At 45.4% G+C, this 71,570-nt stretch overlaps 3 protein-coding genes and 1 pseudogene across 3 annotated transcripts in view; 3 read left to right on the forward strand and 1 right to left on the reverse strand.

Annotated features, from left to right (window-relative positions):
- LOC115386786 (nuclear GTPase SLIP-GC-like) overlaps window positions 1–7,851 on the forward strand; it is a 21,414-nt gene extending 13,563 nt beyond the window's left edge. Inside the window, exons 10-18 of the mRNA XM_030089250.1 lie at window positions 2,908–3,037; window positions 3,123–3,210; window positions 3,338–3,459; window positions 5,142–5,315; window positions 6,329–6,483; window positions 6,595–6,712; window positions 6,973–7,081; window positions 7,204–7,337; window positions 7,644–7,851. Of these exons, the coding sequence (XP_029945110.1) occupies window positions 2,908–3,037; window positions 3,123–3,210; window positions 3,338–3,459; window positions 5,142–5,315; window positions 6,329–6,483; window positions 6,595–6,712; window positions 6,973–7,081; window positions 7,204–7,337; window positions 7,644–7,781 (1,168 nt within the window). The 3' untranslated portion in view covers window positions 7,782–7,851. The remainder of the gene's footprint in view (window positions 1–2,907; window positions 3,038–3,122; window positions 3,211–3,337; window positions 3,460–5,141; window positions 5,316–6,328; window positions 6,484–6,594; window positions 6,713–6,972; window positions 7,082–7,203; window positions 7,338–7,643) is intronic.
- Window positions 7,852–23,525: 15,674 nt separating this feature from the next.
- LOC115386718 (probable G-protein coupled receptor 139) lies at window positions 23,526–34,041 on the reverse strand. Its single transcript, XM_030089151.1, has 2 exons — window positions 33,667–34,041; window positions 23,526–24,764 (listed from the first exon to the last, which is right to left on the reverse strand). Exons 1-2 carry the CDS (start codon window positions 33,809–33,811, stop codon window positions 23,758–23,760), a joined length of 1,152 nt encoding a protein of 383 aa, XP_029945011.1. The 5' UTR covers window positions 33,812–34,041; the 3' UTR covers window positions 23,526–23,757.
- Window positions 34,042–41,444: 7,403 nt separating this feature from the next.
- LOC115386712 (venom prothrombin activator vestarin-D1-like) lies at window positions 41,445–46,325 on the forward strand. The gene is given in 11 exon segments (XM_030089142.1): window positions 41,445–41,579; window positions 43,115–43,254; window positions 43,712–43,837; window positions 43,840–43,862; window positions 43,936–43,960; window positions 44,043–44,156; window positions 44,232–44,366; window positions 45,359–45,474; window positions 45,584–45,701; window positions 45,794–46,285; window positions 46,288–46,325. Coding segments are annotated over 10 exon segments (1,266 nt in total). The 5' UTR covers window positions 41,445–41,579; window positions 43,115–43,175.
- A 9,594-nt stretch (window positions 46,326–55,919) lies between these two features.
- LOC115386713 (G-protein coupled receptor family C group 5 member B-like) lies at window positions 55,920–65,112 on the forward strand (annotated as a pseudogene).
- Window positions 65,113–71,570: the final 6,458 nt, after the last annotated feature.

A 71,570-nucleotide genomic window follows, 5' to 3' on the forward strand; every position in this document is an offset into this window, starting at 1 on the left:
GCAACACTTATGAGGTCCTCAAAATGAATCTGTATTAGCAATTGACCCATCATCAGCCAGGCCGATTATTGGCACCGATATTCGACAATTTGACGCATATCGTCATCAGCCTGTTTTTGATTCCGACGGCCGACAAGAGATCAATATGAAACGGGATTATTTTGACTCAGATTCAGCCATGTCTCTATTGAGAGTTGCTACTCAGCCTCCAGCATTGTCCCGCCTAGAGCACCATCTGATTAGTTACACTCAGAGCGGCAGGACTAACAGCCAATCAGCGCAATCAGCCAATCAGTGTCTGCTGAGCCATAGATATATGTGCATAGAGATAAGCGAATAAGCTTTGTCAGTGAAATAAGCTCTGGAGAGAAGAGATTTGTCTCCTGACTGGCAGATGAATCATGTAACGGCTGAATTCTGCTTTCCACATGGACGTGACGCCATAAAACACAATAAATCACAACATGCATTATGAAAAAAGTCCCACTACCTTTATGCTAACTTGTATGGGAAAACCCATTGACAAGCTAACAGTTAGCGCAATATCCATTCATTTTCTACCTCTTATCTGGGACCGGGTCGCGGGGGCAGCAGTCTCAACAGGGATGCCCAGACTTCCCTATCCCCAGACACTTTCTCCAGCTCCTCTGGAAGGATCCCAAGAGGTTCCCAGGCCAGCCGCAAGACATAGTCTCTCCAGAGTGTCCTGGGTCTTCCCCGGGGTTTCCTCCCAGTGGGACATGCCGGGAACACCTCCCCAGGGAGGCGTCCAGGAGGCATTCTGAAGAGGTGCCGGAGCCACCTCAACTGGCTCCTCTCGATGCAGAGGAATAGCGGCTTGACTCCGAGCTCCTCCTTGATAACTGAGCTCCCCACCCTATCCCTAAGGGAGCGCCCCAACACCCTACGGAGGAAGCTCATTTCGGCTGCTTATATCTGGGATCTTGTCCTTTCGGTCATGACCCAAAGCTCATGACCATAGGTGAGGGTGGGACATAAATTGAGAGGGCAAGCCACCTTCTTCCAGTCGAGGACCATGGCCTCGGATTTGAAGGTGCTGGTGCTAATCCTCATCCCCATCGCTTCACACTTGGCTGCGAACCGCCCCAGTGCATGCTGCAGGTCTGGGTTCGATGAAGCCAATAGGACAACATCATCTGCAAAAAGCAGAGACGAAATCCTGTGACTACGCAACCTGACCCCCTCCGGCCCCTGGCTGCACCTAGAAATTCTGTCCATAAAAATGACGAACAGAATCGGTGACCAAGGGCAGCCTTGCCGGAGTCCAACATGCACTGGGAACAGGTCTGACTTACTGCCGGCAATGCGGAGCAGACTCCAGCTTTGGTTGTACAAAAACCAGACAGCCCTTATCAAGGGGCCCCGGGCTCCGTACTCACAAAGCACTCCTAACAAGATACCACAAGGAATGCAGTTGAACGCCTTCTCCAAATACACATATGGACTGGTTGGGCAAACTCCCACGAGCCCTCGAGCACCCTATGGAGGGTATAGAGCTGGTCCAGTGTTCCACGACCGAGATGAAAACAGCATTGTTCCTCATGGATCCCAGGTTCGACTATCGGTCAAATCCTCTTCTCCAGTACCCTTGAATAGACATTCCCGGGGAGGCTGAGGAGTGTGATCCCCCTATAGTTGTCCCCCTTTTTAAACAGGGGGACCACCACACCGGTCTGCCATTCAGAGGCACTGTCCTTGACCGTCACGCGATGTTACAGAGACGTGTCAACCAAGACAGTCCCTGCACATCCAGAGACTTAAGGTACTCAGGGCGAATCTCGTCCACCCCCAGTGCCTTGCCACCGAGGAGCTTACCAACCACCTCAGTGACTTCAGCTTGGGTGATGGGTGAGTCTGCCTCTGAGACCTCAGGCTCTGCTTCCTCCAAAGAAGATGTAGATGTGATTAAGGAGGTCCTCGAAGTATTCCTTCCACCGTCCAATAATATCCCCAGTTGAGGTCAGCAGCTCCCCGCCTCCACTGTAAATAATGTTGGCGTAGACCTGCTTTCCCCTCCTGAGGTGCTGGACGGTTTGCCAGAATTTCTTCGAGGCTGACCGACAGTCCTCCTCCATGGCCTCCTAGAACTCCTCCCAGACCCAAGTTTTTGCCTCCACAACCGCTCAGGCTGCAGATTGCTTGGCCTGCCGATACCTGTCAGCTGCTTTGGGAGTCCCACGAGCCAACAAGACTTGATAGGACTCCTTCTTCAGCTTGATGGCAGCCCTTACTTCCGGTGTCCACCACCGGGTTCAGGGGTTGCCGCCTGTTTGCACCTCCCTCTTGTTTTTCTTATCTTTTTTCTTATGTTCGCTTTTCTTGATTGTATGAGTGACTGCCTCCAGTTTGGATATGTTTGTTCTTTATAAAAAGAAAAAAAAAAGACAAAAACAACATAAAAACAGGGAGTAGCTACAGAAGCCCGAGAAGCTTTGCACTCGTCAAAATTTGACCAGTAGCAGCCTGTGGCGCGGGGCGCAGGTGGAGTGGAGAGCTTGTTTTCTCCGCCCACACCGCCAGCCACGGGCGGTGCGGTTTTAATTCACTTCCGCATCGACAGGAGCGCTCGTTTCCACACCCACGCATTCAAGGCGCATTCCAAACAACACAACAGGTAGGCAACGATTATTTTTAATAAACTGGTTTCTTCAACACTGCCCGCCTGGAATGCGCGGGTATAGAAACAAGCGCTTCCACCAATGCGGAAGTGAATTAATGCCACACCGCCCGCCGCTGACGGTGTAGGTGAACGAAACAAGCTCTCCCACCACCTGCACCCCGCTCCACCGGCCGCTACTGATTTTGACACCAATATTCTAAATTTTACTGCAAAGGAATATTAGGGGTAAGTATCAAGGGATCTTGACTCTACTTAAATGGAAAAATGTTTGACTGCCAAGTGTTATTTTTCCCCAAAGGAATTTCAGGATACCAACTCATACTTTTCTTTCTTGAAAGCGCCAACGACATCAAGGAACAAGTTAAGGACGTTTTCAGGAGAGATGAGGAGATCAATGTGAGGTTTGAACACGAGCAAAATACAATACATTGATTGTATGTACCTTATAGCAAGCCTCATATTCATCACCTTTTTCCTGCAGCAACACTTCAGTGATGGCTGTTTCGAAGTGTTCACAGTGAGCGCCAAATACTCACTTGAAGGCAAACGTCTACACCCAGATGTCAACGGTAAAATCTCCTCTTAGGAACCTATCTGTAGAACTGAATGCAATGTGTAGCTGAAACTGATAATTATGAAGATGTAATGCACAATAAATGATGACTTTTCAAGCAGCTTCACTATATTTGTTTACAGAAATGTGGAAACTTCAGAATGTTTTACGAAATGTCACTGATCATCAGTCAAAGGTTAAACATTATGTTTCTGGAGCTCATGGGATTCTGTCATTGATTGATGGAGCCAGACGTGGAGGAATGGTGAGATCAAAAAATTGATACTTAACTCAGGACATTTTCTTTACATGACTGTACATTTTAACATCAGTTTCACAATCTGCCAGGTCTGTTTTTCTTTGATTTAGTCTTTTGGAAACTATAATCTAGATTAGAGAATCTCAACTATGCCAGGCAAACTTTCATTCCTGTGCATGTGGGCAGTGTGGACCAAAGGATTGCAAGCTTCCCACCTGCAGCGACGCATCATTCAGTCGTTGAACAAGTTGCGCCAATAAATAGCAGCAGAAGACAGATGTAAACATTCAGCTGAAGTTAAGGAAATGTTTTTATAATAAAAATTTAAGATGCAAGTGATGCCACCTCCTCCAAAAAGGCGAGACTGGTGCACAACATCAATCTTGAATGTATTAAGTAGGGCTTTGTGAAGAAGAAGTGAGACAGTGTGCCTTTCAAAACTAAGGGTTCATCATGAAACCAAACATCCAAAGCTAGTTGGGAAATTGATGGATATGTTCAAGAATGTAGAAAAGTGGCTATAAATGTTGTGAATTCGCACTGAGGGCTGTGAAAGTTCTCCCATTCACAACAACATACCTCTGTGAATCAGGATTCTCTATTGTGGCCACAACTAAGATCACAACAGACTCAGAGCATCACTGGAGGCTGAACGCCCAGTCTGTCGCCCATTTCAGCCAGACTGCATCAGTCTCCCATTTCTACCCAGACGGGATCTGATCATGTCTGACAGGCAGGCCCAAGTGTCTCATTAAATGCAGGATTAAAGAAAGGGCTGTAATGCTTGTGACTGTAGGTAATGTTCATTTGTCACAGATTTGTAGAGTTCAGTGAGAATTTTTTAGGTTTTATTAGAGCAATGACTGCAAAATTGTCATTTTTATCAGTAGGTCATTAGAAAAAAAATTCAATTGCATGCTATTAAAATTATTACCCCCAAATTTTATTTGTTTGAATTTGTCTTCAGATTTTTGAGTATCTAAATCAAAATATTTTGGGATATCGGAGTCTTTTTTTGTCTTTATAAAAGTGACTTGAACCTTTATATTTGTTCTTGTAGCAACTTTATTTTTTATAATTGCTCATCTGTTTTGTGTAGTCATATGGGAGGGCTTCTCACCCCTGGTCTTTGAGGTGTCCTGCATGTTTTCTATATCTCCTTGCTTCAGCACTCCTTCCTCTGATGTGATATTTCATTATGGTTGTGAAAAAGCCCACCAATGAGCCGTCATTGCAATCAGGTGTGCTGCAACTGGGAGAGACCTAAAACATGCAGGCCACCAGATCTGGATGACTGAGAAGTTCTGTATCTGTGCAGATTTACATACACAATATAAAGAAATGTCTTTGAGATGATCACTGTTGATTGTATTCTTTTTTCAAGGTTTTGGCTTGTTAAAGTTACTTAACTTTATTAAACTGTAAGTGGACTTAATTTGGTTATTGAACACAAGTCAAACCAAGACTGTGATCAGTTGAAATGAAAGTATTAATATTTAAATTGGCCTCAGGCCAATTGGGCCCAGAGGTCAAAAACGGTTGAGAACACTTGGTCTAGATGACTGAAAATGATTGCTGATTGTTTTCTGAATATTAACTAAACTGAAGAAGAATTTTCTAAGCCTAATAAGCAAATATTTCTGATTATTTTGAATGATTTTATTAATTTATCTGACTTTTACTTTCAGGCTGATAATAAAAAACAAGTACGTCTACAGCTTGGCTTAACCTTAACTGATGAATGCATGAAGATCAGGAGTTCAATGGACAAGGCTTTCCTCGAGTTTGAGAAGTGTCTCAATGACGGGCTTGAAAAATCCCAAAAGTCATGTGAAGAAAGGTTGAAATCTGCCATCTATCCAGTACGTATCAGATATATAACCATATACTAGGAGTGTAATGATAAAGAAAAATCTCGGTTCGATACGTACCTCGGGTCTAAGGTCATGGTTCAGTTTCAATACGGTATGGGAACAAAATGCACAACCTAAATTTTCTTGTTGTTGTCCATGCTTCCCATGTTTGCGTGTCCGCCTCCGCTTTGCCATGCATCACCGATGCATACGCTCATTCTCTCCTGCTACATTTGGGCTCATGTGGTGCACGTTCCATGCAGGCGCACTGATCCACGCATCCTCGAGAAGCTTTTCCGACACTCTATACTGTTTATCTGCTCCTTTATTGTAGATTATTTATAGGAAATGAAGCACATACATTGTCAGAACATTATCATTTAGTATTAGAGTTAATTTAGCCTTTTTTTTTCTGTTTCTGAGTTGCGGGGGCTGCACCTGAGCGATTAGATACTTTCACTTCTGTCGGCAGACCTTCTCATCCCTCCAGACAGTCTGCTCTCTCCATCTACCAGTTTTTCACTCTCTGAATGTCTTTGTAGACGGAGCTGCAGCCTGATGGCTTCATGCAGTCACTTTTCAAAGTTAGCATCTGTCATGGTTTGTTTGCTGTGGCGCTCTGGCGCATGCATATACCGGCATAACGCGGTCACAAAATCTGTCCTGCGCGCGGTCCCGTGTGGACAGGAATTAATGACGATTTTTACATCACAGGGACCAATGCGCACCCACGCGGACATGTGAAGCATGCTAGCAGTCGCCATCATGCGCATGGGCTGCATGTGTAGCTGCACACTGTAGCGGCAGAACGTAAACACGCGCAACGTCCGGCCTGCGAGCCAAAAAAGAAAAAAAAAAACTTCCTGTGAACTCACCCATGCACAGCTCCGTACTGAACCAAACGTCCCGTACCTAAACGGTTCAATAACAATACATGTACTGTTACACCCCTACCGTATACCATTATTTTGACACTTTGAGAATATATTTTTTGAAAATCCTGTTTAACTTTTCATTTTCAGAAAGACAGCGGCAGCGCTTTTCATAAAACACTCCGGAGTGTTGTTGAGAAAGGCGGCGTTCACAAACCAAAAAAAGGGAAACCAATAAACCTCAACGAGACGTTATCTTCATTACTGACTGAGAGCATTGATAAAGAGTTCAGGAAGACCTTCCCGTGAGAAATAACTTTCTGAAGACACAAACAGCAACATTTGAATCCCATCAAATTAACACACACTAGTTCCTGTTTCAATTTTCCATTTTCCATTTTCTTTTCTTTTTTCAGAAATGAAAGGAAAAAGGGAGCATTCGATGACGCCATCAATAAGTTTTCACTTGGAACAAACGAGCTGACTGAAAAGTACAAAGATCTGGAACTGCAGCTGATCTTTCTCAAGACAGAGGTGAAATATTAGAACACCATTATTAGATTTCACCAACCATCTTTTACTTTTGACCATCATTCTATTCATTGGATGTTTATGTTAGGTATTGATCTTGAGTTCTGATGTTTAATGATGTTTTCATGTCAGCTGATCTAAATGGACTCATACTCCAGAAATGATTTTTGAAATGATCAGAGTGAGGAGTAAAGGTTTTTTTTCACCTCATTGGCAGCAGGTTGTGTTCTGATTATCTGATTAATTAGAAGTTTTACTTACAGGAAGAAAAAATAAAGACCAAAGTGAACACAAACATTCGAGACCTGAAGAAAACAATCTACCACAGTCTGACTGAGACCATTGAGGACAGAATGAAAGACGCCTATGACAGTAAGAAAGCAATAAAGACTTTGTGCAATTGTGTGAATATTCTGTTTAATTGTGTGTATGTGTGTTACACCGTTATTTGATCCTTTTAAGTTACACAATATCCTAATGATGTTTTTCTTCAGATGCAGCACAAATCAAAGGAACAGACTCACTGAAAAACATGAGAGACACTCTTGAGGATTATGTGACAATTTCCAAGGCTGAAATGTTCAGAGAGGCAAAAGACACGATGCTGGCACTGCTGGAAGATCTTCAGGTTTGTCACATTTTCTGAAGTTAAACATAAAGAAATCATCTGCAATAGATTCACAATATAAATCTCTTCCTTCAGCTCTAACGTGTGTGATCTGAAAGAGGATTTTTTAAAATGAAAATACAAACACGGGATAATGTATTTAGTTAATAGAAATATGACATAAAAGCTTGCAATTATCGTATTATCCATAAAATCTATCTATCTGGTAAAGAGTAAACTAATGTGTTATTTTTTTTTTTTTTTTTTAGCATAACTTTTGACTGTGAAATAAATGTTGATGGGTAAAGTTTGTATTTCTGAATTTAGGATCAGAGTGTGATTGATTTAGAGGAAACCATGCTGAACTCAGTGGCCCTCTCTCTCCGTACCGACGATACTTCAATCCCAGGTAAAGAAATCAGATCCAATTCAAACCTTTTACTTAAAGTACTTAAAACCTTGTGAATACATCATTAACATGCATATTTATGATCCTCTGTTATCTTCTAGATGTTGCAACTGAGCTTGAAGCAGTGAAAAAAATACTACAGCAAATTGAATGACCTCCACTGGGTAAACAAATATTAAAGCATAAACATATTTTATCAAATAATTATAAATCAGCTGATTTTCAAACACACTAAGATTGATCTCTATAGAGGCCAGACTGAATTTAATTTCATTTTAATGATATGATGAATGTTTTTTTCAGCAGGGAGTCGCTGATCAAACACCGAGGAAACACTGATTACTGACTCCAGGATCCATTCCAGCTGTTTTCAGTTTTAACTCTTGACTTTTAACTTGTACTTTATATTTTAAACTTCCTTTCAGTGAAATTTATGGAGAAGAAAAGAGTTTTTGTTGTTATTGGTGATGGTGGCAGTATTGCTTTACTTGCTGCAGGTTTACTTTTGTTCTTTTTTGGAATGATGAGGCTGTATAATATTTAGTGTGTGTGTATTTGTGTGTGTTTTTTCCACATAAGTATCTACTATTGAAATACTCTTTTATCTTCGTATCCTTGAAATTATTCTGGATTATCTGATGTTGTTAGATTATCCATTTTTCATGTCAGTTACATTATATTGCAATAGCAAATAAGAAAAACAAACAGTTAATACATTGTTAAAACTGCCAGGATATTTAGGTATTTAGGTATTTAGTGGTTGCCTGCATCGATAAGAGTTAATCTCATTCTTAAATTTTGCTCTTAAATTTTGTTGATTATTCCAAGATTACATCGCGATATAAGTGTGGTTTTAAGAATCAGTAAAGAGGCACAAACTAAAATGCAAGCGTTTTACACAAATACTCTTTGATCAGCAAGTGATTGTGCAAAGATTATTTCTGGTGTGGTGCCATTCTAAACATTTCAGTTTAAGGTGTTTTAAATTGGTGAATAGACTTTCATCATTGCTTCAGAACAGCAGTTTGTTGTGATGATGTGCTTATTTTTATTGGGGTAAAAGAAACCGATTGAAGGCGGGATGTGGCCTCTGTGAAACAGTCAATTTATAAAATTTACAAATCTGGAAATTTAAAAAAAAAAAATCAAAATAAAGAAAAGTCAGCATATACGATCATATTTTTTCTCTTTAATTTTCTTCAAGGACCTGGTCTATTCTTGACTGAGGCTTCAGATGTTGTTCCTGGGATTGAACCCTAAAACTCCTGAATATTCTTGAGCTGCGAACAACACAACTGGGATCCATTCATCCAAGCTGCGGCCTGCTGGCAGCACTGACTGAGCAGATTTCACTTCCTGATGCCTCTGCTCTGCGGCTCACTGCGTCTCCATGTGGTCGACACTGGAGGCTGCATGCTGGATATCTATACTGTATTCATGAAGGGTAAAATATCAGTATTTTAATAAAACAGATTTTTAGAACTAAATTTATCGTGAGACATAATGAAAATAGATTAAAGTGATATAAAATGCTTTAATGCAATAGTCTACAATTACCGTTTTAGTCTTCAAAAATGTATTGGGTATTTTAATTTGAAAGCATATAGCAAGCACAAAAGTTCAGCTTGTTTGACTTTGTGCAATGGGAAAAAACATTAGATACCAGCTCCACGAAGTAAGAATATAAGGAAAAATGTGTCAGGAGAACATAAAAACTCTAGTAAAATATGGAGAAATACTTGGATATACTGGCCAACTCTGACTCAAAACTATGTCTTCATGGAAAACTAAAAGCTTCAGCAGTCTTAGTAGCAGCATCAGTAAATCCATCTGGAACCACAGTTGCTGCTGTTGTATAATTTTAGTATTCAAAACATAACTGAGGCGTGTTTCCAATACTGGCACATCAGTCATGCTGCAACAACAAAGCCCAACATGTTTTAGTCATCAGTATTGACAATTTATTTTTTTCCTTTCATTTCTTATCCACACATCCTCATCACTAGCCTGTGTCTCTTCTGGTCTGTGCTCTCTCTCCCTCCTGTAGTCCTGTCCATGAATTTGAATTGAATGGTGAGAAGTGTTATACATACAAAGTCATAACAATTTAAATTGACGTGCATAATGTGAAATAATGATGATATTTACATTAAATGCTTAATTAAAGTAAATATGATGGTCTTTTTGTGTTTTGTAAGAAAAAAAAAGGTTTAAGACCGGTTGTTGTCAACTCCTCGGTCAGGAAAGTTTGAAATGATGTCATCATCTAATTTACATAGTTGCTCATTTGCATATCTAGTTCAAATTAGATGATGACATCATTTAAAACTGATTCATTTTTGCCATCTCCTCAGTCAGGAAAATTCTCATACAGAAAGAAGTAAACATGCATTTTAAAGTTCCTTTAAAGCGAGGGTTGTCGATCTTAGAAAACTAGCATGTATTCGAATATAGCAACTCCCCAAGGCTCCGCCTAGCTCCGCCCCATTGGAGGAGCTCCCGCTGTTACGGGGGGAACGCACTGGACGCGGAAGCGCCGCACACGGAGTTTCTGATCGCCTCCCATGTTAACCTATCTGACTGCCCGCACACAACGCGCAGGGGGCCGCGCACGCCACGGCTCGCGCTCTGCAGCGCGCCCGCTCCGCTTCGGTCTATTTTTCACATGAGCCGCGAGCGCCGCGAGCGCCGAGAGCGCACGCACTGAACCAGGGCCAGTGCACGCCATTGAAATGTACACGCAGGGGGCAGGTCGAATGGCGAAGGGATTCAATTGGTTTACATCCAAGGAATCCCGGCAAGACTATTGGTTGCTGTTTTTCCCATTTTACTCCTGCTGTAGATAGCGGATATTTTCCGCTCTACATTAAAAACACGCTATGAATTGCTTCCCATCGGGTCATAAAGATCATTTTAACCGGTATTTAAAAAAAAAAAGTATCTCATTTAGATCGCCAACCCTAGCTTTAAGAAGAGATCCAAATTCTTTAGCATATTTAAACATGTTTTTATAAGTAATGCAATTACAGTTACTTTGCCTAGTAATTAGTTACTTTTAAAATAATGTAAATCAATTACTAACCCAGTTACTTTTTGAATAAGTAACTAGTATCGATGACTTATTACTTTTTTAAAAATAACCCAACAGTGTTTATTCCTCATGGAAACTTGCCCCTGCATGAGTATGCACACTTCCCTCTCTTCTCCTTCTCCTCCATGTTGCTCTTTGCCATTAAAATATCACTGTCACTAATTTTGATAAAACCAATGGAAAATCTTTTATGCTTCTGCATTTTTCTACCATTGAAAAAAAAATTTTTTTGGGGGGGGGAGGAGACAACCTTCTTTCATTTGATCTATTGTGACTAAAGCTGGAAAGAAATTCATTAAGAAGAAGCCATTTTATGAATGTTTATTTGAAATGAGAAGATCTTATAAGGAGAGAGCATGACACCTTGTGGTGTGGAACAAGGAGCTTTAGTTACTGAAGCTCCCCTTTTGTGGATGCACAGTGTGATATTGATCATCAAACCGCAGCTGCTTTATTATGAAGGAAATCACACCAGTTCTTGGGCGATCCAGCGGGGCTTTTTCACTTCACAGGTGTCAGGCCGAAATGACTCCATAAAAATAACGACCACACAAACTCACTTTCTGCTCTGCAGCAAGATTTACCCACGAAGACTGAGACTGATCGGAATAATAAAAGACAGAGCTTCACCACGGCTGCTGATTACTTCTTCAATCAAAGGTAGGAAGAGCTGGTATTGCCACAGCGAAACACCCAAATTAAGTTTAGCCCCCTGAGTTTTGAATCACATTATATAAATGTGGGCCCATAACTGTGAGGTCTGATAGAGTGAAATGGCATTGTGATCTGTTTTGAATTACACCAAAGAGAGACGCCCCTGGGAGCAGTGATGACAACTTATTTGGGCCCTTCATGGCTGCCGGCCATACTAATTAATCACACTGTTTTGTATTGAGTACAGAGGAAGGATTTGCTTGGAGAGAGAGAGAGAGAGAGAGAGAGAGAGAGAGAGAGAGAGAGAGAGACTGCATCAAACCTCCCCTGACTGCTAAACACAATGAACTCAGTGAACCAAGGAGTTACAGCACAGTAACTTCTCCAGGCAGCAAGTGTACAAACAGAAAGGAATTCCCAGTAATCAGGCTCACTTTTTGCTTCTCTCTCTCTGTGTAGCACAGATGTGGAGTGCAGATGTTTCCAACTCTTGCTCACTTCATTGCGCTGTGTTCACCGCTGCCACTTTCACATGTTGACAAGGCCTGACTGTGTGACTGATGCTTATCATTCCATCAGCTGACTTTATTTTCTGCAGAAGCTGAGAAGCAGTTTGGGTGACAAACAACCTGAGACCATAATCATATATCAAAACAGCCATTCAGTACCTCTCCTAACCTCTCATCGGTCACAAGAGTCTCAAACTTGAAATAAAGGCAAGCTACAATTCACCAAGAAAGGAAAAAAAAAAAAACAAGAAAGAAACAAAAAATCCATGTAAGGTGTCAGGGTTCTCTGCTCATCCTTGGTTCCCTCGTGGTTTTTCATCTCCACCTGCTGTCCACATCATGTCCTACACCCAGTTAGTGTCTCACCTCATGTTTCCAATCATCCCATTAACCAATCCCCTTCCAGCTCTGTGTCTGTCTCCCCTGTCCAGCTCCACCTGTTGCCAGATGGTCTTCTTGAGTTGGCAGTGACATCCTGCACTTCCTGGTGTCCTCTCACATTTCCTACTCCCCAGTTTTTGTAGTTCTATCTCGTCCTGCTTCCTGATCTGCTCTGAAACTGTCAGCACTGTCTCAGTCTGCTGTCCTGTCCTATAAATTATCTTATTTTTCCAGATGTTCTTTCTAAACCACTTATTTTTATGACTCTTAGTAGGAGTTTATTCATCCATATTTGGAAAGTGCATCAACAGTTTTTAATTTGATGACACTTTAGTTTCTATTTCACTAAACTTCTGTTAATTGGAGAAGGAGCGCCTCATCAATCTTGAATGAAATAATTCCTCAGCATGAAAATTGTCAAACTCAGACATCATCCACAGTACTTGTGATGAATCTCCCTGCATGTTGATGGATTATCTCAACTCTGTTGCAACCACTTCATCTTGCTGTAGTTCAGACATTTGTTTCTTTCAAGAGGCATTAACATGCAGATTAGGATCTTCTTCCTCCAGAACCTTGACTTAAGTTCAGCTGAACCAAATGAGTGAAGCGATCATCAGACTGACCCACACAGTGCCGGCAGCTGATGAGTCGTTTCAACTCTACTCTCAATCAGCGATAAAGCTTGATTGATCTTCAAATAAAACTCGCTTTTGTTGTGCAGAAACAAACATATTTTTATAGAAAATATCTGGTAATTTAATCAGTTTAAACTTGTAACCTGAACACGAAATATGCACATGATATACCTGGGGAGGTCACGAGTTCATCACAGGGCAAATGCAGAGAGATGAACAGTTAAACACACTCAGAATCACACCGAGGGGCAATTTGGGGTCACTACATAGCCTCAAATGTTTGTTTTTGTTGGTCATTGGTCGGGGCCATGCAAGCTGCTCTCAAACTGTATACCTTCCCATCAGAAGGTGACTCATAATAAAACTTCATCCTTGGATTTGCATGTGTCCTCACTGAACTTAACAATTAAGTCTAAGCTTTTATTTAGATGGAGAATTACTTTGATCAATATCCCTCTTCTGACTGTCTGAACCTAAATCATCTAGATGTAATTGCCTTTTTTAGCCAGAAGTAACACAAGATACAGCAAAAAAAAAAAAAAAAAAAATCATTATGTTTTTTTTCTTCCCCTCTATCAATTTCCGGCAGTTTGAAAATATGTATATCTGACAGCAGAGTTGTTCAATTTCTCCTGAAATGCCAATTGGGACAGGCGGCGCGGTCTCCTCCCCGAGGGTACAGATGAAAACTGGATGTCCCTAATGTGCGCCATACACATGTGGCGCCGGGATATATTCGACTGCCCGGGAGCAAATTGACTGTACGCTACGCTCGCCGGCATGTGCCGGGCCGCTCAACAGATTGCAGCCGGAGCTTGATTGATGGGCTGTCAGCAGATTCCAATTTGCATCCACTGATTGTAAAAACCAATCATTGCAAGAGGAGGAGTGATGAAGAGGAAGAAATAGTCGGAAATCTCCTGTGGTAGCCCATTAACTGGTGCATGTCGTCTTCTTCTGCTTTCCCAAATCACATCATGTTTGACTTCCCTGATGTCTGATCCACACCAGAGAGAAAGGCTCAGAGGTGAATCGAGATCAATCTGAGGATGTTTTTTTTTGTTTACATCTTTCAGCTTGTCGCACTCGATGTCCACCTTCTCCATCTCTCCGTCTATCTCGCCCTTCCTGTCCTCCAGTCCACACTTTGTTCACCTCTCTTTGAAGGTGCTCAGGAGTATTTGGCCAGCAGTTTGCCACCGGGGGGAACGAAATGTCTTTGGAGTCTGGCCTGTGTCAAATAGGATCGTCCTCATTGTCAGCGGTTGTCATTTCGCCAGATAAAACGGGGGCCGATTGCGGTTCCTGTCCTCCGACCGGGCCGGGAGCGAGGCTCAAAGGGAACTCCCCGGAGGGTTGTAAAGGGCGCTGCAGAGGACGGATCCAGCCTCTCGGAGCTCGCCAACACCAGCAGCCACACACTGCTCACTCCTCACACTGTGAAACTGACCCCATTCATCATAAACAATCCTCAGTTTCTGAATCTTTGTAGAGAAGCTCTAATCTTACGAGGACCGACAGCCTCATAGCCTGCTGTTGTTTCTGTAAGTGAATCTTTTCTGAAAGAAAATTAACCCAGGACAGTAACAGTGATGATCTGAAATAGGATTTTACTCCCAGTGGAAATTATCTCCTGACAAGCAAATGATATAAATCTTTTTACCCACCTCTGCTAGATTAAATGCACACTTACAAACATTTTGTCAGAGTCACTTGTTACCTTGTTTCAGAATCTCCTCTGCGAGTCCTCATCAGGCAACGTAATTGAATTTGCATTATTAAATCGGTGTATTTCCCACATTCAAACAGAGGCATCCGACACTGCTGCGCTGCAGTCAATCAGAAAGCAGGCGTTTACATCAATTTTTAAATAGTGGTGGAAATTCTCCAAAGTCGGGTGAGTGGGTTTACACTACGAAGGAAAAACAAAGCCACAAGAAAAATGAACCCGATCACCCAAAATGTTGTTGCCCTGGTGTTGTTTCTGCTCCTCATCCCATATTCAGTTTCTTTTTCTCAGTTCCAGTATTTTGATTGATCGCTCTTGTTGCCTCCTGGTCTTGCATTTTCATGCACTGCATGAATTATGATTGAGGAGGGAGTTAGCTTAAAGCCGCTGCAGGATTAGTGTCAGCTGCAGAGAAAGGACGCTATTGGGGGGGAAAAAAAGAGAGAGGTAGAAGAAAACCCACAGGGGTCATCATTAAAGGAAGTTAGGCCCAAAACACCTTCAGCCATTAAAAGTTGAACTTCGCGGCAGTTTGACCTGGACCACAGCAGAAGAGACGGCGAAGTGATGCGATAAATGTTAGTTGCAACACGAGGCCACAGCCAGAGTTGCTCTCTCTAATTAAACCTGCGGCCGTCCTTCTGTGTTTCCCATCACCTCGCGATGTGTCCCTCAGGAAGGCCTGTGCGCCGCTAGCTCCATGCGTCACGGCTTTAATATCAGCTGGCCGGACTTTCCCATTAAACCTCGCTCGATCATTTAGCTACACGTTCTGCGCTGGGTTAGCTGACGCAAACAAGCCAGAAGCTTCACCGTGCGCAATATTTCACCCACACAGATTTAAAACAAAGAAGGCGCACGCTCATGTCAGTGTCAACTTCACAGGTGACCTTTTGTTCCTGCAGTCGCTCGGACATGCGTTCTGTTTGATGCTCTAACCAGCCTGATTCAAGCACTACTCCAACATCAAGGCGGCGCGGTTAGCGAGATGAAAGCACGAGGGGCCGCACAGCGGGTAATACATTAAACAGGCAGGTATTCGCTGCCAGGAGCAAGGCAGCTGGGGAGAAAGACTATGTGTGATGAAAGGGGGGATTAGCATGTATTCATCATCCCCTAAAAGGTGTGAGTGCCACATGAGGCTACTCCGAGATTTCCGGAAGAGAAGCCCAGCAGGGTTGTTGGTCGTCATTACCATAAGTAGTGGCCTTTAATTTGCCTCGCACGTTTTTCTGCGTCCCTTACAAGTGCCCTTAAGACGCATTCATTTGTAATTATTTCACGATTTGACTAGAACGCATCAGCTGTGATGTGTTTTTCAAACAGTTTTCAGAAAACACACACTCCAGCCACATATTCCGTTTGTAGTCCAGATGGTGTTGATGCCTTTAATGCCCCCACACTTTGATGAACCCTTTAACCTCCACTTCTCTCCTCCGAGTGAGTAGATTAACACCCCTGAAAGCGTAATAGCGCTATCGGCTGTATTTACCCATGACATTAAATATTCATAACTGAATTAACAGCAGTGTACGTTAACGTTGAGGAATTAACCCTTCCTTAAAGGCACCCTGTGGGGTTTCGATGTGGACAGACATCGTTGGCTTTGGGTGCCGGTGTCAGCCTCCCGTTATTCACCTGCTCAAAGGCAGAAGTTGGATTGATTTGATAAAGTCAAGAAAGAAACTCAAGGTTAAACATTAATGAAACTGGATTAGCATGTTTTGGATTAGAAGGAAAACACAATCCAGGTCCAGGCAGACAGAAGAAGAATGTCCACATTGCTGTGCTTAGCCTCCCACCCCACGCCAGCAGGCACCTCATTATGGAAACAAATGGGATTTTTGGTGTCATTGCCTCGTTGTTGTCACTGTTTACTTGTTTTATTTGAATTTTTTGATTTTCTATCTTGGTGTTTCCTTCTTTTCTTTGTTACTTTTTTTTTTTTTTTTTTTTTAAAGATTATCAAATCATGTTAATTCTGCTCTATAGCTGTTGTTGTTTGGGATGTGTCAGCTGTGATTTATGTTTCTCTCGGTTCAGCTGCGCTCACTTAATTTCGATACGGTTACTGACGCAAAAAAAGCTATAAAGTTTTCAACCATCGGGTGTATTGGACTGCTGAGGTGAGTAAACTTCCTTTGACTTCGTAATCTGAAAGAAAATTAGAACAGAATCATTACAAAAAGTCTAAATGTTTGCATCCATACTGAATACACACACTCCCAGAAGGTGTGTCTGCTCACTCAAGGTGTAAATAAATTAACAAAGAAAAAGGAAATTTGCCTTGTAGGTGATTCATGCTTGAACTTTAATGCCAGCCCGTCTGTTTCATTGTGGCGGTGTGTGGGAGGTTTGGACCGATATGAGAGACTCCAGAGTGTGACTGTCAACACACTGAGGCGTGAGTACAGTAATATCACAGCAAAACACACAACATCTCCTCGCTCCCGGTAGAGATCCTCCCACTATCGAACCATTCACAACAGAGCAGATCAAACAACGCTTACGCACTTCAGGTTCATAAAACATCAAAAACTGCCTTAACGTGTGTTTTCATTGTCAAGAAAGCAGCTTTCCAGCACTTCTAGCCAGAATAAAACTCAGTTATGTCTTCCGATATCATTTCCTGTCATCTTCATGATGATGCTTCCTGAAACAATATCACTTATATTCCTGAGTCACCTGAACACGATCGTCTTCTGAAAGAACCACTTTAAAACCTCTTCAGAGTCATTCTGTCACTCTCCAGGTGTAATTTTCCCCCAGCTGTAGACTCACTCTGAGAGAGAGGCGTGTAAAAGCTTCCTGATCTATACGACAAAAAATAATTATCATGTTTCTGCATTAGTCTGTGTGAAAAACTTCTACTTCATCTTTTCAGAAAAGACACTCTTCTCTTTGTATTTCAGCTGCTTTAAAAAAAAAAACCAAATCTTAATCTCTAAGCCTGACAATATAAATCCACCAGTTTTTAGATATATCCCATGATGCATCAGCAACTTATGATTTTAACTGTAAAAGCTTTTCCTGTCGCGATCTGAGTGAAGCGCACTAACTTGGAGATTTGCGTAACTGCAGAAGCATAGCCTGAAGTATTAGGTTTCATTAACTATCTTGTGACAGAAGGAAATGTAGGAGGAATTGCAAAATCTGTGAGGCGTCAAAACAATGAAGTACAGCAAAAAGTAACTTATAACTTCAGACCGTATTGACAGAAAAGGGCTCTTTGGAAATGTTCAGTCTTGTTTTCAGTCAAACCGTAAAACAGGAGTCTGGAAATTGGATGTTTCTCCTGGTGCTCCTTGATCTCTCAGCGGCCTGTGGCAGCATCAATCACTCAGAGCTCATTCGGAGGCCCTGCTTCTGAGCGGTTTATGTGACATTTAGCACACAGGTGTTTGGACACAGAGGTGTTTTGTTAATATGAGGAACTTTTGGTAACTGCAGAACACCCAAGAAAGGAAGAAAGAAAGAAAGGAAGTCTTTACATGTGCATACACGTCCACGTGAGAGTCCACTCACAATCAGCTCAGGCATCAGAGCAGCTTCAGACAGCCTCATCCATCTTTATTGCTGCAGCAACACACACACACACACACACACACACACACACACACACACACACACACACACACACACACACACACACACCACACATCTTTATTTTCCGCTCCTATTTTCTCCTCTTTCTTTTTGTCTTTCCAGGACTCTCCTCGTCGCGCTGAAGCGCAAGCTTCACACGGTTCGGAGCTGACAGCGCATTTATCAGATAGACACACTTTATTTCACTGTATATGGATGAAGAGCCGCGCTGACCTCGCCTCGTACAGTCTTAAAGAGAGATGTGGTTTATTGGATTGCAGGTTGCCTCAGTGGAACAGAAACACCGAACATTTTGTTCAGCTGCTGGTAATTTGGCCGTAACGCAGGGAAATAACAGTAAGTCTTCTCTTGCCGTAGGAGCTGTTTCCTGCGAGAAGGGGTGTTAATTGGCCTGTCTTGCGCTCGCTGTGTTGGTGATTGGTAGACTGTGAATATCAACAAGTCAGAGATTGGCTGGCGGCGCCGTGGATGTAACCAGGGGGACTTTAAAAGATGACACACTTGCATGGTTTCAGCATCAATCAGAGGTGATTATAGGCACGTAAAATAGCATCCGTTCTCGTGTGTGTCTGTCCTCGTGCGCAATATGTCTCACAAACACCTCTGACAGGGACAAAGTGTTGGCTGAGTCACTGCTTGTGTCAAAAATTTTAATTAGACACAAAAAAAAAACACACTCAGTGATGTTTCTATCTCTGCAGAGGACTTATTTCCCAGGGAATTATCCTGATCCTGGCTTCAAATCTAAAATTGTGGTCATTTTTTGTTTTGAAATGAGCATTTTTCCTCCAGAATGTGGAATGAGACTCCACAGTGTGACCAGATTTATGTCCATAAAACATAAGTAATACATACATGGTGAATCTCTCCTCTTTAAGGTCAGCTTGCCATATGAACAGTCATGTCCTGTTCTGGATGAAATGTGCGTGGCTGACACAAATACATAGCAGTGCAACTGATATTAATGTCACACCAACCGCTGGACTTCATTATTGTTGGATTTAGATTGTTTTGTTCATACATTGGCTCGAAGCTTTGACTTTAGCTATACTGCACCAGTGGAGGCGAGCTGAAAACCTAAGAAGAGTTCTTATCCGAATGTGCAAAAGCAGCAGCTCTACGTTTCCACGTGAAATCAAGACTGAAAGAAATGGATTTATTGACATTTACTTGTCAGCGCAGTGTTCAGTAGGTTATTCTCTGCGATTGATTGCTTCATTCAAAGTGAAAATGAGTGCAGAGTGATTCTGTTTGCAGGGAATAAGACACAGTTCGCCAGGAAATCTGTATTTCAAGAGTTTTTTTATTACTTTAATCAAAAAATATCAGCTAATGCTTTTTTGCATACTTTCTCACAGCACTGTAATACATACTCTTTATGCAGTTGATACATTCATTAGGAGGAAAAAAACGGAAATATGCAAGGCTATAATCACTCCGTAACGATCATAAAACACAGCTTTAAAACAGCGCCATGGAGAGAGGTAAAAGACTGTTCAAAAGAGTCATTGTGTAGAAAACCACAATCAGAAAAATACCCCAAAAAACAAGCAAAAAACTGCTATAAGCATCAGTTGTACATTCATGGATATATCATTTCAATACTGTGCTGTACGTGATTTTATTCTTTATGATTGAGTATAAATACATATTCAGTTGAGAACATTACGGGTCCTATGGCACAAACACTTTATTTTAAAGCTTCTGTCAGTCTAATACCAACCCTATTTACACGCGCACACACACACACACACACACACACACACACACACACACACACACACACACACACACACACACACACACACACACACACGCACACACACTGTAGAGCGGAGCAGTTACAGAGAGAGACTGAGAGAAAATGAAGCAGCAGAGAATGTGTGAGAAAAAAAAAATACAATTTTCCATCTGTGATTGATTCGAGTTTGGCTAACTTTTTAATATCTGGCAAAAAAAAAAAGAAAAGGTATAGATTCTAGGCATTTTTGTCCCCTCATAATAGGGAAAGATTACGTGGCATCGATTCCCTCCCCTCTCTCTCTCCCTCGACCATCTCTCGTGAAACAGGAAGGGACACCTGCATGTGACGCCCCCCCACCCCCACCCCCGGCTCGTCCCTCCGCTCCGGTTTCCCAGCATGTCAGCCTCCGTCCCCGGAGGCCGCCGCAATGAGCCGCCGGTCCTCGCACAAATGTCACATTAACATGGGTGAGCCGGTGGACGGGGTTTGCCTGGGAAATAAATGTCATGGCAACATTGATCCGGGGAGCGCTCCTCGGTCCGGAGCAGAAATGGTTTCTATCCTTCCCATTTTTATTTTTTTTTTACTATTTACTCTTTGTCAAGATCAAACTCTGCTTATTGAGAAATAATGGCTACAATGAAAGCACACATGACAACACTTTAGCATCCTGCTGAGCACGGCCTTGATGATCCATCACCTTGGATTTACTTCTACACTCCCCTCTGCTCGGGTCAATTTTCTGATGGCCAGACACCGAGTGGTATTGCCGGGATGCTCAGTATGCACACAAAGCGCGCGAGACTCCGAGGTAATCAGTTAACGAGTGAAGAGGACACTTGAGAAATTAACTTTGAGCGAGTGCGTTTGACTTAAAGTGGGATGAGTGGGAGGAGCACGGAGGGAGGTGAGGAGCAGATGGCAATCGCCGCCGTTTCATTCACTTTGCAGTTCTGCAAGAAAAATCAATTTACGTGGAACAAAGAAAACAGGGCGGGCGAGTGGCCGCACATGCAGTTATGGTGCATGTGTGCGCAATCGAATCGAAAAGGGTGACAAGCAGGAAGTTGGGGAATTAGGTTTGCTCGGGTTAAAGCAATCCTTGATGGCAAAATGAGAGCTGGAAGCTGCTACTGTGTGGGTCTAATACTTGGAATTACTACAAACAGGTCGGTCAGGAAAAATGGTTTTCATCTTACTTGGACTGTAAACAGAAGAAAATGTCACTTTTGATTGCTGTGACAGTTTTCATTTCTACTGAGTTACTGATCTTTTCTAACACTTATGGTTGAATGCACTGACTCATGGATTTCCAGTGATTGTATTTAATTTATTGTACACTGCCTTTGTACTTTGTTTTGTTTGGAACATTTCCAACACGTGGGTTTCGTGCAGCAGCCGTGAAGGTCAGGCTGAAATTTAGTTCAATTGAAAGTGCAAATGTGCCCTTTTGACCCGCAGAGGGAAATACGGGTTATCTCTTGCACACATTTCATTTATAGAACAAAATCCTTTTTATGTCAGCATACACATTTACACAAACATGATATGTCTCAGATTATTAAAGGGTAGCTTCATCCTCAAATCGTCTGTGCTTGCATTTTGCCCACTGCGGGGTTTTGATTTTCACCAAATACACACTGCAACAGTATCTTTGCTGCACATATTTCACAAATATATATTACAAATTATTCAAGAAAATGTACTTTAAATGTATGTATGTAATTACATTGCCAAAAAAACAAGGAAATGACTTGTCCCAGCCATGTTAACAAATTAAAACGTAGACAGATCTTTGCTGAATCTTCTATATTTCCAAACTTCTTGTCCAAAGCATGTTCCATGTTGTTCCTTGACAGTTAGTGCAGTTGATAAATAAAAACCTATTGCCCTGATTTTCAGCTGCACTCGAGTTTTGCTTCGATACTTGACATTGTGCACGAAAAAGAAGTGACACTTCAGCATCTGCTGCCTCAAGTGTTTAGGAAATTTGAGTGCCGAATGAGAGTTTTGGGGGGCACGGCGTCGTCAGCGACGGCAAACCCACCAGACATTCATCAGATTTAAAGCCTCACAGAAGAAGAAGGCCCGACGCGTCTGATCCCCCCCGGCAGGTATTAGCAGAAATCTGCCCTTTGGCACAGCTCCATTCTCACTGGATAAATGAACCCTGACTATGCCTCAAGGTGTCTGCAGAATGGATGTGCATTGATCTCAGTGTGCTCTGTCTGTGGGCAATACAGCACACGGCGTGTGTGTGTGTGTGTGTGTGTGTGTGTACTCATTTACCAGGCACCGCTGAGACACAGCGGATGTTCACGACCGTGTTTTGCTGTATAAATGTTACCGTAGTGCCATCAGCAGGCAGAAGAATGAGCAGGGATGAATGTGACACAGCAACCCTGAGAACAGACTCACTGCTGCATCATGGGAAAGAGAACTTTGGATTGGAGAACAAGAAGAAAAAAAAAAAGGAAAACTCTGTCTCTCTCTCTCTCTCTCTCTCTCTCTCTCTCTCTCTCTCTCTCTCTCTCGCTCTCAGAAAGCTAAAGGGTTAAAGAGATGTATGGTTACATTCATTATATTCATCCATTTAATGGCTAACAGTAAGTCATCAAGGATCATTAATAATTTACAGAGGACTATCTACTGACAGCAGAAATTTCCTCATTCTAATATTGGAAATGTGATTACTAGTTTAATAACACCCTGGAGCCACACCAGCTCCAAGTCAGGTTTTTTGTCTCGGTTTTTTTTGTTTTTTTGCAAAGCTACAGTAACAGTCAAGTCTACCATTGATAAATATTTTGCCAACAATAAGTAGTGACTCGTCGTATGAAAGTCCGTGGGCTTGATGTTTTCTGCCATGTCTAGAGCCGACTTGCCGGTGACCTGCGCTCCTCCAGGCAGGGACAGCCGGCGAGGGTTGTTCAATTTCTAAAGACGCCATTTAACACGCCATGGAGAGTCCTCTGCATATCAAAACTTGAACTGATGGGGCTTTTTTTTTTTCGCACACAGACAGTCAGGACTGTGGGCAGCCGACGCACTGCCTGTGCCTGAGTGACTCACCCCTCGAGATGAATGTTTAGCGCCCAGACTCTGACTGGATCTCGGCTTTCCAGGAACGAATCCCAGCAGACAAGGACACAGCTGTTCAGATCTGCTGGCCGCAGCGAGCAGCAGAAAGCATCTGCGACTGATGCCCCGTGAATTCAATTCTTCACCGGCAATTCGTGTCAGTGGTTGATCATTTTATACATTACGGACGGTGGCTCACGCTCAGCGGTCGGTGTCGGTGATGCGCCCTCAGTGGTCACTGAGCAGCAGTCACTCTCACACTCCAGATTTCGTTTTGTTTTTGTTTTTTGCATGGAGGAAACAGTCGACATGTCTCTGATGCTGATCGTTGTTGTTTTTTTTTTTTAAATACGCTATTGAGCATGAGAGGCTTTGCCATTTTTCTGCCATGCGTCTGCTGCTGGCTTTTCCACCTCGCTAGCTAACTACAATGTTATCTCTCAGTGCTAGCTAAACTGCCACCTCCGAGCTCTCTGGGCGTGTTGACATTTTCAAACCTCAAAGAGTCCCGTGTGTGCAAAGCTGGTTGCCATGGAGAGAAAGCCTGACTACGTTCCCCAAACGACCGATGGCGATGACGGCTGCTGGCAGCTCTGGGCTCAGGAGGAAATGCAGATGGGCTTCCCGTTTTTGTCGTACTGGTACACCAGCATCTTGATGCAGTGGGAGTTGGCGGGCGAGATCCACGGGCTGCTCGTGATGGAGAAATTGTGGCTGGCGTAGAAAGGCGGCGGCTGCTTGCGGCAGTGCACCAGGGCTCGCAGCACGTTGGCCGCCATGCCTCGAAAGCGCTTGCTGATGAAGCAGTAGAGGAAGAAGTTGACGCCGGTGTTGAGCAGCGCCAGCATGTTGGCCAGGTCGGTGAGCACGTGCAGCAGCCGCCCGGCACTTGGCGAGGTCGGGGGCGGGGAGTAGAAGTGGTAGAGGATCATGAGGGTGCGCGGCGCCCACAGAACGGCGAAGATGGAGGTGATGGCGAGGAGGATGGCGGTGGTCTTGCCGGTGGAGTAACCCCGGAGGCGGAAGCAGCTGCGGCGCCTGCGGAGTTTGCGGACGATGACGGCGTTGAGGGAGAAGAAGACGGTGCAGGGGAGGAGGTACACCGTGGCGCAGTGGGCCCAGACCAGGACGTGCTGGGCCGCCGTTCTTCTGCTGCTCTCCCCTCCTCCTCCTCCCCCCCCTCCGTCACCTCCACCCCCACCTCCAACCCCCGGCAGGCTGTGCCACAGCTCGGGCCACCAGTAATACGGCGCCGCGGAGAGCAAGCACCCGATGTACACGGCGAATATCACCCTCCGCGTGCGGGCCGGGTAGGAGACGGTGTGGTAGCGCAGCGGGTGGCAGACGGCGATGTAGCGGTCGATGGTGAGCGGCACGGTGATCCAGATGGAGGTGTGGATGGAGGAGAACTCCAGCACCTGCACCGCGCTGTTCAGCGACGGTGGCAGCGGCGCCGCCAGGATGAAATCCTCCAGGATGAAGTCGACGAAAACAATGAGGAGCAGAACCAGGATGTCGGCGGCTGCCAGAGCCAGGAGATAGTTGTAGGACGACTTCTGACGACGCAGCACCAGCTGGGACAGGATAACCACTGTCAGGATGTTAGCTAGCAGAGGAGGAGGAGGTGACGGGGGAGGTGATCGAAGGCGGAGGGAGACAGGAAATGAGGAAATGGAGGGAAAATGAATAAGGAGATGAAGAGAGGGAATGGATGCAGGTTAGGGCAGAGAAAGGAAACAGAGAAATTGAGTGTTAGTGCCCAGGTAATTGAAACAACCAGCAATAAACAAGACGGCGGCAAAGATGCAGAAGATAGCGGCTGAGGCGCTCTGCACATGTACTGTGGGCCCGAACACGAACCGAGCGCGGTAAACAAACACAGAAGCGACGGGACAAAAGGTCCAAGATTGGTGTGCAAATCTCTCAGCGAGTCATCCGGCGAAAGAAACATACAGCTCACTGTCACAGCGATATCTTCATTCAGTTTCTGCTCGCTGCACGCGAAAAGAAAAAAAAAAAAGAATTAAAAAAAATGAAACCTAGTCATTAATCGCAGACAGTAGCTGCCATGTTTAAGCAGCTCTCCTCCTCTGTAATCTTCCTCCTGCTTATTGCTTTCCTCTCCTCTCCTGCCCCCTTCATCTTCACCTGCTGTGTAATTCCAGCAGCACCTGCCTCTGCCTTTGGCCAAATTGTTATCTCTAATAAAGAGCAAAGCCACAAGAAAAAAAAAAAAATAGGAGGGCAACATACAGCGGTAGAGCATAGGCAATCTGCTGAGTTCACGCCTGCCAGCCATCCCTCCGCCGGCAATTTAGCTTCTAAAACAATGCACAAGGACAGGCTGGTTTTTTTTCCCATCGGCCTTACTTTTTTCAATCTCTACCCCATATTGCCAATATGGACCGTCATAACATCTCATCCATGTTGCCGGGTTTCTTTACTCATTTATTCTTGTCATCTTTACTTTTCATGACCGGTAAATAGCCCGGGCGTGTGCTCGGTCATCTTTTCTGATGAAAAGAATGTGGCTATAAAGGCCTGAATGGGATTAATCCCAGTGCTCTATTTACTGAAGTATGACCTCTGTGCATGTGCACAGCGGCTGCACAGTATCCTCCTCCTCACGTGGACTTCACACAGTTTCAATGCTATATATGCAGTTCATCCCCTGTGTTATTTCCATCTTCTTGGCGAAGTCTATATGGTGGACACTCCAGCCTTCCTGGTGACGACAAACAACACACACACTCTTCTGACTGTGTGATATGAGTGACCAAGATGTCAATAATCAGCTAAATTAATTCTGTATTGATTTTAAATGCCTAAAGGAGAATAATTTTACATATATACTTATCTTAATAAACTTGTGTCTCCTATTTGGATTTTTCTCTTGATAATAAGAAAGTTTTCGCACCAAACGGTATGCTCCCTGTCGGTTCAGAGATTCAGTTTCGTGCTGTGATTGTTCAATTAAGTCCACACAACACTGTGTCTGAGCTCTGCTGCCGCCGACCAGCCTTGTTTAAGGGAAACCTGCTGGTGCAGCAGGAAGCCGGGTCGAACGCTTCCCCCGACTCGGATCCCTCGGACATTGCATTGCAGCCTCACAGACATCAATGCACTTTAACAGCTGTCACAGTTCACGTCGAGTGCGTGTGTGTGTGTGTGTGTGCGCGCACGCGTGCGAGTATAAGTGTGTGTCTGTGATCCTGTTCCCCCTTCGCTGTAATAGATCTGGGATTGGATTAAATATGGCAGCTTGGAGTCTGGCACATCACACTTCACAGCCTCAGCCACTATCAACTGATTACAAATTACAAAGCTGGCTCCAGATAATGACTGAAGATGTGCTCGCATGACAAGGAGGATGTGCAGCAGACGGCACGCACACACGCACACTAATACATGTGAATATGTGCACAGAAAGACACACAGACCATTAAAGATGCACCAATTCATTAGCGTTCAATCCATCAATAACCATAAATGAGACGTCAAAGCTGCTTACAAGACGCAACAAGCCAATATGTCTGTGTTCATGCTGTGCTGCTGCCCCTCCTTCACTCCTGTGTATCTGTGTCCTCATCTCATCTTTGGTTGTAGCCTGTGAGGAAGCTGGAAGGCCTTCCCTCACTAATCAGGTGTATTCTGTATTATCAGTTAAGAATAAATAATCTGGAAAGTCTTGGATTGAATAATTGCAATTACTAAGTAATTCATCCATCTGGCCGTAATTCATGTTGTTTGAACTTTTTCTAAGTCTTTGTAAACTGTTTTTGTACTTTACTTGAGCTTACTTTGTTTTCTTAATGGCTCATGTTTCAAAGTTAAAGTGAAGGGATCAACACGTGCATGCATACTGCGGATTACTGAAGTTGATTAATCTAAGCGGAAAACATCAATTTAACAAAATTCACCAGTAAAAAGAAAAAGGTTTAAGATTCCTTTCAAAAGGCATTTTGTATCAATAAATGTAATTTTTCACCTTTACATGTGCATGAGTCGATTTCAGAAGCTGTTCTTCTCTTGGTTTTACTTACTTAAAATGAAAGTATTCTTTACATGTGTCTTCTACTTGAATGAGAAATATATATTTAATGAAAAACTAAAATAATGATCAACAGCACACCACTGCTATCTGAAGCTCATTGCAGTGGTTGAATTTAACTGAACTCCCTAAATAAACTTCTTATTTGTTTTTGTTTTAATTGAGCGTTAAATAGGACTTCACAGAACAGGTTGTAGATGTTGGGAAGCGCCGTGCTGGACTCACAGTCAGCATATTGCGGATTTGAATAGAGGCCCGGTCTTCCTGCTCTGAGTTGGCATGTTCTCCCTGTGAATGGGTTTTCTCTGAGTCCCTCCAGTTTTCACGTCCCAAAACATGCATGAGTTTAACGGTCGACTCTAAAATGAAGTGAGCGTGACCATCTGTCTCCATGTGTCTCGTGTTCTTGGACCCGTTCTGAGAGTTCCTGCTTTTGCGCTTTGTTAAACTAATGTTTCATAAAAAGAGAAGTTTTTCATCCAGCCAAGTGTTTGTGAGCTCTGGCAGTTTTCTGAAAACAGAAAAAATAGATGAAACACAATTTCAGAAATTACTCTGCAGTTTTTGGAGAGGAAAAAAAGAGGGCAGCTCGTCAAGAGTTTCATCTCCTGGAAGAACTGATAAAACAAACTGGAATCTGTGATTGAACTGCCAGGACTCAAGAGGCCAGAAAGAAACAAAACAAAAAACAAAACCAAGAATTTATAAAAACAAAAAAAAAGTTATTTTATTCTATTACGATATGAAGTGCAATGGCAAAAGAAAGTAGGATTTTATTATTGCATTGTGAGAATTTGTAGCATTTATTTGTCATACATGATTTTGGAACATTGGATTTTGTTTTTGAAGGTTAAAAAAAAAAAAAACGTTCTTTCCTTGCTCATGCGGATCTCTTGGTTCCTCTCTGTAAAAGCAGCCTTGAAATGACTACCTGTTGCATTTTGGCGCTATATAAATAAAGCTGAATTGAATTCAGTTGAACTACAGAGTGGGCCTTGTCTAAATCGTACGAGGGGTCAAAGAAATCGAAGGTAGAAATTTCTTTGTATTACTTTGTATTCTAACTTGTTGGTCTTTCCATTATTGTCTTTTCTTCAGTCGCATTTCCTTTTCCTCCAAACAGCCGTGTGTGTCCCTGCAGTCTCCAAACTTTGCCACTGCTCATAAATTTCCTCATTCAGAACCACAACAAATCCACCACAACGCGGTTACCCTCATTCTGTCGCCTCACTTCCTCTGAACCTGCCCATTACTCTCTCACGTTCTCCACTCGCGGGCGGCGAGGGTGCCGACCGCCGCCGGCCGGGTTTTATTCTGTTTGGGCTCCCCGGTGAGGCATGGCCCACTACAGACAAACAAAAGGGATCCGTCGCGAGCGTGACATTTCCATTTAGCCGCAGCCGCACTGCAGCGGCCTTCCCATTCATTTCAATTGACCTCCTGCTCTTTACAGCGGGACAGAGCTGCTTGCGTCGGTCATGTGTTGGGTGGACGAGTTTGTCTTTTGTGTGTGGGAGTGCTCCTCCGTCTCCCCCCCCGCCCCCCACCCCCACCCCGCCTCCCCTGCCGGGGCTCTAATATAACCATTGACGTTGTTTAGTGGGTAAGGAGAAGACACGGCGTGCTCCCTGAGGTGTGTAACGAGGCTGACTCATCCCGTCACTAAAGGGACGTGTTCAGATGGGCTGTCGACAAACGACCCTGCACCGCTTAACCCCCCGCAAACACAATCTAAACATCACACTCCTGCCTCCAGTTATTAGGCTTTCTTTTTTTTGGCTCCATGGAAATGATGGAGTATTGTTAAAAAGAAAATCATATCTCTTGAAAAGCAAATAAAGGCACAGCGGTGCAGCTTTGCAATCAAGTGAGTTTTTTTCTTCTTCTTTTCCTGTTTTTTTTTTTTTTTTTTTTTTTTTTGGTGTCATTTGGAGGAAATTGAGGTCAGGCTTTAACGGCTTATCCGGAGGCTAATAAGATAGAAGAGAAGAATGAGAGAATAGACGGAGGGAGAATGAAAGTGTGGTCTGAGGAAGGTCACACAGAGTTAAAGAACTGAGCAGGTGATGGAGAAATTGAGAGGTAGATTAGAGAAAGAGAGAGACAGAGAGAGAGAGAGAGAGAGAGAGGGGGGGGGGGGTGAATATCAAAGCTTGCTTCAAAGGTCACAGGCTTTTTGTTCCTGGTGACAACCATTTCTCTTTTGTCTTCTGTAAGTGTCAGACCGGACATAAAGCAGGACAATCCTTTAATTCTTCTGAACAAAAGCAGGGCTCATCATCACCACAAAGCCATGTGAAACACACACACCACACACACACCCACACACACACACACACGCACACACACACACACACACACCACACACACACACACCACACCACACACAACTGAAGACCAAAAATCTGATTTAAACAGAGCTATTTCAAATTCAAGGAAAAGAAATCATCAATCATATGCAGATTTATTGTTATTGCTTAAAAAGATAATATATGCTCAAAGTGTGAATGGGATCTATCCGGGCACAAAAGAGACAAAAGAAGAAAATTTCATTTGTGCTGAAATGAAACTTGTACTTTTAATGGTCACGTATAGAGAGCAGGAGGCCCCGGTGCGCTGATGATGGTATTGATGCAGCTGCAGAGCTCTGCTGCCTGCTCGCCTCAGCAGCCATTCGTTTTACAGACAGGCCAGAGTGACTCAAGGATCGGAGACGACTGTCCTCACATCAAGGCTGAAACTGTCGCCGGTGATGAGCTGCAGGTGCCGAGCGGCGCATGCCAAAAACCGATTACCATTTCACTGACAGGTTGGTAAAACGTGCTCACAGCTATGACCTGCCCTTGGAATTCCTTTGACCACTTTACAGAGTGGGGGGGGAGGGAAGAAGATGTTTGAAGAGTGAGGGAAAGCGGAAGATGAAATGAAAAACATTTGCTGTAGTTTGCTGTATATTCAGCAGGAGGTGTTGCGTTTTTTTGTTTTCAGCTGGTCGGACGAAGTCAGCTCTGTGACAGCTCATCTCGATTTACTGCAGCTGCCTCTTCTCCTTGCCTCCTCCGCTTTGCTCCTTCGCTTTCGGCCCAAACCTTCACCCCCACTCCATCCCGTTCACCGCAGCTAATCTCAAACTTCACTTTCAGAGCGATTACTATCTATTAACAAGCCCCCGTCACTGGCGCAGATTGACAAATCAATAGTTCAAACTGAAAATCGATGGGGCCCATCTCTTCATTAGGTGGCAGGTGACACATGGGTGAGAGATTGGGTGGGCTGCTGGCGCTCAACGTTTCTGACCCTCCCTCCCCCTCCTGGATGGGAGTAAGAGCGGAAGGAGGTGTTGTCCGGCAAACATGTGGGGCGGTGGACAAATGACGGCGGGCCACAGGGTTGGAGGCGCTCGTCAACGTGAGCACAAAGGTGGAGCAGGGGCTTCCTGAGAGTCTCTTGATGCACGTTCCCCTCACACAACACACACCACACACACACACCAACGTCTCTCATGAAGCTAAATCCCGGAGCGATTAGGTTTTGTGGCTTAAGCTGTAAAATCAACAACGTCAAGAAAAAAAACGGTTATAGGATTAATGTTTTGTTTTAATTTTCATGCAACGCCAGAGCGGAGTGAGGCATAAATCCTAAAGCGACCGTAAACGTTGTTTTCTGAACAGCTGCTGAAACAACTGCTCCACCTGTTACTCCTGGGATGGTGCTCGCACTCTCTCCAAGGTCAAAACTGAAACACAATATTGCAATATTTGCAGTCTTCTCTGGATTAATCTGCAATGACTGTTTGAATAAACAAAGCACAATACAAGCATTTTATCTCACTCTTATGCATTTACAGTACACCAAATAAACTACTCGGGGTTAGTCTAGGTAACCCTAAACCAGCCTCAGGGAATGAAAATGCATTACTGCTCCTGTAATTACTTCTCTCTCTTATTTTTACAGCTGCTTTGATTGATGAAATAAACTCAAAATAATGTAATTAATGCACATAAATCAAACGATCCCAGCTTGTGTCTTTGCGCTGTGCTGCACTGTTGGTAGAGCAGATATTTTACTAACCGCTCAACGTTTCTCGGATCATTCGAATTCATCTTGAGGCAAAACTCAGGCGTAAACATCAAACTGGCTTCTGTTTGCCGATTATGCTGACAGACCACCGGAGGGAGTGGAATTTAAAATAAAGGTGTGCGGGTTAAACATCAGTGAGCAACCTTGATGAAGCACAAATTCTGCAACAAAACGTTCGACTCTACTATAATGGCTCAGAAACAGCTGTCTGGGCTCCAGACGTCGGAAGCACCTTCGCAGGAGCATCCGCTTATGTCACCCGACATCAGCTGATGGCTTCCCACCCGGAGCCCCGCGTCTTGAATGCTAATGCCGCCAGGGATGCTGTACTGTACGGCGAGCGGGCTTCACCTCTGTAATCCCCAAACGGTGTGGGGGTGGGTGGGGTGGGGGAATCTGTCGCCTGCGACGCCCGTCCACGTCCGCTCTGTCTCAGGCAGTGTGGCGTGGCGAGTGGGGGAAGCGACGAGGAACGGAGAGGGTCGGCGATTAATTAAAAATGTGGCAATTCGTTTCAGCTCCGCCGTCTGCAGTTCCCCCCACCCCGGGCTTAGAGGTGTTACTTTGCAGGCTCGGCTCTTATTAATCTCTCTCTCTCTCTATTAGTGCTCTGATCTTTCTTTCTTAACTCCGCTGCTCTTCTTCTGGGTGTCCTTGACTTCCGCCTGGCAGTCTCTCTCTTCGGTTTATCGTCTCCCTTGGTCTCTCGCTAATCTTTTCCCACCACTTGATGTGCCAAATCCTTTTTACTTCCCCCCCCATCACCTGCTTTCATGTTGCTTCCCCGCTCTCGATTCGACCCCTCGCCGTCTGCAGGTCAGAGTGTGGAGGACCGAGCAGATGTGGACGACGTCTCAGTGAAGCCCGGCGCTGTTAACCAGGGAGTCGACGGCCGGTCCCCGGCAATCAGAATTACAGCCCTCATTCCATCCAGCGTGTTTAATACGTGGGGTCCGCGGGTCACGCCGCTACTACTCACACGCACACGCCGCGCTCATGAAACATTCATGATGGCAGCGGAACGAGCTGTGTCATAATGATTGAATAAGTTGAACTCGCCGCTGCTGCCGAGCGTCGGCCTGCCGCGCTCGACGCTGCCGTTAATTCCGAACGGCTACTGTAGGATTACCTCCCGCTCGCAGGTTGTTGTCACCCCGTGATTAAACAAACAGACACGATCGCGTTTGTAAAGAGGACTCGGCGGCGGAATCGAATTAAAAACAACAGCCGGGAGAAGCGGCTGGCGCAAGGCTTGCTTCGCCATCCGTGAAAAACAATTAGGGGAGATTTGATCTAAAGTCTTTTACTCTTACAGGAAAGCAAATATCTGGAGGAACAGTAAAATGGCTTTTCTTCCGATAACATCTTTATCTCATTTTCTTCGTTAAAATTGAGGGCAAAGAAGTCTCTACTTGTATACTCAAAAGATAAAAGCTGTGGGTGAATTACTCATAATGTCTCTCATGGGAAAAGTAAAACATAACCTTTTCAAATTATTGTTGAATTGCGACAACTTCATTAAATGATGCTTCATGTTTGACGGCAGGATGAATGACCAGTTTAAGGAAGTGGACTGAATGCATGTCTGAAGCTCCAGAGGGTTTTTAATATCTGAACATTAATCTGTGATTAGGCATCTTTCCCTCTTTCATCTGACCTCCAGATTCTCTGCCTTTCTCCCCGTCTCTCTGTCTCTCTCTCTCTCACACACACACATGCACACACACACACACACACACACACACACTTCTAAACACAGAGCACTTTACTTCCCTGCGTGAGTCTGGGTCAGTGCTCATAGATCACTCAGTGGGACGCAGACAGCGAAGAGGTCTGGCAATGAGTGTGAACGGAGTCATCATTCAGTGATAAAGATGCGAGAAGCAGGCACCATTAATTCAGGTCGTCCACACGAGCAAAAATAATCACTCATATTCTGTGGTGCATGCATGTGCCCATCAACGCCAGATCAGTGTAAACAGAAGCCGTTTCTAATTCAAAAATCAAAAATGTTTCAATGCTCTGTCAGAATTGTTGCTGCTTCTTCTTCATACGACTTGAATATACGTAAAGTTACAAATGCATCAGTGGACAGACACAGAGAAGTCGAAGTGAGCATGCATGCACGAGGTGACAGCCACAAGGTCAGGATGACAAATCAACAGTATGGGAGCCCGGAGTGGCACTCAGGAGCAGCTGTGCATGACACACTCACTTAGACCTGCACAGCAAATCAAGATGCAAAGCAAAACTCCAGCAGGACATCGATGCAGGCTCTAATCGAAGACCCGAGCGAACTGCCACAGAACGAAGCGCACACGTTTTAGGACAAGAAAAACGCCAAACACACACTTCTGAGAGTGCAGACGTGTCTTACCCGGCAGGCCAAGACAGAGCAGGATGCTGTAGTAGATGACGGGCAGCGGTCCCAGGGGGCATCCCTGGGCAGCCGAGGGATTCTGCCCCGCGCTCCAGCTGCTCCCGTTTGGGGGGAAAACAGGGAAGATGTGGCTGTGCTCCATGGCCTCTTCCTTTATCCTCTTCCTCAGCTGCGCTCAGTGTCAAGAAGACCGGCTGCACCGGTCAGAGAAGCCGGCCGGCCGGTTTGGGTAGAGAGGCTGCTCTGTCCTTGGGTGCCAATCAGCATGAGTGTCTGTTTGCGTGCATTTGCGTGAGACAGCAAGGTTAAGTGTGTGAGAACGGAGGAAGGATGAGAGGAGACGGAGGAGGGAGAGACAAGCAGACGGGGAGATGTGAGAAGATGATAGTGTTAGTAGGTGACAAAAAAAAAAAAAGAAAAAAGAGGAAGGCGGCGAGAGGAGCTGAGAGGGAGGCGTGAAGAGGTGAGCGTGAAGGTAGAAGTGGAGAGGGGAGGATGCTGCCTGAGTGTGTGAGCGAGGGGGAATGAGAGCGAGCCGAAAGCACAGCGGGAGGAGGAGGAGGAGGAGGAGGAGGAGGAGGAAGGAGGAGAGAGGGAGATGGAGAGAAAGGGCACCGTGAGAGCAGAAAGAGAGGGGGAAGCGGCAGGTGGGAGGCTGAGAGGGGGGCGAGGGGGGAGAAAGATGGGTTTGAGGACGACAGAGACGTAATAAAACTGATTGGGAGACAGATGTGACAGATGAGGAAAGACAAATGGAAGGTGAAGTCGGCCGTGGTGAAGGACGGAGTGCGTCTGTCCTCGTCCACCGGTTTGCTTCCCGTGTCTCTGCTGGAAGGTTTCCCTCTGAAAACGCTTGATTTGATGTTTAAACCACAGAAGCCTCTGACTCTAAAGCGCCCGTCAGGATTCAAACACTTCACAGATATCAATAAAAAATATATGGCCACGTGTGCCTGGACACGTGTTGGTCTGCGTGCGCGCGCGTGCACGTGCGCGTGCGCGTGGATGATGGGGGTTGGGGAGCAACAGCACAAATTTACCATGCAGTGTGAACGCTTTCAATTATCAGCTAAAATGTGCAAAGAAACTCAGGGCTGACAGTAAAAAAAAAAAAGAAAAAGACTCTTATTAAGACTACAAATTCTAGCAATAGCAGCGCCGCGCCTGCTGGATCCTTTTATTATGTATTCATTGGCCAATTTCTTTACAAATACGAGAGCTGTTGCTCCGTGTTCAAATAAAATCTTTATTCCGTACGATTCTTCCCGCTGCATTGCTCCTTTGACCAGCCTAATGAACGTAACGCAGCAGAGATCAGTGGGGAAATACTCCTGGATGAGTGCTGTGAGCCGTTCTGATTGTTGGGAAAATAATAAATTAAGCGAGGGGAAAAATCCCATTTCAATCCAGACTAATGAATTAGCTTTAGGACCTTTTAAGGTGTTGCTGTTTGTTATTGCAGCATGTCTGAAGAATGTCAAGTGTGTTTGAATCCAGTTTATTCTGTTGAGAATCTTTAAACATTGCTCGTAGCAAACATATTTTTCGACCCCTTGTAAATATTAATGTTAGAACTGTCAGTCTTCATTTTATTGTCATTGGAACATTGTTTGTTTTGTTTTTTCCCCTGTGCAGTTCAGGTGAATTATGAGGATTAGATTCTTCATTTGAAGCTTGAAAATGTTACAAACATCCTGCCTGTGGCCGTGTGTGTTTTGGACTGTTGTGTTAGTGTGTTACATTTCTCTTGCTTGCTGTTATTTCAAGTTAGGATTAGTTAGATTGCTTTGCTAATGGTGCCATTACTTATTTTTGAAGTAGCATTAGAGCCTGATATATTAAACCCGATAAAGTTGATATATCAGATAAACCTGATATATTGAATCTCTCAAAGTAAGCATTGTGCTATTTTATTCCTCATAATATTTATAAGTTGTTTCTTCATGGATTTATAACCACACTGTTGGAGCATTTTGTTTTAGACGTGTTTTTAAGAAGACAAGTGGGTCTAACTTTTTTTTTAAAGAAAATACAAAAAGGGTCATTGAAGCATCATTAGTTATTTATCATCATCATGGTTATTGCTACAGCACGTTGTTTTATTTCTATGTTTATGTGTAGTGTAGGCAGAGTTAAGTCATTTGTCAGGTCAATTGATTCCTACTTGTTCACTGGGGATGGTAGAGGTGTCAGTGGGGAAATGTTGCCGATGAAAAGAAGAGGAAGAAAAAAAGATTTCCTCAGAAGTATGAGCATCTTGGAGTTGTTGCCATGTTGATTAAACATATTATGGCCCTCATTCCCCACAGAATGGAAAAACGGGAAAAAAACCAACAGTGAAGAAAAGAGGATAAAGAGGATTACGCTTTAAAAGCTACGTTTAGCTTTCAGCTCCAAGAATATGAAATGTTTGCTTCAATCCGACATGTTGGAATCTTTGAAAACTACATTGCACTGTCAGCGTTTCCACCCCCAATAATCTATAAGCATGTAAAATATAGGGCACCCACGTATTTCAGTAGCCCCAAAAGTTACCTACTAGCAGGGTAATCTGACTGTTTTGTCTGCTGCAGGTTTTTTAACCCACTAATTGATTAGTTTACTAACATACAATTCAAATCTGTCCTCATTTGACAGCATTAGCTTCTCCTAAAAGCGCCAGCCGAATGCTGTGGGAGCGATAACTGACCGCCCTCTCACTTTCCTTCCAGAGCTAATTTCTCTACCTCTCAGACAAAAAAAAAAAAAAAAACAGAAAGAGCAAATGGATGGCTGTCCCCCAGCACCGAGCAGCTGTGATTCATCCCGGATGAAGTCTGGATTGTGGCTACAGCGCCTGAAACGACAGGGTCTTTCATGTTTTCTGTGCCTGCAGAAAAGCGAGGCACCAGGACAGCTTCAGTACGAGCGCCGTGTCCATTTAGAGAGCTGTCAGCTGCGTCTGCTCCCCGATCTGGGCCTTCTGCCGCCGCTCCACAGGTCTGCAGGAATAGAGCCGCCCGGCGCTCATCTGCGCCGCCAGGCCGAGATACTGTAGATCATCATATCAAGGTAGCGCACGAGGCTGCGATAAGGACCCCAGGGCAGATGAGATTAAAGAGCCTCGCCAAGGAAAGACAGCAGGAAAAGGGGCTTTGTGGAAGTAAAATAAGCAACTGTACTTTTGAGAAGAGAGCAGCACTTCACCCCTGTACAGGAACCAGGAGCCGCATAAAAGGAGGAACTATTTGGAGAAAATATCCAATAATGGATGACCTGTTTCTGCTGAAAGCCACAAGAATCAGACGAAATGAAAGAGTGAAAGTGTGAGTGCAGGCTAGAGGAGTGAAAAAGAGCAATCACATGTGCTCAAGTTTATTTATTTATTTTTTTCTTCTACACACGAACGAATGAGCTGCGGGCGAAACGGGAGAGGGGGGAGCTCCACGATTAAGTGTTGAATAAAATATGGCCCAGTGACGTGAATTGATCACAGAGGAATGTGGGACAGAGGAAGGCGATTCTTCAAGAGCAGCTCGTGTGGCTGTGAAAGACCCCCACAGGGCTCGGTCCAGCCGGCTCTCCAGTATTTAATACGGCATCGTCATTGGTCCTTGTCGCACAAACTCAGTTCCCCACAAAACCTTAAGGTGCTTTGACACACATGTGACTCTGTGTGCATGAAAGTATCGTGATGTGGAACTGAAGTTATAATGTAGTATTATTATTCTTCAAAACCAAACCAGGGCAGGAAGTGGCTGTTATGTGTTGCTGGGTGGGCATACCTTCACCTGACCTCATTATATCCCCGGGTGATTTATGTGTGTGAGTGTGTGTGGTTTATACCTCATTACATCACCGCTACATGGATCATGGAGACCTCGCGCCGCCGGGTCCTCGCCGTGAAGCAGACACGCACAAGCATGCAGAGTGTTGTAGCGTCAAACTGACAGACATTCGCTTGTTTTTCTGTTCGTCACATTAAAATTCATGACCAGGAACTGAACCGTCTAGAGCAGAAGAATACAGCATGAGTATTTAAAGATATTGCATCTGCATGACCCTTGAATACATCAGTCACTGATTTCTTACTGTTTTGCACTGAAAAATACATATTTTGGAGAATCAGTTCACTGCAAATCCTCAGGTTTTTATCTTTGCCTTTCAGATACACACAATACCTGCAGGACATTTGAAACTGTGGATGACCGACCAATGTTTGGAAAATGTGTACGGAGCATGATTTCATATTGCTGGTGGTTTTTTTCAGTGACACTGAGACTAATTGATGAAGCAATTGTGTGAACACAGCATGGTTAAAGTTCACTTGTTTTCAACTCTTCCTAATTTAAAGTGTCCAATTAAATTAAGTATCACACCCACAATTATTATTTTTTTTTATTTCCATGATCTTGTTTATTCATTTTGTGATCTCTTACACCATTAATGGACAGACACATGGAGAGGCAAATACTGAAAACTATGGATGAAGCACAAAACCTGTCAAATAAAAGCAAAGCTGTAAATGATGAAACAGAGAAAACAGAGTTATCTGATGTCTTGCTTATGCTTTGATGGATCCATCCACATCCATCCATTTTCTACCGCTTATCCGGGGCCGGGTCGCGGGGGCAGCAGTCTCAGCAGGGATGCCCAGACTTCCCTGTCCCCAGACACTTCCTCCAGCCTCTGGGAGGATCCCGAGGCGTTCCCAGGCCAGCTGAGAGACATAGTCTCTCCAGCGTGTCCTGGGTCTTCCCCGGGGTCTCCTCCCAGTGGGACATGCCCGGAACACCTCCCTGGGGAGGCGTCCAGGAGGCATCCTAAACAGATGTCCGAGCCACCTCAGCTGGTTCCTCTCGATGTGGAGGAGTAGCGGCTCTACTCCGAGCTCCTCCCTGGTGACTGAGCTCCTCACCCTATCTCTAAGGGAGCGCCCAGCCACCCTACGGAGGAAGCTCATTTCGGCCGCTTGTATCCGGGATCTTGTCCTTTCGGTCATGACCCAAAGCTCATGACCATAGGTGAGGGTGGGAACGTAGATTGACCGGTAAATCGAGAGCTTCGCCTTTCGGCTCAGCTCCTTCTTCACCACGACGGACCGATACAACGACCGCATCACTGCAGCCGCTGCACCGATCCGCCTGTCAATCTCACGCTCCATCCGCCCCACTCGTGAACAAGACCCCAAGATATTGAACTCCTCCACTTGGGCTAGGGTCTCTCCACCAACCTGGAGGGGGCAAGCCACCTTCCTCCGGTCGAGGACCATGGCCTCGGATTTGGAGGTGCTAATCCTCATCCCTGCCGCTTCACACTCGGCTGCGAACCGCCCCAGTGCATGCTGTAGGTCCGGGTTCGATGAAGCCAACAGGACAACATCATCTGCAAAAAGCAGAGATGAAATCCTGTGGTTCCCGAACCGGAACCCCTCCGGCCCCTGGCTGCACCTAGAAATCCAAATCTTTCAAAATAATATTTTGGTAACACTTTACTTGAAGCACCCGGTATAACACGTTATAATAGTTATAAACACTCATAAATGATCATAATGTTTCATAACCCACTATACAGCATAGGGTTTGGGTTTGGGTTTGGGTTAGGTCCTGATGTTATAAAGCATTGTGATCATTTATGAGTGTAGTTGTACAGTGCTATAATGTATTTATAAGGTGTTATATAAGGGGAAAGTGGTTTCAGAAAATTGTTGGAATGAAAGTCATCAAACTATTTTAATGGATTCAAGTGTCATAATAATGATCATCATTACACTAATATATTTGATTTTTTATCACATTTATTGTTTTATAGTCTTTACTGAATAATCTGAGCGGTGACCCAGCAGACGGCTGTAAAAGTCTCTGACATTGCTAAAGAGCAGAAAAACTGTAGAAAGATAGGTAGAAAATAATGGTGACTCCAGTCTTTCACAGCAGAGAGTCCTGGGTCCATCCTCAGCCTGTTAAATCTGTCAGAGACTTGTCAAGTATCAGGAGCCATTAATTATAGATGCTTTCTGTGGAACCCGGAGGTGTTTGTTTTGTCTGCCTGTAAAATTGAGCCCTGGATTTGAAAAGGAGCGGGTCGCTGAGGTTACACGTGAGCGCCGCGCCGCCGCTTTCTTCCCCACCGCCCTCCAATTTGGAGCCAACACTCAAAAATAATGAGAAGAGAGGAAAGAAATGCGAGCGAGAAAGAGAAGGTGAGAGCGAGGCAGAGGTGGAGAGGGCGAGAGACGATTCAAGACGAGGGCATTGAATAAAACATAACAGCGAGAAAGAGATGGATGGATGGAGTAGGTGAGCGTGATAATATACAGTACAGAGCTCTAATGTAAATTCTCTAATATGAGGCAATAAGCCGTACACGTGGTTATACATGTGCACGGCTCCAGCCACAACACTGGGTCTCACCTCAGACTGGAACCGCCTGGGAAATCACCCAAATCTCAGTCATTTGCACGTCTTGCTGCATGCCTGCAGGCCTGGGCAGGATATCTGTTCACTCTCACCCTCCTCTGGGCGGGTCTCCCCGGACCGGGCAGTCCACTTCCTGCCTCTGTCCGGCACCAGGGACCAGCTGGTCTCATAATACTTCCGCCATTATACTTGGGAAATGAAGACATTTAACACAGCAGCAGCTGAGGTTAGAGCCCCGTGGCCCAGCCTGTGAATTATACTGCTCTCAAAACTATCCCATTAAAACAAGACCACCGAGGAAGGACGTAGGTTCTGCAAACCGCAGGCCTGATGACAAAATGCCTGCATGTGATTATGCTCATTTAATCATCAACAGCGAGAATCACTGAGGTTCACATCATGACACAAGGCCGTGCAGGTTTTGCTGTTGCTTGTAAAATGTTGTAAATTACAGGTTGTTCTAATCGTGCACTTGAGTTTAAAAAAAAACAAAAAAAAAACACAGAGTCTCTCTTGCTGTCAGCAGCTAATCGTCATGCTCACTATGATTTTCATGTTTCTGCTTCAGATGATTTGTGTAGTTCTCTAATCCGGTCCTGGGTTATTTGCCGTTGTCTCAACTCGCCTGTGTTTGTTTGCAGTTTGGCTTTTTATTGATCCCTGCAGATTGTCTCGTTTTGTTTGATCAAGTGTGCACACTTCAGAGCTCTGATCAAACGGCTGTGAACAATCACAGTGAAGGTCTTAATTCAGCATGTCGGTGTTTTCTTCCCCGGGTTTTCAGATGAAGCCGTTCTGCGCTCTGGACTGAAACAGAATACATCGTTGGTGTTCTCTCTCCTCCCCTTATTCTCCTACAAACTGGTTCATCCGCCTGAGCTGAACTCATTTTCTTTGTTCTACCTCCTCTGAGATGCTCTTCCTACAGAACCCCAACAAGTTTCGTACAAGCCTGATGGTAGCTGACACCTCAAACCTGAACATCCACCTCCACCTAATAAACTCTGACACCCTGACTTCACTGCTGCACTTTAACAGCTCGATTTGAAAAGAATAGCTATTGATCCTCCTTAACCGAGTCCTCCCAAGAAACTTTATAGTTTAATACAGTGTTCAACAAGGAGGACGAAACACCCCTGTCTGATGAACAAGCTTATCATTCCTTTAAATATCAGCATTATGGTTTGTGTACATTTTATGTAATATAGTTTTATTACTCAGTTTCGGGTGTATTTCTCTGTTTTTCCTGTCTGCAGTTTGTTTCCTCTCGGCTGTAGAGAACATGCAGTCCCCTGTGTGTGTCCTCGGTTCTCATCCCGGTCTTACAGCGCCCCCTACAGTTGAGCTCCTGTCATCAGCGTCTGCATGCATACAGTAAACAGTGAGGCGGAGACGGGGACGGGCTCGGATGTGCTCACTTCACGGTACTTCTGGATCCTCGGGCCCGACCCTTCCAGGACGCAGCGGCGGAGAGAGGGCGCAGGCCGGCAGGCATCGACTCAGTCCCGGGCGGTAGGTAGAGAGCATCCACCCGCTGCTGCCGCTGCTGCCATTTGTTTGTACCGTTACCGTTACTCTCCGGCCTGCTGAGCTGAGCCGACCCGCCCTGAACGCAGGGACACCTCTCGCTGTGTTTGGATGGAGCCTCCTCCATCGCTCCATGTTTGCTGGACGGGAGCTAAAAGCTAAAGCAGAGCAGGACGGCGGGTCCCGAAAACGTCAGAATAATCCCGCTGTGATCCGGAGAACAGCCCCCGTAACACCAAAAACACGGTATCAGGGCGCTTTGACGGAGCTGGTTTTGTTTGCAGTGTGTAAACAAACAGTGTGTCATGCTCACCAACATGGCAGCATTTTACCCACACACAGCTTCAGTGGCAATATAATAATAATTAATATTACTAAAACGACCCATTTGAAAGCTCTTTGATATAACTTATAACGTAATAATGCTCAATAGCGTAAAATTCTTTAGCCTTTTTTCAATTTAATAAAGCCCATAATGTTGTAACTTACCAATTATATATTATATTTGATCAATGATGACATTTTGCCAGTAATATACGTTTTTACATGATTGAAATATCATAAAAATCATTTGAAAATGTAATAACTACATTATTAATGTGGTTATTACATAAATGGGACTGCTTTTCTCATAAGCAAAAGCTTTATTGCTGGTTCTATGCAGTTTGCTTATCAAAAGTAAGTATGGTGGTTTTACTAGTAGTCATGTTCACTTGTTGTGGATACATACTATTCAAAACCCTCAGTCATGGTTGTAAGAAATCTATTTTGAATTTTCTTTATGTTCATAAAAGTTGAAATGTCCACCGGTGTTTGGTTTCAAATTAATGTCACAGGGGCAAACTCAAGGACTTTAAAGAGGAGAAGTAATCTCTTTCAGTTGTAGAATGTAACACTGTGTTTGAAGGAGGGACGGCTTCAATCATTGTGAGGATTGTTTCAATTAACATCCATGCATTTAGTCTCAACCTTGTCACACAGTGATATGACATCATTTCAATTGATACCTGTCCCCAAATAAACATAAAGCCATGTCCTCTGCGTGTAGTTGGATGAAGATACTTAAATATGACACTTTCCTGACAGTCCAAAGCACTTCACATATGTTTTCCTGATATATGAACTAATGTGTTTCACCAAAACACATTAGAAAATAAAATAACAGTTTTTAAAAAGCTTTAAAACGTCAAAGAGAAGACGAGAAACGCAAACAGCTTCCCTGGCAATTTGGAAGTATTGATGGCTCCTCGCTGCAGAGGACTCCCTAAATGAGGCGATTAACTTCATAAATAAGCAGCGAGCCAGCTGCAGCCCAGACCAGGCAATAACTGCACTGCACCACGATAAGTGCACTCCACTCCCTCATAACAACCAGCAGAGGTTTCTATTCATTCCCAGTAAGTGCAACGCTGAAACACATTAAATGACTCTCATTTCTCTCTCGGCTGCTCTGCTGGGTCTCCTCGTTTTCACCTGTCGCCCTGTGCATCACGTCTGTTATCTGCTCGCTGTGTTTCTAGGAGGACACACTCATCCAAGCAGCACTGACTTCTTTGGACTGGGATTGGATTCGGAGTCACCATGCGACCCGCGGCAGCTTCTGCCGCCCTCCTGTGTCTGCTGGCCGGAGCCATGGCGGCCGTTCAGCTCCCAGAGACGGGTGGGTGGGCCAGACATGGAGCCCGATGCTGCTGGAAGCTGAATCTCAAGTCAAGAGAGGGAACAGAGATGTCAAATTAAATGTGTACAATGTTAACAAACAGCTATTCTACTCAAAATGGATCATAAACAAGTTTTGATGATGATGTGCAGATGAAGCTTCGTGAAGCGTCATGAACCACTTTACTTTCTGAATCCACTAGATGGTGCTATCTGTTCAAGAAATGTTAGAAAGCACACTTCATTTCTAGTTCTTCAGCCTCTATCTTAGCTCCAGGAGTGCCATCTAGTGGTTTTCAGAAAATGAAGACAGTGGTTCATTAAGCCTCATGAAGCTTTATCTGCAACATCACTAGTTTTAGATAATTGTTGCAGAAATTTCAGTTTTAGGAAGCTCCAAATATTAGGAATAAGCAGCTTGGCGATTTAGATAACTGAGACGTGTCCCGTGTCCTCAGTGTTTCTGGACAAGCAGCAGGCGAGCTCGTTGATGTCCCGTCAGAAGAGGAACACGGGCGGGAGCCAGGCCTCCACTCTGGAGCAGGCCTGCATGGAGAAGGTGTGCACGTACGAGGAGGCCAGAAGGTCTTCCAGGACTCGTACCGCACGGTGAGCTCACTCTTCGCCCCCTCCTCAAACCACTCTCTGCAACTACAGACCGCTCCGTGCTTCTCTCTTCCAGGATATCTTCTGGTCGGTCTACATCGGTGAGCGCCGTGTTTTAATGCCTCTCATTAGTGCACGTTGCCGCTCAGTGCATCCTCTCACTGCCTCCTTGTTCGGCTTTAGATGGAGACCAGTGTGCAGAGAAGCCGTGCAAAAACGGAGCCATGTGTTCAGACAGCGTGGGAGGATATGACTGCGTCTGCAAGTCTGGCTTCACGGGCGTCCACTGTGAAACAGGTACGAGCGACACGTCAGCGTCGGTTTGACTTGATCCTCTGTGCGATCGCTGCAACCTTTCCTCTCTGCTTCCAGACCAGACTCTGTGCACCCTGGAAAAAGACAAGGGCTGCTCCCAGTTCTGTAAGCCAGACTACATATCCTACAAATGCTCCTGCGCTCCGGGATGGAGGCTCAGCTCCACCGACAGGAATAAGTGTGAACCAGCAGGTACGTTGGGCTCAATAGATCCTGTCAGTTGTTTCTAAGTTACGACTTTTAACCACAGCAGCACAGAATTCGTCCTGCAAACTGTCGTCATTTAATGTTAAAACTTCACTAAAATGGACTGCTTTAATAAGAGCGATCCCACCATATCACTATGTAGCACTGAGAGAAAGATAATGAATCAGATTAATGATATTGTGAGGGTAAGAGAGAAGGAGGAAGGCTGGAGCAATAAAAAAAAAAAAAACTGTAGTGTCTCCAGGAGGACAGAGGTTTATTCAGAGGAGGAGCAGAGTGGGATAAAATACCTGAAGTTACGATGTGATTTGATTCATGTGAGGGAGAAAGTGTAAGATGTTTTTTTTTTCCATTGCCCCGAGGACGAGTACTTTCACTGCCGTAATCCATTAAACGATGTTGTTTCACCTTGAGTTTCTCCGCTGCGTGAAGGAGAGGAGTCTCTGCAGGGCTTTCCTGGTGAATGTGGAGTTTATTGCTTCTATTTATGATGTGAGATAAAACTTATTTGTGCTGGAAGGGAGTTCAAAGTCGAACGTCGGTGAGGGATATTTTTTGTGGGGGGGGGGGGTTTCAACACCAAATGAAGTTCGACTGTTTGGGTCCAGAAAAGTTAACAGTGATTCCAAAAACGAGAGTCAGTGTAAGCAGGTATCTCAGTCTGTGGAATGTGGTTTTGATTAAAGTTGTACTCCAGTTCCCAATTTAATGAAAACATCTCAGTCAGTCTAAATACAGTGGATATAGATGATACTCAGAAAAACACACTTCCTCGCCAGTTTTCATGGTTAAGACAGAGGGGAACTGCGCTCAATGAATTCATTTCACAGCCGCACAAATGTCCTTAACGCTGGCAGTCGAGAAAATGAATGTTTTTATTTGTTTTAGATAGAATTTTCACAGTGATTCTCATCAGCATCAAGGATCTGAAGGCCTCTGAAAGAGGCGTATTAACAGTATTAATCCTCTGCTGTCAGTTGCTTACCCCTGTGGTAAGGTGAGGAGCCTGAGCCATGGGGAGATAAGATATACCAGTAACGCGCAGACCAACTTTGAAGGATTCATCTGCACTTCCAAAGAGTGTCCCTGGCACGTAAGGATTCACACACACACACGATGACACACTGAATTACATGCCTGTGATGTTATTTTCTTCCCCACAAAGACAGTGATCCATACTCCTGTGGTCATGTTGTTTGCAGGCGTTCCTGAAGAGTCCAGAGTCAGCAGGTTTCTGTAGCGGCGTCATCCTGAAAGACAACCTCGTCCTGACCACGGCGCAGTGTGTCACCAAATACGATTCCTACCAAGTGGCCGTTGGTGAGTGAACAAACCGCAGAGGGTATCAGCGTGCCTGCACTGGTGCAGTGATGCTGTTAGTGAGCTTGGTTATAATCGTCATGTTTCTTCAGACAAACGCAGTGTGACTCCGGAAAGCGACGGAAGCACGTTTTTCGTGAAGAAGCATCACATCCACCCTCGCTATGTGGAGGGACGTCCCGAGAACGACCTGGCCTTGATCGAGCTCCGCGACCGAATCAGGTTCTCCAGCACCGTCATGGCCACCTGCCTGCCGGAGAAGGACTTTGCCGAGAGCATCCTGATGAAGGGGGACCTCCCGGCGGTGGTCACCGGCTGGAGGGAGCCCAGAGACAGGCCCGCTTTCCAGGGTCAGCTCTCGCTCAACCACCTGGCGTACAACCGGCTGCCGCAGTGCCTGGACACTTTCCCCGACCTGATGACCAACAAAATGGGCTGCACCGCCCCTCGAGCCCGGGCCGACTGCGACATGAGCGCCGGCAGCCCCCTGCTCACTCTGTACCGGGACGTCTTCTTCCTCACCGGGGTGGTGAGCAAGCCGCCCGGCGCCGACTGCACCAAGGGCTACATCTTCCAGAAGGTGTCGCGCACCTGGGCTGGCTGCGGAGCCTGGGCGCGCGTTAGAGGGGCGATCAGCGGCGAATATATATAAAACAGGGAACACCATGAGCATTGTAGTCTTCTCTTCTTATTAGTCCTGTGAGAGTAGCCATAACCACCCTAACATCATACACACTGTTGTCTCTTCCCTCTCTGGGCACTTCCTCTTAAATCCACCAGATGGCGCCGTGTTAACATAAACAGTACAGACCTTACTGCATGTGTCTGACAACCTCAAGATTAGAAACCGCAAGAGGTGTGTGAGTTATTCAGCTTGTGTGTTTGTGATGTGGCCATACCTTTTAGCAGCTCTTAAGGGATGTTATTTTAACAATATCTGTATCGGTTGACATGGACCTTTTAAAACTCCCTCTTCTCGTGTGAATGTAATAAACATTAACACCTCAGCCTCTGTCGCCTACGTCGTTAATATCCCTGAAGAGTATGCTGAGAGAAGAGGAAGATTTGATCTACAAATAGAAACAATAAGAGTGAAAAGTTCACTTGTAAACACTTTGAGATGTGTCACCTTGTTTTTAAGCGGTTCCCAGTGTAATATATCCAGTCGTCATCCAGTGCGTCACAGAGATGACACAAAACAGACAAACATAAACTAACAGTAATCTGAAGTCACGGGTTGAAATAACATAAATGTCTTTGGACTGTCTGCAGGAGGTACCTGCTGAGAACTGCACAGGGAGAACATGCAAACAGCACAGAAAGACCCAGACCGCTTCATTTTTGTTTGTTTCTCATTTGACGTCTCGAATTTAAGTAAACTGCTCTATTTCTGTCTCACACACAGGTTTATCAGTGCTGTAGCGTCAGTTCCAAACTCCATGTTATTCTGTAAATATTCAAACATAAAGATGTAGAATCCTGAAGCACGTGGTGGTGGTTGGGCAGAGCGGAGGTGTCGTGGTTTACACTGGCATTTGGTTTCATTCCAGGCTGACACGCCTTCCTGGTGTTTGCATGTTCTCTTTGTACATTTGTGCTTTTTTTCCCCCCTATATGTTCTTTGATGGAGTGAATGTGGCTGTGTTTGTCGCTCTGTGTGTTTGCCTTGTGACGGAGCGGGTGGACGAATCTTCTCTTCACCCACCGCCAGCTGGGACTGGCGCCAGACCCCCCGTGACCCCGAGTTGGCTCAGACAGTAGAGTAGATGGATGGATGATAGTAATTGCAATAACAAAGACAAATGGCTTCATCCTCCATTTAATTTGATGACAAATCCATATTTGTTGAGACAATTGATTTCGCACTGAACATATAGTGCCAATCGATGTTCGGCTGTTGGGCCTTGAACCGTTTTAAAATAAACAAGATCTAAAGACTCTAATCAGTTATCATGTTCTAGATGTAAACATTATCATGTTTTGTGTTATATTTATACTTTTATGTGTTCCTTTGGTTTGTTTTCATCATATTTGAGTGTATTTCTATGACGAGATGGAAATTCAGTTCAGTTCTCTTAATTAAATTGGATTGAACTGAACAAATAAATTAAAAAAAAAGAAAAGAATGCAAACCGAACTGCATTATGCTTCGTTTGGATAGAACCAAACTCACAAATGAGAAAAGCGAGGCTCTAATCGAGCACTGATTCCCCCTGCTGCCTCATGCAGACTGTATTAGCTTGCTCTCGGTGTCGCATGCCCCTGCGTCGTTGGCAACATTTTCCCACAGACCCGGGCCCTCGGCAGTCTTCTCACAGCCTCTCCTGGTGAAAAAGGCCAGGGCCGTGTCATGTAGGCAGCGAAAAGGAGAAGCGGGAGAGAATGGCGAAGAGACGCCGCGCAACAAAAAAAAACCTGGCCTGCCACTTTTGATCGGGAGCCTGAAAAGGACGGCTCGGGAAAGCTGGGGCCCACGTTGGCTGTTGCCATGGCGCTCACCAAGGAGATGGCTCCTCGCTCCCAAAAATGGCCGTGCTGTTTTACTGGGCCGTCCAGTGGAGATTAATTTGAGTGGAGCTCCTTCCTTCCTGAGTCTGGTCTCACTCTCTGTTCCTGCCACTTCCATTTATACGACCAGGCTCAAAACCACACACACACACCACACACACACACACACACACACACACCACACACACACAACACACACACTGAGCAAGGTGTAGTGGATCCTTATCTGCTCTGAGTCACTGAATTCGGTCGGTTAAATCTAATATTACTCACAAATGTGCAGGATGACGCAGGATGATTGCTGAGAGGCCAGATGAAACAGATGTGAGGAGAAGATGAGTGAAAGATGTTTGACAGACTGAGAGATAAAGAGCTGAGATGAAAAGATGCAAAATCTCTTATGGATGAGGAGCGGCAACAAACCGCCAGACTTGGGACTTGAGATGTGAACATCGGAGACGAGCCGGTCCCTGTACGGACGGATTGATGGGCCCACAGTGTATTGGACTCGAACGCTGCAAGTCTCAGAGAGACATCAAAAGGACCATTACTGCTGGAGAGGAGTGAAAGCACTCAGTGTCAGAGCATTCACTCAACAAATCAAATGCTATTATCACTGGACCAGATTGCCACAAACTGTTGATGTACTTAAAAGCCCCCACAGCGTGTGTGTGTGTGGTGGTGTGTGTATACATCTGTCCAGTGTCCTACTAAATAAATAATCCTTAAGTCTCCCCAAAAACCCCCAAAAGGCTGCATGCTGGGTTCTCAAATCATGCATGAGTGGGTGTGTTTGTGTGTGTGTGTGTGTGTGTGTGTGTGTATCCCCTCAAGATAAATCATAATATTTTAGGAGAAGGGAGTCTTTAAGCACAGACTTGGTGGAGATGGTCTTGGATAAGGTCAGTTTCAGTTAACTAATATTGATGTGTGAGTGAAATAATTAAAGAACAAAGCAAAAGTTTAAAATGTAGCAAAATGGAGCGGAAATAAAGTGTGTGTGAGCACAAATAGGACACTAAACAGGGGTCACACTCATGTGGACAGTCCAAGAGTCCAAAAAGAGCAAAAATGCAGGGCGACAAATGTCCTTCCGTGTATGTGATATTTTTAAGTGCAAATATGTGGGTTTATTCCGAGGTTCTAAACAGGGGTGGGGTGTAAAACACGTACGTGCTTACTTAGGGGGCAACATCAAATGACAGACTTTGGGGGGGATTATGTGTCTGTGTGGTGTCTGATTCCACACGGGGGGTGGGCGCTATAGTCTGACGGACGACGTGTGTAATGAGCTCTCTGCTATCAGTGAAGGCTTGTCCAGAAATCCCTTCTTTCCAAAATCCACGTCCCCAATCCTTTCTCTCTTCAGGACTCATCACAATTCTGTCCCGTCAGATTGGGGACTAAAGCTCCCCTCCCATTATACCCCCCCATTCATCCACCTACCTATCCCCCAAACTCCCCCCACCAGCCCGACACCGTGGCTAACTCTGCCCCATGCCAGACACAGCGGCTTCTACTTGGTTGGGTAATTGTGCAGAAGGGTGGAGGTAACACAGGACCTCAAGAGGCTGCGGCTTGGGCTGGAAGAAGTAGCTGAAAAGAAAGAATGAGACAGGCTGTAGACTTTTATATAACTCTGCGGTCGCTTCTGGCCCGTTCCTGTTTGACAACACCAGTCAGCCGTGCTCTCAGCTTAGCGAGGCTGCGCTAAGCTCAGGTTTATGCTGAATGCATCAACATGCCGGCGTGTTCACAGCGATCGCGTTAATGTTAACATGACATGTCAATTTAAACTAATGCCACTAATGTAAATACTAAGAAAGATCCGCTGGTATCGTGACTAAAAGTCATCGCCATCACAGTGACAAAGCAGAATCAGCACATTGTTCAATAATGCAGATTCCTTCAGGAGCTGAGATTGGCAAACTGAAGTTATTCATTCTAGAACAACTTCCCCTGCAGTCTCAACTAACGCATTCAGTTTGCTTTATCTCTCAGAGTTTGATCTGATGCATATTTGCTATGTATGTCCACTGGTCAGTGATCACTTCAGCTGTATGGCTAGTTTTTACATCTGATTCCCACGAACGATGCAACTGTGTTTCATTATGTAAAGTTAGATAAATGGAGTCACACCAATCAAGAAGATCTACTCAGAGTGAGTTCAAAAAATAAACGGCTTCCTCTAACGGACACATGAACAAACCCAGGCTCAGTCCTCCAGATGGACTTCAAATACGCTGTGTCACTCATCAGTGGCAGCGACTGGACCATAGAGGGGGCAGGTAAATCCCAGGGTCGCCTTTATTCCACTGACCTTGCCCTGACCTAGTTAAATCCTGTTTACTGAAACAGAGACCTGAGGAGCAGACTGATGATCTGCAAGGCTTGAATTCAAATAAGACCATAACTGTGGTCTCTATAGGGAGCAGATATACTTGAAAAACTTGATAACAGATGAGCTTGTTTTAGAAATTCGTGCTATACTGCACGCACAGCATCTAGAACCAGCTTATCTACAGTAGGCTCTTTTAAACTGACCTGACACAAAGTTGACCTATAACATCAATCCTTCCTCTGGTTCAGCTACGCCACTTTAAAAGGTCGGAACCTTTGTGGGTTTTCAGGGTCTGGAACAGCCGGAGGGTCAATGTGGACAGACGAGGATTATCTGGCTCGCCAGCCGACTAGTGATCACTTCAACAGAGTTATCTCACAGTTTGAGAAGAGGGTTCGTCACTGAATTCACAAATGATCTGATCCAATCACTGGAGTTCAGAGGAAAATGGCCACCAGGGGTTTGCGTAAAGGCCACCATAAGATGTCAAACCATGTAGAACTTTGCAGCAGATGGACTCGGCAGCAGGAAACCACACCAGGTGCTGCTCTGATCAGCTAAGAGCAGGAAACTGAGTCTACAGTTCACACAGGCACCGATCCATCCTGCCTCGCATCGACGGTTCAGACGGGTGGAGGCGTATTGCTGAGGGGGATTTGATATCATGCTTTAATCACCACAGTGTACCTTAGAAATGTTATTTTCTGTGTCCATCTCTTCAACACTCCAGTTGAGCGTCTTCTGATAGCTACTTCCAGCAGGATAAGCCGCCATATCAGAAGAATAGAAACCATTTCAAACGGGTTCGCTGTCCTACAATGACCTCTACCGTCTCCAGATCTCAAATGAGCGCCGGCGGGATACATAAATCCCTGGCGGTGTATCGGATACACCATCACAGCCGACACATGGGTGTGATGGTGTTATCCTTTCAATACGGACCAGAATCACTCAGGAAGAGTGAAAGCATCTCATTGAATTTTTGCCACAACGAATAAAATCTGCTCAGAAGGCGAAAGAGGTCCAACCCAGAAATAAGGTTTACCTAAAAGAGTGTCCGGTGAGTTCAGCATGAGAGAGACTCACAATTAAATCACTCAACCGAAGTCACTTGAATTTTTTTCATGATGTGTTGAAGCAGCCTTTCTAAGGAAGACTGAAAGGAATGGAAAGCAAATTAAAGTTGCTATGTGGTCGAAGTGAGTTTGACCAAAATACTCTACTTAGCAGACAGAGATCAGGCATGAGGAGATAAATGAGTTTTCTGTGAATTCAGGAATCAGACACAGCAGTAATGGTACAGTGGTGCGGTGGAGCAGTGGTTAGTGCTGTTTCCTCACAGCTGTGTTGTTATTTCTCTTTTTGTGGGTTAAATTTGGAACTGCTGATTCCTCCAAATATGGGAAGTAACAAAGACACTTCACATGATGTTTTAATGACAATTTTACTTTTATCCCTTGATTTGAACACAAATATGTTCACAGTAGAAATTGAGGAACGACTTTTAACTTAGAACTTTGTTAAAAGAAGAATCCTGATCTGTTTCATCTCTAATTATTAGGCTACTGAAACTAAAATATCTCTTTGGTTTGGTTTTTAGATAATAAATGGATTATTTATTTTGTTACGTTTGCTTATTTCACTTACATATTTTTCATTTGAGTATCTGCATCTTCATCTTCAGCTTCTTTTCTTGTTATTTATTATTTGCAATTTGATTACAGTTTTATGTTTTTGTCATGATGGGTTTTTTTTTTAATCTTTCTGTTAATGTGAGTCACAGTTTGCCTTTAAAGGACAATCATTTATTTTTATTTTCCTGTTATCACTGTATAAATATCCACGTGACGCACTTCGAATTGGACCCACCTGCAGGAAAAGACTTCTATAAATAGAATTAGATTGATTGATATTTTTGTATAATTCAATATAGCATTAGGCATCACTGAGAAAAAAAAATCATTATTTTTACCTGCTACTTTTGGAAGCAAGAACATTTCAGGGCCTGTTATTTACTAAAGTAAATAATTTGAAAAAAGGTATTTAATTCATACAGGCATCTTTACTCTTCTTTTGCCCGTAGGGAGCTGGGATCAGCTGTTACACCCTCAGTAGACATTTTATTGTATTTTGCAACAGAAGGTATCATTAAAATTGGCTTTAAGTTGAGATTATAGTGTTTTTTTGTTGGAATTGTTTAATTTTACAAAAAGTATAGATATTTTCCATCGTGTTTATACCACAACAAAGAAAACTTATAAAGTTGAGTTTAATGATTTTAATGAATTTAATTTATTCTGTCTCTGCTTCCCCTCCTCATGACTGATCGCTGTTCCCTGATGTCTTTCACCTGTTCCTGAGTGTGTGATTGTCGTCACCTGGTTCCTCGGGTTTATAAAAGGCCGTCCCGTTGTGTTCTGTTTGTCGGTCCGTCTGTGTTTTCTGCCCTCTCAAGATGAACTGAACTGTGTGTTTGCTCCTGAACCGAAATGTGTTTGACACTTCTGGTGCAGAAGATGTATGTTTGGTCGTCTGCTGACTCTGACTGAGCGCTGAGAGTGTTTGAATGTGATTTATCTCTGTCTAACTCCTGTCCAGGGTGTACCACGCCTATTATTCTGCATTAGCAGGGCGGTACTCAAAGCAAGTCCTTATGCTCTATCAGATGTAGAATCTATATGTTCACTGTCACATGATGAATGAATGGATTTCCAGATCGTTCAGGTGTATTTACTCCTCCGTTGCTATCACACTCCACATCCTCAGTCCCTGTTGGAGACGCTGCCGTCTGTGAAATGGGACGGGTGTCGGGAATCAAAGTGCTTTTTAAAATTAGACTCTCTTCCTGCTAATTTTGGACACCTGCATCCTGTCATAGTTAATACATCCTGTTGGGTCAGAGGCACTCCTTCTGATGCTTGTCGCTGGAAACAGATGCGGCGTGCCGTCTGTGTGTCAGCCGCCCCCGCTGTCGCTGTGCGGTTTGTTGTTCGGAGGCAAGCGAGGCCTTGACACGATGAGGCAACCTCCGGGCAGCGCCGGGGCATGCAGTGAAGGAAGGATGAGAGAGGGGGAAGCAAAGAATGTAAACACACAGGCATGTGAAGGCTGTGGATTCTGTATATTGAATAAAGTATGTTTTTCCAAAAGGGACGTGACTGCTCCTGTCTTGCTGTGATACGAGACACCTCAGCTACATGTACTGTCCTCGTAAAGGGACGGCGAGTCATCGGGCAGAGCCAAAGTTAGTCCAGAACCTGTCTGTGAAGTTATATTAGTCATGGACTGAGACTTACACACGCTCACATGGAGCCAGGACCTCGTCACCCTCTATAAATACGAAGGCAGAAGCTCTCCGCTGACAGCTTTCATCTGAGGTCCAGGCTGACACTCTCACTGTACTGGAGATTTAAGTCTAGATATCACATTACAGGCTGAGTTGGCTCAGATCAACACACAGCCAAACTGAAACTGTGTTCTTAAACCACAAAAACGACAAAAATATTTCCCAGTAGATTAAACTTAATACACGATTCAACCCTTTTATTTGTTTTCATTATTGGCTATAGAGCTGACAGTAACACAAATCAAAGGGTCACTAAATGTGAGGATTTTTCAAAAGATCATAATTCAGCCGCAGTTTGTCTTACACACACAAAACACATCAATCGGGCCACTTTGTCCTGCAGCACAAAGTCTATTGCCCCTGTCCTGCACCACATTCAGTAATTACACGGTAATAACCTGTTAATTACCCTATTAATTTAATCTGATGAGGTATTCTCATGGGAATATTCCTCCATTACCCTTTATTGTGATTAACCGTGAGAGTTTCCTGTTCTCGTCACAAAGCTCTCGTAAAGACGGCCAGAATGAGGATGTTGCTGATGAATTACCGCGGGGTGCCTGTCTGCTGATAGCGAGGCGAGAGGACCATTAATCTCCTCAGTCGTCCTTACCCAGCAGTGACCCCTCCTCCTCATCCTCATCCTCTTCCTCCACCCCCTCTTCTCATGCTGTCACTCTCCCGGCCTGCACCTGTCAGATTAGTCTCACATCCTCAGCTGCCACTCCATATGATACGCCTCCTCGCTGCCCACGGCCTGCACGTCCTGTCTCTACCTCCACCTCCAAACGCTGCTCTCAAGAAGGGGAAAGTGGGAGAGGCAATGAGTAGACAGACTGAATTGTGCACGTGGATCAGGTGTGAGTGTCATGGCTGCCATAGGTTCTCGAGAACCTATGGCAGAAACTGCAGTGAGGTTTTGAAAAGATGTGCAAAATAATAACATTAATAATATAGAGCAAAAGCAATACAGTTAAAATGTTTAAAAAAATTAGTTTTCAGGGCTTTGAAGGTGTTGGAGTTGGGTTAGCAGCTGAGAAGGTCCTCAGGTCTTGGCCTAGGCGCGTAGAGTGTGTATTTGTGTGTGTATTTGTGTGTTTGTGTCATGAGTTACTCTGGAAAATCTTCCTGCTAGATGGACTGGAGCAGCTGAGGCAACAACCATGTGATGTGAGTGAGAAATAATAGGCATCACAGCAGTTTGTGGTAGTGTGAAGATCTCATGAATAACAAGAGGAACACAGGAAGTGTGGCTGGGTTACTTTCAAATAAAAGCTCACTCTTTAATGGCTACACTAAAGTGAAGTTGGAGGCAAAAAACTAACAAAGCTCATAAAGTGAAACAACAGCAGGCTCATTTTGCACCATTTTCAGGTGTTACATGAATTCATGCAGGATCATCTGGAGAAAAACAAGAGCTGTGGCCTGAACATCATCTGTCCTCTCATAGAGGCAAACCATTGAGTCCAATATCCATCCATCCATCCATCACCAGGTCACCAGTCCATCACAGGGCAAATACAGAGAGACACACACACACACACTCATCCACACCTAGAGGGCAATTTAGGGTCACCAATTAATGCATGTTTTTTTTGGACAGTGGGAGAAAACCAGAGCATCCAGACACATATGTCAATTTGAGTCCACTGCTTTGTCCATTTTCCCAGGAATATTCTGCTTCCGATCACGCCTCCCAGTACGACCAGTCAGGAGCTTTATTTTGAAAGACGCAGCCGGATGCTGGATCGGAGTGGATCACCTTGACGCGTGTCTCCGTGTGTTGTTTGACTCGGTGCGGTCCGCATAAGTAAAACAGGACTTCACCAGAGGGGTAAAACAGAGCAGCACTAATAGGGTCCAAACCGTGCGCGCAGTTTGTGCCGTTGACATGAAGACAGCGGATTTTAGGAGGTGTGTGTGTCGTGTGTTTATGTGTGAGCGCGAGCCGCACGCGCTGCCCCTGATTTAATGGAATTCCAGGAGACAATTTATCCCCGCAAAACAGTAAAGTGAGGGAGGATCCAGGAGCGACCGCCGCGGCTGTGGAGGCTCTGTCCAGGGAGCTGTCACTTTCTCCGTGCGTGCGCACACGTGCGGGTGCGCAGCGGGATTATCATTACGCACGTTATGCGGAGCGCAGTTTTGGGTGATGCGCTCAGTCGGCAGCGGAGCGGCGAGGAGCGCCTGAGCGTCGACCGGGACATTTAGCGCCACGTTCAGTGGGGGGGGGGGAATCCGCAGGTTATGGGGGCGCAGATTTTGCGCATCGCAGGATTTCCACGCGCCGTGTGTTTTATTTATTTTGGCGAGGGCTCCGTCGCTGCGGCTGCAGAGAGAAAGTCAAAGATGCGCACCGCCGAACAAAGGATTTAGATTGGAAACGATAAAGAAAACCCTCCATATTTTAATCCTTGCACCCCGTTGCGTGTTTTTTTTCTTCCCTCCCCTCCTCTCTGTGGACTTACATCCATGCCCTGTCTGACGGGCTGAATAACCGGGGCTCCGGCGGCTCGTAACCCGGAGCAGGAGGAATCATCTGGGCTCATCGCGCACTTGTCCATGTGGATGGAGACAGAACACGCAAACCCAACGAGCGGAGCTCATTCCGACATGTGACATTTTTATATCTCTGCCGCCTATCAAAACCAACTACTGTGCATCCGTCTTTTTTTTTTTTTTTTTCTAGCTCTCATCTGTTTACATCGATCAAGGTACGTGCTGCTCAGAGAATACTGATTAACCCAAACCAGGGGCAGTGGGGGGAGAGTGCTGTCCTTTTGGAAATAATGTGCCACTGTATGGCTGCAAATCCCACATGGGGTGGGGGAAACCACGGCTCGTTTGAAAGCATGTTGTGTCCATGATTGTTAAAAGAAAAAAGCTGTTTTGGGGGGGTTAGTCGCCACTGAGGTGGAGGTTGCATCGCAGGCAGCCCTGATGGGAGAGAGGCAACGTCGATGCGCCAAATGCATAGGTGTGTGAAGCGGGGAGGGCACACGGTGTTACAGACACGTTGCAGAATTATACATTTACGCACAGAGCTTGGCACATGGCCCTGACCTCCAGGGTCATTTGACAAGCCGTGATGGTGGATGGATTTTGGATCTGTGTGAAACTGACGCCTTTTTTTTCCCACGAGGATAAAAAAAACAACTAAAAAAAAAAAAAAAAAAGGTTGGATCTCATTCAGTGGCCGCGCCTCCATTTCTATCCCAGAATACTCTGCTATATTTCAGGAGTGTCAATCACTTCTCCATCCTTTAGTTTGGAGGTTAGATGTCATTCTTTATTTTAGGATCACACACACATACACACACACCTCAGTAACAATGGTCCCCTCAAACAAACACACCTTCTGGAACCCCCCAGGGACCCTCCCATGTGGCCTGTATTGTTAAGAGGGGGTGTGCTGAAAAAAAAGAAAAGAAAAAAAAGAGCATTCTCTAAATGTGTGTTTGCATTAAGCTGCTCCTTAGGTCAGCTAAAACCAAGGGTGTCCCCCTTTAGAAGACGCGTTTCTCCCACGCCAGACTCATAAACAGGACCAGACCTCCATAGGTTGCTTAACGTGTCCTGAAATCGCGGTTAAATGCCCACTTGGGTGTCATTTTATGAAGGAAGCTTGTATGTAAATGGCTGTCAGTGCATGAACTCACTTAGAGTTGGTCAATAAATAGATGAAACACACACTCCAGGCTACTGGATTCATGTTCCCTGAAAGCTCCTGCTCCTATTTTGGAGTCTTCTGATTTCCATCACGGATCAGTATTGAGAAGAGAGGAGCTGTTTATCTCTGACTCCGCATTTCTGAGTTAGTAAGCTTCCTCCTGGGAAAAGATGGGACTTGTCATCTGGGCTCATGCCATATGTACCTTGTTTGGATGATTGTGTTTTGTGTGTGTGGGGTGGTGTGTGTGTGTGTGTGTGTGGTGTGTGTGTGTGTGTGTGTGTGTGTGTGTGTGGAGCCACGTATACACGACACACATGAGTGTGCAGTTGTCACATACATGGGAACTTCCCTGCTTCTTTTTCATATGTGCATTTATATTCATGCACCCACGCCTCCTCCCTGTGCACAGACACAACATACACACACACACACACACACACACACACACACACACACACATGCTCCAGGCGCGAGGCTCGCTCCAATTCTTCCTCTGCACATCCGGCTGTTCCTCGTTTTCTCCTGCTCCTCTGATCACAATCACGCTCGCTAACCGAATCTGATCTCCCCGGGCTCCTGCGATCTGCCCCCCTCCCCAATCTGCCCCGGCCCTCACTCCGTCTGTAATGGAAGATGCTTGTTCATATCAGAGCTGGACCGCATGACACCGGCCCCGGCTCTGCTCTCGGGGACATTTGGGGGGTATTTTTTTGGATGCCTTCACATCTGACTGGTCACCTCCTCCTTGTTATCGATGTTTCAGGGGGAAAAAAGGGAAGAGGAGTAAAGGGAGGCGAGCGAGGGTCGAGATTAAACATTGGCACTGTTAATTGCCAACTCAATTAGCATACGGTCTTGCTGTGAGCCCAGTCACATGGTAATGAGGCCTAATTAGGGTGGCCGGAGATGTCTGAAGAGGCTGAGGAGAATACTTCCACTGTCGGTTTCTTCATTGTGGTACCCGGGAGGTTGGAGCGCTGAATGGACCTCCTCATCTTTAGTCCTGCCTTTCAGCATTTTCTTCATTTGTTTTGTCCAAATTCTCTTTTCTGTTCCCAAAAAACACCGTTCATCCAACTCCTCCTCAATATTTCAGCACCCATCACTCGTCATACCCACTGCATCTCTTCCCTCTCTCTTCTCTTCTCTTCACACTTATATTCCCATGTTACCTCATCTGTCACTAACAGCTGTGACGGGGAAGTGAGGCCACCCTGGAGGCTAGAAATGTAGAGATTTGCAACAAACTGAAAGAGATTTGGTGGTTGGGTGGATTTCGTGGATCAGAAACATCTGCTGAATTAATTTCTGTACATTTCTTTAGAGCAAATGTGTCTGAGAGTCAGGAAACATCCAAGCCAGGAACATTCATAGGATCCCAGTGAGCACAGCTCTTCATTTTATTAACTTTGTACCTGAAATGTAAGGTTAGATTTGGGTTTCCAACACAACCTGAAAGCACTGCTGAGAGGTGTTCTTAGTAAAGTTATAAGTTCAAGGATTCCAACATGCCTCATGGGAAAGTGTCCTTGAGCAAAGCAGAAAGCTCCTCTGTCCACAGTCACCCCATTTATTTTAAAGACACATTCTGTTTTTCTGGATTTCATCTCACTTTTTTTGCAATTGAACAACAAAATAATAGTTAGCAAACTTCTCCAGAAGTCATGTTCACCTGTTATTGTGAGACTTCAGTTGTTTCTGGATGTTGATGCACTGATGAGAGCATTCAACAAATATGCTCTTCATGGTTTTATATGATTAATTTCTGTGAAGTAACTCTTTAAGGAAACAAAATTCCTGCATCAGTGACACCAACTTTTATTTTGGTAATCTGTGCTCATAGCAGTAAACTGGAAACAGAAGCAGGAGTTCAGTAAATCTGACATTTTCAGCCTTTAAATAACCATCCTGTTAATGTTCTCCCTTGTACCCTTTTTATGGACTCTGTCTACAAAAAAACAACCATAAAGGTTAGAGTGGTTGGTGAGATATTCAGATCTTTATTACTTCTGTTGGAGCGAATCCATTTGTTTAATGCGGCGTCTTAATGAAGACGGTGGCGTCACAAGCAAAAATATTCCAGTGCTCTGTGTATCCGCGCCTGTCTGCAGGATCAAGACGTTTGTCACCACACACCTGCAGACCATTCTCCCCTCTCACAGGCAGGCATGCACTCCCGGTACTCAAAATAGTCGGAACAGTTGGAGGAAAAAATGAGAACTCAAAGGAGTCGTCAAAACGCAATAATAATCCCAATTATCACCACAGTAATTAGACGGCATCTGGTTGTGCGCTGGCTCTGATAATTATAGGAGCTTGTAATTGTACAGGACGGCCTGCTACACCCCCCCCCCCCCCCCCCCCCAACCTATCCAGTGCGTATCCAGCCTGGAGCAGGGTCTGAATGACTGCAGTGCTGCACATTTGCACTCTCACGCTTGTTTCCCCGTTGTGCGTTGACGGCGGCGGCATCAGGAATGCGCGCTGCATATTTTTTCCACATTCGGCTCCGTGTCAGAATGCGTTGGCTTTACAGACGCGTGCATAATACATGCCACCGAGATGAATGTTACATTTACATGTAAATAGAGGCAACACATACGGGCACGGTGCCAACGTGTGAGTGTGTGTGTGGTGTGTGTAACATGCAGCACGATGCATGCAACACTGCTACTTGCAGCATAGAAAACTCAGATGGCTTGAGGAGTGGTGCCAGAGGCTGCTTGGCACCAAGGAACATGATGCCTGAGAAACAGCAGCCATGCAGCAGAACTCCTGGATCCTTCCCCTGGTTACATAAGATACACAGCAAGAAAGAGAGGCAAGGGGCGGGGAGGGGAGGGGAGGGGGGCACAGGGAAGGAAGGAAAAGATGCCAAAATGGAAGGAAAAGGGGCGGGATTAGGATTAGACGGTGAGAGTGAAAAGATAAAATGTGAGGATTCGAGGTGTGTGCGGCGGATCCCTTTATAGCACTTGTATGGCGGCGGCCGCGGAGGGCTGACACCGCTCCGGCTGCTCCGGAGTGGAGGGGGCACCGAGATCCACAGAACAGAACGGGGATTTTAAATGGAGGGGAGGACAGAAATGGCTGCATGGAGCGGCAGTGACAGAGAGGGAAACATGTCTAGAAAGATAGAGGGGAGGGGAGGATGAGACGGCGGCAGCATCCTTGTGCTGCACAAAGCAGAAGGCCAGAGGCTCGCTCGCCCTCTCTCTCTCTCTCTCTGTTCACACAGTTCATTTCAGCATGCAGGAAAGACGAGGACTTGTGAGCATCCGTGCTATAGGTGTGACATGCAGCGTATGTATGGGGGCTTTTGCACGTACATGCGATCGCGCGTGCACGGCCCTCCGTGCGCGTCCTTTCGGCTTTCCAGTTCACCAGTGTCAGAACGCAGCCAGAGCAACCATCTGCGCGAGAGTGAGCGGCTGGGTGAGAGGGTGAGCGAGTCAAAAAGTCACCAGCGTGCAGAACATGAGCTCCAGTGAGCCCGCACTCGCTTCGTGACAAAGATTGTGGCAAAAAAAAAAGAAAAACAAAGCACACACAGAGAGGAGCAGCTTGCTCAGCTTGTGGAGGATAAGTCACTGAGTGCTTCACTCTTTGTTTCCTCTCTCTTTTGTAGTTCAGAGATGGGCTGTAACGCGGATATCTTGGGTTTGGAGGAAAGACAGCGCTATGGGGGATGCATGACTTTATCAGCGGTGTTTTTGTGTCGCATGTCATTGTCAGGTGTTTGTGTCTGTGTGTAAAGGAGCTTTGGTGACTCATCCCTCTGTAAGCGCTGATTGATGTTAAAGTAGACCAGTAATCACCAGCGGCGGTGAGCTGCTGCAGCAAATAAAGGAGAAGACAACAGGAAATAACAGCAGGAAATGAGGGAGTGAGGAATCTTCGTAATGAGGAGGTGTGAGGAAGAATTTTGGAGGGTGTGAGTCTCGGAGGGTTACATAAAAGAGCTCCAGCTCTTGAATATGCACAAAACATATATGCACGCATGCATCTTTTACTAGGAAATCCTCTGGAGACTCCAAGAAATGAATAATCATATTTTTCTGTTGTAAACAATGTGTCTTTTAAAATGTTTTCAAGATGGATATGAGCACAGAGAGATGAAAGGCTATTGAATAAATAGACCAATTTGGGCAAATGTGTGTTTACATGAAACCAAGAATGAAAATAAACCTACTAATAACAATTCTTTATGGCGAGTTGCCATAAAAAAAAAAAAAAAACAAAAGCAAATAATGCTTCTGTAGATTATTTCTTTTTACAGTGTTTTCATTATATCCCTTTCAGTTTAATGAAAAAGCTCTTGGACAAACTATTGCTAACATGACGCCTCAACCCAGAAACAAGAGGACGAAAGAAACGCTGGAACGTCACCTTCTAAGCTCATATTTTAAACCCATTAAAAAGCATGTGACTTCATGTTTATCAAACCTCTATAAATAGACTTCTTCGTCGGTATACAGCCATGTTTCTGGCCACATGACGATATGATTGTAACATCTCTCAGTTAAACCGTGCAAGATGTTGAACTCAGGAAGGAAACTGGAGTATCGGTAGAAAGCTTGTGCATTTTCGGGGAGAAGATCCGAACAGAAAGGCCCCCTCTACTGTGATGCTGGACAGCTAATCAGATTACTAGAAGTTTCTATAAACCCCCACAGAGCGGTAGGACCTAAACAAAATTAAGGTCTCAGTGCTTTATCAAGTGAACCCATTCATACATTTTCCTATATTTGCTGTTGATCAGCCCATCTCTTTCCCGTGCTCCGTCTAATAACATACATCAGACTATCTCGGCTACTTCTCCCCGCTGCAGTCTGCCTGATTTAATGAGCAGCACGCCAGCAGACCGATGTTTTGCGAACCTGGGTTTCTCCCGTCTGCCGGACCATGTGACTCACTGGTGTGGAGGGAGAATATGACGCTGTGGATATTCAGTGTCCTTTATGCGGTATGTAAATATTGTGGTCCGGTCTATTTGCGGGACGCTCCGAGACTTTTGACGTCAAACTTATTCGCAGGACTAATGTTCCCCGAAATAAACAGTCCAGCGTTGCGGCGCGGCGCGGACAGAAAGGTGCATTGTGGGAGCTGATTGTTTAACCGCTAATGTGAGAGCCGGCTTGGAAGGCATTTCAGAAAGCTTTGTGACAGGAGCCTGGCAGGAAGATTGCTTTGTGTGTATGTGTGTTATTGTGGGGCCTTTAAATACAGATCGACCCCCCCCCCCATGAAACACGCAGCCTGTCAGGAGAAACGACAGCACTGATCATCCCTGCAAAGCCCTCAATGAAACAAAACATGCATTTTTCTGTTTTTTGTGTGTGTATCTGTGTGTGTGTGTGACAGCTGTGATGAATAAAGAAAAAGGTAGAGTCAGACAGCATTGATTTTGCACCACACTGCTGTTTTTCTTTTTCTTTTTTTTTTTTTTTCCCTGGGACACTTTCAAAAGCACACGACTGCTCGTACTCGCGCTCGAGGCGCTGTGTATTTGTGTGCAGTGTATTATGTGTTTGTCTCACAACTTGCTGGATGCCCTCAGATGTCTGATCGTGAGTGGATCTGCTTGTACGCGCCACTTCCTCTCCCTGTTCCATGAAAATATGCATGATGCTGCAGCTCACCTGTCTGGCTGGTTCCGCTGAGCGAGCTGCCCGGGACGCTGGCGGCCCGACGGCTCGTCTGGGTTTTACAGCCATCGTTTGCATCGGTGTTTCTAAAGTGAAACTGTTTTCAGCATCATAAAATCTTCAGAGGTTTACGGAGGGTTTTAGGGCTGTAGGCCTTTATTGGCAACACAGGATGTGTTTTACTGTGTTTTCAAAGGCGTCGGTCATTCACCCTGCATGGACCACTGTCCTTTGTTTTCTTTCTAAAACACAGCGGCGGCTGATTGTTTCTATTGTCACGCAGAGAGATGATTGCTGTGGGATTGACTGACTGCTGAAGCTCTCCAAATGTTTCTGACCAGGATGACTCACTGTATTCTCCCTTTCTCTCTCTCTCTGTTCCCCCTCGTTGCCCCTCTCTGCCTTCGCTCCTATTGATTTCTCAGAGATGGCCTTCCAAGCAGTTTTCCTACTGATGCTGCTGGCTGTTGCGCGTCGGGCCAGCAGTCAAAACGTCGACGACCCTCAGTCCAGTCTCCCGAGAGGCTGCGGCTGGGGCTGGTGCGCCCCTACACCCTGCTCTGCGACCTGGACTCTATATGTGGAGTGGCCGTTGAGTCCGTCGCCGCCGGCGGGGCGCTGGCCGCCATCCTGCTCGCTCTCGTCCTGCTGTGCCGTTTGCGCCACATCAGCGAGGCCGAGAAGCGCAGCGGCGTGGGACCCATCCTCTGCTCCTCGGCATCCTGGGCCTGTTCGGCCTGAGCTTCGCGTACCTGATCGAGCAGGACGAGTCACTGTGCCTGCTCCGCCGGGCCTTGTGGGGCCTTCTCTTCGCCGTCTGCTTCTCCTGCTTGCTCGTCCAGGGTCCGTCTGCGCAGGCTGGGCCGGGAGCGGCGGAGCCCGGGGGGCTGCGCCCTGACGGGCCTGGCGCTGGGTCTGAGCGCCGTGCAGGGCATCATAGCGGCGGAGTGGCTGCTTCTCACCGTGTTGCGGGAGAGGAGAGCCGCCTGCCAGTACCTGCCTCTGGACTTCTCGCTGGCCTGCAGCTACGTGCTCGCCCTCCTGCTAGCCGCGCTGACTGCCGCCTCGCTGGCCCTGTGCGGGAAGACCCGCCAGTGGCGCTGCAACGCCATCTGGCTGCTGGTGACCTGCCTGATGTCGCTGCTGCTGTGGGTGGCCTGGGTGGGCTTCTACCTGTACGGCAACGCGTGGCTCGGCAGGTCTCCGGACTGGAACGACCCCGCGCTGGCGATCGCCCTGGTGGCTCAGGGCTGGCTGCTGCTCATCTTCCACGCCATTCCCGAATCCCACATCTGCCTAAAGCCGCCGCCGCAGCCCACCGCGCCGGACTACTTCGACACTCTCAGAATTCAACGCGGATGAGAGACGAGCTTCGACGAGGACATCCCTCTGTCTCACAGGCAGTTCGTGGAGAACCAGGGTTACGGATACAACGACGAGAACACTGCAGGTACGGCAAAAATCCGGACAGGCGTAATTTGTGTGGACAGATAGAACACCTGAAACGATTTGCCTGCCCAGCAAGAAGCACGTAGAGGAGGAATTTTTGCCGTGAAGTGTTTCTTTATCCAAGAGAGGACAGGGATCACTGTGAGTCACGGTGAATAATCTCTTCGCCTCCGTCTCTTCCGGCCAGGCTTGAGAAGCGGCGGCGGTGCCGGGCAACACAGCGGCAACACCGGCGCCAGGCCAAGCGCTCCTTTCCGCAGCAACGTCTACCAGCCCACCGAGATGACCATGATCCTGAACGGGGGAGCGGTGAGTACATCCTCCCAGTCACAGGTACATGCCGCTTACTCGCCGCTCTCTCATTCAACCCGCTCCGACAGGACTGCATGCACATCCGTGCGTTCCGGACCATAAGCCATTTGCACAAGAATGAGGGAGAGGTGTGAGTTGTGTGCATGCTCACGTGCTGGGGCCGGTTGTATTTTGTGGGCCACGTGCGCGGGTGGGTCTGTCACAAATGGTCACTCATCTGACATTGATTCGTGTTTGGACGGCTGTGAGCGAGCGTCCGTGTGCTGCTGTGTGTGAATAACCTGCGAGTGTTATCTGTTGGCCGGGTGATGCGATTATCAGCCGCGCTCTTCATCACGCAGGATGAACGGCCATAGGTGACCTGCTTTCCGGTCCCTGCGCTTCGCATTCCCCTGCTCACATAGCGCAGGATTCTAAAAACCCGAAAGTTACGACTCCCTCAGTTGTACCGATTTAGCCGACAAAAGAAGCGTCGACACTTCCTTAAGCAGCTTTGCATAAAATAGTGTTACCTCGCAAGAACAGTGTGTTTGTGCATCTGGCTGGCAGCCAGCCGCAATTTATTTTCATAACATGCTTAAAAGATGCTCAAAAGAGGGCTCTCGTAAGCCGCGAAATGTAACCAGAAGGAAGTTCAGTTTTTTAACAGCGTTTCAAAAGACAAAAATCATGCAAAACGCATCAAAACATGGAAAAGAAAGGATGAAAGAGTAAACCAGATTATGGTTTCAGGATCTAAGACTAAGCTAACAAAAGAGTTTGACATTTCAAGAGATAGGCATAGTCACTATCTTGCAGAGAGATGAGGAATCAATACCACCCACTAGACTGGAAACTAAATGTAGCGGCTGCCAGCAGATAGTTTAGCTGAGCAGAAAGTAGATAGAGAGGCAGTTTGCCGCGCCGCGTGACTTTAACAGATCAAATCAGTGCTCTAATTACAAGCAATTAGCGGCAGCCAGGCTTCAGTCTTGCTATGCAGACGTGACCGTCGTTTTTGGTTATTTTGACTATTTATCAAAAATAAAATGTGAAACTCAATGGTGTCGTCCCCAAAATGTCAAACATTGGGAATTAGCGGTGTTGTATCCGGATAGCCACTGAAAGTTGAATGAGAAAAGGTTTTGTGCGACTGCTGTGTGCGTGCACTGTGCGTGCGTGTGTCTGTGTGTGTGTGTGTGTGATTCCAACCCACTCTTAATCATTTACAGTCTTCTATCTTCTACCCACAGGTGCCCTCTGCCCCTCCACCTACACCGGGAGGCAGCTGTGGTGAGGCCGAGGACTGGATTGAGGATGTGTGATAGAAAATAAAGCGAAGAGGATGGAGAGGGTGAGGAGGGTGAGGAGGAGGGGTCCCGGGACGACGGAGCCTGTCCAGCCGGATTGGACTTACAGCACAGATGCCTGCAGGGCCTCGCCACTCCGTGTACAGACTCCAACACTGACTGCGTGCCAATTAAGTATTGAGTGAGTGTGAGTGAGACCGAGAGACGGCGGCGCATGGAGGACAGAGCTGAAGCTTCTCTTGCACATGAAGAGTTAACAATGAAACACGACCAGCAAGTAGCAAAACAAACAAAGCACCGAAAACATCCAGACGCAGCACTCCTGTTTTTTCGGTCTGATTTGCTCCTCTGACTCCTCAAGCTCTGTAGGCATCCTGAAAAACTGTGAATTCTCCTTCTTTTTTCTCTCCTGCTCTGCCTCCGGTTGTGTCAGGCAGGATGTCTTTTCTGCTGCTCCTCACAATGCTGGCGCTCAAGTGGAAACATTTGGCTCTGTCCTCCATCCGTCCGTCCATCCATCCATCCATCCATCCATCCACAGTGTAGGTGAAGACAGAGCACATGGGCGACTGTACAGCTCCAGCACCGCCCTCGTAAAAAAACAATCCAGCCTCTGTGGGTGTATATGTGCAGTACACGAGGAGGAAAGAGTGTGTGTGTGTGTGGTGTGTGTTTGTGTGTGTTGTGTGTGTGTGTGTGTGTATGTGTGTGTGGTGTGTGTGTGGTGTGTGGTGTGTGTGTGTGTGTGTGTGCTTTTTCCCACAGCTCTCCGGCTCCAGCAGACTGTTACCCCCGGCCTCTCCTCCCTCCCTCTCCCTCTCCGTCCCGCTCTGCGTTTCCCTGCACCGTCTGTGAATACGACACACAACCCCCCCTCTCACCTCGCGTCGTCATCCCACCAACCTGCATGGACACTTTGCAAAACACAAACTGCAAGGCCCGGGAGCTCCGGGCGGCAGAGAGGCAGGACATTCACCTGAGCGGAGGTTCTCACAAAGCTGCTAATGAACTGCTGTTAGACCCCGGACGGAGCGGAGTGAGGGCCGTGATTGGACGAGGGGGGGCGTCGGTCGTCGGCGAGGAGGCGCCGCTCGGTGAATCTAGGTCAGACCGCTGTGCTCTCCCACATCTTCGGCGGCGGCGGCGGCGGCGGCCACTGGCGGTTTGAACCAGCCAAGAGAAACTGTCACTTTGTATCAGCAGGAAACAGAGCGAGGAAATGAAATGGTCTCTCGTTCCGAGTTCCTCCATCTGTGTTTTAGTGTGCGTTCGTGAGTGTTGTGATTTCACAAGTGTTGGCTGGGAAAAAAAAAACAAAAAAAACAAAGTCCAAGTTGCGCTCTGGTGCTAAATATTCCTCCACACGAGTCTCCAGCGATGCACAGAACTACAGAAACAAACACTGATGGAGACGCATTTGTCAAACTGTGAGTGACAGACTATTTATAGGGCTGCGGCTGGCGAGTGGAGATATCCTGGAGCCTTAGGAAGATCAGATTTACAGTGTGAGGGAGAAAGAGGAAGATCAAATATAGGTGGAGCAGACAGGAGGGGGGGGCAGAGGAAGGAGGAAGCCGGGGAAGTCGGCAGCGATTGTCAAATCTCTGACTTCCTTCAGCCGCCGGTCTGTGTGAGAAGAAACGCTCACCGCTTCGTCTGTGTGTGTTTGTGTGATGTGGAGGCGGCCGTGTTGCCCTGTTGTCTTCTTTATCTGGCAAAGTGTGGCTCCCTCCCTTCCTCCTCCTCCTCCTCGTCTTCGTGCTCCTGCTGTCTCTCTGTGGTCAGCTATAGCTCAAGTCCCCGTGCCAAGAAGGACTCTGGTTTCATTGGAGTCTCCGTTTCACGCTCTGTTCCTTCATCTTGACACCGGCTCTCTCTCTCGCTGGGAGAAGCTGTGTACATAGTAGTGCTGTAAAGCTTTGCTTGCTTGTTTACTTTATTTCTCATATACTTTTTTTTTAACTGTAGGCTGAATTTGACCAGTGACACACTGGATAACTGACCACTGCAAATTGTTTTCTCTTTATTTGAATGGTTTGCTTTGTGCTCATATATTTGCCTGTTGTTACTTTATGCTTCTATTTTTTTTAATCCAGCATATTGAAATTGTTTTGCCAACACTAGATATGCTTCTCTTGTTTGTTTTGTTTTTTTGGGGGGGATTAATGTTCGAGGATATTCTGTGAGTTGCCATTTCTGTTGGTTGTACCTTCTACTCTCAGCCGAGACAGCGGGCCACTCTTTGCTGTTACGGGAATACAAACACGCGATTATTTCGACATTTTCTGAAAATCAACGATGGCTGTGAATAATTGTGGCACTCATACTGATTTTATCTGTGATCATTTAGGGATAACTTTAAGAAAATAAGCATGGAGGGCAGGATAAACTAACTACAAACTCACCTATCGTCAGTCTGGTGACCCTTGATCTCAACTAAGAAAAGTGGGGGGGGGGTCAACCTTTGACTGCTGCTGTATGTTTATGTCTTACACACTGGCTTTTTCTAAAATAGGACTGGTACTTGCAGGCCAGCTTCATGCCCAAAGACAGCTTGTCCCCCGACGCCGGGCTCTGTTTGGGCCGATCCTGGTCACGGGCCTCAGATCCACGCGAGAAGGACTGTCCTCAGGGTTTCTGGACGGTCGGCAGTGGAAGTGTCAGAGCTGAGGGGGGAACTTTCAAGTCTTGTGATGTTTTCACTCAATGTGGAGTACATAAAAAAAAAATAATAACATGATGTGACTTCGTAGATTTTGCACTCGTCGACTACCTATCTGTGCATGCTTATCACCATTTCTACATATAAGACCTTTCTCAGATGTACTTTTGAATACTAACTATTTATGTAAAGGTCATGTGACAGCAATCATAATTTCCGTGTATATCAGATGACACACTTTATGTCTGTGCTTTCTTCGACACAAAAGAAGCTGGTTTCTGAGACGCAAAGAGATTAAAGCCGGGGGGAAATGGTCCAAACTGTATGATTCCCAAAAGGAACAAAATGCCATCGTCACTGGACCTAATAATACCTTCCTCTGATGGTTGGAGACTCGAGGGTAAAAAAAAAAAAAAGAAAAAAGGAAAAAAAAAAAGGAGAATCTTCCAACAGATGTTTCTATGTTTAAAATCAAATAGACTGTGGTGAAATTTGCACAAAACTTGTATGTTGAGTTTGTCGTCCATGGGAAGCCGATTAGAAGACCTATCCTCCCCGGGGTTGACGTGTCCTTGCCTGTCCTCTCCTGATTCGTCTTGCCTTCAGACTGCTCCTGCGGGGCAGCTGACGGGGGTAATATTGGTTTTCACAGCTATGACTGTGCAGTGACGCAGCATGCCTATGTATAGAAACTTAATTCCCCTGATTAGAAAAAGAACAAAAAAAACAACAACAGTTAATTCTCTTTTTCTGTAACCGATTCAGGAAAAAAAAGTTCAATAAAAGTGTCATGTTTGTAGTTAAACATTAATTGGCTGTGTTTTCTTTCTTTTCCCTTTTTATTGTCCCTGAATGACCTTGTGGGAGGTCTTTTACAAATTAGGGATCAAATGAAAGTCAGTGTATCTGATACATCCAGTTGCCAACGACTGCTTATACTTGCGGCGGCTTCCTCAGTAGAGTTTCAGTAAAATGTGGACAAATGTGAACAGATCACATTGTTCAAGAGTTGAAATTTTAATCATCATACAGAAGTTTTCTGATGCAGTTAGGGAAAAGAAGCTTATGAAATCCACCCAGAGATCTGATATTACTGAGCAGGAATTAGTCCAGCATATAGATACACGTTTTTATGTTACCCCTCTGGTAGATTATCTACTCAGTCCCGTAATTGATTGTAAAACTGTGATTATATCATTAAATTAGTTACTTTTTTTAAAGACGCAGGTCAACAGCCCATATGCTCATTATACTGCAGGTGAAGACACTGTATATATCAGACAGATAAGAAGACACAAAAAAAGAGACAATTATACAAACTGCAGGCAAATTAGAATCACAAAAAAACCAGGAACCCATTTTGGGCTGTGGAAAGAAAGTAGAATAAATAGAGAAAGCCAACACACGCACAGGAAAAACATGAACTCTTCACAAAGAAAAGACCTAGAAATGATGTAGAAATGATGAGTAAAGAAACAAGGTCCTATGTTTTTATTATAGGTTTCAGTGAATCAGTCAGTTTAATACAAAGCGCAGCTGTAATCGTCTTTAACCGTGCACCACAACCTGAGCAGCTGGGAGAATAAAGCCTCTATAGTGGACTCATTGAAATGCTTAGAAATGGAAAAACTTCAACAACTGGATGTTGTTAGCTAATGCTATTTTTGTATTTGTGGCTTTTCAGAATTGGTCTTGACCTTTAAATAACAATAAAAACTAAAAAGGCTTTATTTAGACTGTATGCCTCCAGAAAGCTTTAAAAGTTAATTTTAAAGAAACAAAAGAAGTTGGAAGTGTCCATATATGGTTACTCATCCCATGGAGGCCGAAAGGTCAGATCTGGACTCAAACCAGGATATTTCAGGTTATTTAACCTCTAGACCACTACCTCCTCTTCCTTAAATATGTTTGGCTTTCTGCAAACAGGAATATGATGTTAAGAATATGTTTGTACACAGTTCCAATCCACACGTCTCGCTCGGGCTCCAGCGGAGAGCCGGGTGTTATCTGGCTGTGCTCCGACAGCCGAGTCTTCTGCTGCTGTGTGATCCTGTTTCAGTCGGCCCGGCGCTGCCAGACTCCGCGGAGCTGTGCCGCACTATCAGATGTCCCCCAGAATGAAATGGGCCTGCTTTATCGCCTCGCCCAGTGGCAGCTGTCTCCCGGGCAGCCACATACCTGCAGAGGGAGATACATAACCCCCCCCCCCCCCCCCCCCCCCCCCCCCCACCTCACTGAGAGGCGGCCTGCTTCAGTGACCGGGATGGTCAGGAGAGTCGTCCATCATGGGAAGAAGCGGAAACCAGCGTCATCCTCTCAGGTATTTTTGGTGCGTGTAGCGATGGAAATATGCCAGGAGAGCACTTTATTCGCTCACGTAATTGGCACACAGGGAGGAGACGGCAGCAACATGCTTTGGTCTGAAGGACGGAGGACCTGCAGAGACGGTCCACCAGCATGTGGTCTTTCAGTTTCTGTGAGACCAATTTGCAACTTTGCATGTGTGCAAAGTTGCATATGTGACATTTCAGATGACGTTTGATGGCCGGCAGCTGCAACAACAGATAGCTCCTGCTGAAATGAAAGACATCTAAACACGGGAAGTTATCATGCAAAGGAAAAAGAACTAGTTTTGGAAAAA

The sequence above is a fragment of the Salarias fasciatus genome, chromosome 4, assembly GCF_902148845.1.
Source record: "Salarias fasciatus chromosome 4, fSalaFa1.1, whole genome shotgun sequence".
Taxonomy (NCBI): Eukaryota; Metazoa; Chordata; class Actinopteri; order Blenniiformes; family Blenniidae; genus Salarias; species Salarias fasciatus.

Bases quoted from the DNA above. Each gene is read 5' to 3' on its own strand.
- LOC115386718 (XM_030089151.1), bottom strand. From the start codon at position 33,811: ATGGAGCACAGCCACATCTTCCCTGTTTTCCCCCCAAACGGGAGCAGC. The intron at 24,765-33,666 runs GTAAGACACGTC...CTCCTCTGCTAG, and splicing joins GCTCTGTCTTGGCCTGCCGG to CTAACATCCTGACAGTGGTT.